The sequence below is a fragment of the Adiantum capillus-veneris genome, chromosome 1 (assembly GCF_014529385.1).
Source record: "Adiantum capillus-veneris isolate H3 chromosome 1, ASM1452938v2, whole genome shotgun sequence".
In the NCBI taxonomy this organism is placed as follows: domain Eukaryota; kingdom Viridiplantae; phylum Streptophyta; class Polypodiopsida; order Polypodiales; family Pteridaceae; genus Adiantum; species Adiantum capillus-veneris.
Genome location: NC_140931.1, coordinates 98,212,061 through 98,284,149, shown reverse-complemented (window position 1 = coordinate 98,284,149; position 72,089 = coordinate 98,212,061). Strand labels below are relative to the sequence as shown.

General features: G+C 42.7%; 2 protein-coding genes and 1 pseudogene across 7 annotated transcripts; 1 reads left to right on the top strand and 2 right to left on the bottom strand.

The window, feature by feature from the left end:
• Positions 1 to 13,588: 13,588 nt before the first annotated feature.
• On the bottom strand, positions 13,589 to 14,231 carry LOC147465241 (uncharacterized; annotated as a pseudogene).
• A 10,127-nt stretch (positions 14,232 to 24,358) lies between these two features.
• Positions 24,359 to 28,988, top strand: LOC147465240 (uncharacterized). The gene is made up of 5 exons (XM_086519033.1): positions 24,359 to 24,621; positions 26,661 to 26,702; positions 27,371 to 27,417; positions 27,677 to 27,754; positions 28,654 to 28,988. Exons 1-5 carry the CDS (start codon positions 24,363 to 24,365, stop codon positions 28,837 to 28,839), a joined length of 612 nt encoding a protein of 203 aa, XP_086375159.1. The 5' UTR covers positions 24,359 to 24,362; the 3' UTR covers positions 28,840 to 28,988.
• Positions 28,989 to 29,108: 120 nt separating this feature from the next.
• On the bottom strand, positions 29,109 to 68,923 carry LOC147465239 (protein S-acyltransferase 21-like). Of its 6 annotated transcripts, none has more exons than XM_086519023.1 (9): positions 68,901 to 68,923; positions 32,311 to 32,424; positions 31,889 to 32,233; positions 31,630 to 31,698; positions 31,455 to 31,526; positions 31,143 to 31,271; positions 30,991 to 31,071; positions 30,733 to 30,903; positions 29,109 to 30,639 (listed from the first exon to the last, which is right to left on the bottom strand). In XM_086519023.1, exons 3-9 carry the CDS (start codon positions 31,991 to 31,993, stop codon positions 29,548 to 29,550), a joined length of 1,719 nt encoding a protein of 572 aa, XP_086375149.1. In that variant the 5' UTR covers positions 31,994 to 32,233; positions 32,311 to 32,424; positions 68,901 to 68,923; the 3' UTR covers positions 29,109 to 29,547. The 6 variants fall into 6 exon arrangements, with proteins under 6 accessions (XP_086375149.1, XP_086375139.1, XP_086375155.1 ...); XM_086519013.1 differs by lacking the exon at positions 68,901 to 68,923 and adding an exon at positions 68,289 to 68,532; XM_086519029.1 differs by lacking the exon at positions 68,901 to 68,923 and adding an exon at positions 68,141 to 68,159.
• Between the last annotated feature and the right edge of the window lie 3,166 nt (positions 68,924 to 72,089).

Below are 72,089 nucleotides of genomic sequence, written 5' to 3'. Positions count from 1 at the left end.
AGGGTTGCCCATAGCTTGTTGCAACCTAGTCACAAGATAATTCACAAACATGGGAGCATCATCATTAGCACCTTCATGTGCAAAATCAAAGCTATCAATGTTCATTCTACTCTCTTGATTATTGTCAGCTATGATAACAAAATTTTATGTATGTACTTAGTGTATGCTTTGGCAATTCAAAACCTTAGTTGCCACTCCTCTTAGCCTTTGAAAATCGGCTCTTAAGTATCTACACCCACGGCTCAAAGTGGTTAATTATAGAGAATAGAGGAGTAGGTCTAACATAGCAGAGTTGCCAAGGGCTAGCTCCTTTCGGACTTCTTATGGCTCAATAATGGTAAAGCCGTAGGCAAGTCTAAAAAGACTCCATTATTAAGTCCAAAGCTCCCGAGGTGTGCACCATCCCCCACATAGTGGGCTTAACAAAACCGGTATTAGATCCCAGTTCCACTTACTCTATTATAATTAACAACATCAACCATTTATAGGCTACTTAAGGACCTCTCTTCTTAAGCAAGAAAAGAGAAACCAAATGCTCTGATACCAATGTAATGGAATTTGCCTATTCAATTTGAGAATAGCAGAATTTAATGAGAGTACTTTCAAGAAATGATTTTGTGAGCATAGCGGGTAGACATAATTGAAGATAGCAGCATAATCATAGCAATTAGTTAACTTGGCATAGACAATACTTTTGCAAGAGAGAGAGTTTAGAGAACATGACAACAATTGAGGACCGGATTTATGTGGAGCCGGTCCCCCCTCCAATAGGCATTTGTATTATGATTTCTCCCATAAAGAGAGACTTGTTACAATACAGTCTTTGTGTTCCTTGTGACCTAGGTGATGCCATGAAGATGGAAGGCTTCATGCACCACAAACATAACATAAACTTGAAGAAAGCTTTAACTATCCCAAGCCTCAGTCCCAAGACCTCAAACACCTTCGAAGGTGGAGAGAGCTAGCAGGGAATGAGGGTAGGGAAGAGGAAGAAGAAACATTTCGTAAGAGAAAGAATTAGTTCCTCACTTATCATACTCTTGTTGCTAGCATACATAATAGCATAGTAATGAAGAAGAAGGAGATGGCAAGCTTAAGCATTGAAGCATGGCTCTTGGTTGGATTTGCACTCCATAGCCAAGAGTGTTGGTGTAGGCTCTCAACCTCTACTTGCTTGCAGAGGGAGCTCTTGCACTTTGCATAGCACACAATGTGAGTGATTGTGAGTGTGTGTGGGTGAGTATACCCCCTAGGCACCCCCCTAGCTTGCTTGGGTCGACCCCCCCTTGTAGCTCATGCCTGAAGCTCATTGGACCCCTCCAGGCCTAGCCAATCACAAGCAGGAGCCATTACAAGCAACATGGGTAGCCTTGGGACAAGTGTCCCCCTTTCCCCTTTGAGAGAGAGGACTTGATAAATGCTAAAACAATTAGATAATTCATGTAATTTATCATTGGACCCCTTTGAAGCTTAGCCAATAGGCTTCAAGCAACACATGAAGGTAACATGGGTAGGGGCCTGACATGTGTCCTTGCTGCCTCTTCAAGTTGGGGCTTCCCTTGTGTGTGTGAGTGGGTGTTCTCTCTCTAGCTCCTAGGAAAAGGGCTCGCCCCCCCTCTTGTAGGAATGATTTTGACTTTAGGTGATCAAGCACCTTACTCATCAAGCATGACAAAGCACTTGAACTAGGGGGTGTTCCCACAAGCATCTCAGGCAAGCTTCTCAAGGCACCTCAAGTACCTTAATCATGCAGCAAGTCAAGCACCTCAAGCATGGAGCCAGTCAAGCACCTCAAGCATCTTAATCAAGCACCTCAAGCATGAAAAACACCTCAAGTATGACAAGCACCTCAAGCAGGACAAGCACCTCGAGCTTGGGCCGGGTTCCCACCTCAAGCTCAGCCCTAGCTTACTTAAGGTCAAAAGGACTTTTACACACATTTATTGGAGGTCTTCAATGAAGCTAACCCTAAGGTCTTATGCTCCGTTGGTTAGCCTTGCTCTTTGATAGACCATCTCCCTTTTGGGCCCCTTTACATTGGCCCCGTGTTGAGATAGATCTAAAAGCACATACCTATATCTTAACACTTGTTCCCGTTTATTCTCCCACATTAAGTGATCAATTTAATATGAGAAAATCATTTGGGTTAGTTAGATATTAGATTTTATGACAACTTCCTTCCTATGTGAAAATTAGTTTTCCCTTCTTTCAGAAGCATGCACAACATGAAAGAGAGAATATCTGATCTCATATCAAGGCATCAATCTTAGACTATCACCTTATTATATCACATATGAGACTCATGTCAATAACTATGATGCAAAAGGAAATCCGTTTTATAAAAAAATGACCATATGACTCGGGGTAGATAGCCATATGTCAACACATATCCTTATGGAAATCAAACAAATCAATAGAACAAACCATAAACATATATGAATTTCACATCAAAATCATGACTCCATATGGTACCCCTCCTTGGTAGCACCTCTATACGTGTAGCTGATCCCATACCCAAAGAAATCAATAACTTGCACCCTTGATGTGATAATGGTGGTCTATATATATCTTGTCATGTGTATAATTTTTGTACAAGCTCTCACTCATGTATGTGAGAAGAAGAAGCACACACACTCTCTATTGTGTCTCTTCTCCTTTCACTATGATTGTGCTCTTTATCAACTTTGTGACTGAAACCTCTATGTAGCTCTCATCACGCTCCATTGCAACAAAACAAGGAGCCTTTTGACAATGATAAATATTGTTTAACTATGGTAACAAGCTCTAAAATCCATAGTTACCATCTCTTTCTCTCACTCTACTTTTATTTCCGTTTCGTGCATGGAAATTGAGTGGGAACTATACTCTTGATTGGTGCTTTTGTGTGTACATAGGCATGTATGGGCTTGCAAGAAGCATATGATATTGATTTATGCTTCTCTAGTCATGTTTAGCACCTTCATGTGTGTGTATACACTCATGCGTAAAAAGCATGCTCTTCTCTTACGTCATGGATGAGTTTAGGACATTGTTTTGATTGTATCTTCCAAACTACTATGAATTTGATCAAACCCTTTGGATATCTTATTAACTACATTGTTTAAATAATTTCCTCTTATGTGCTCATGTCAAAATTCTCCTTGTGTGACTCTAAAGTTATGGTCAATATACAGCTTGCTATGTTTCTATCCTTAAATAAAATTTTGGACTTTAGGCCCCCTTGGTGAAAGCATGTCATATGCCATCATCTGATGGACAATCCCACAGAAATAATTAATACTTTTATTGGATATGGTGGTGGATTTCTTTCTTCAGCTCTTATAAGTATTTATTAGATCTTTTATAGTGGATATAAGTTCTCGTATATGTGCTTTGTGTGAGCATAGATGCTTCTTATATAGTTCTCCGGTAGGCAAAGTGAGAAACAGGACACCCAAGTTTTGGCTCCAAAAGCATTTTTAGAATTCTAAAAAGAGATTTTCCTTTCTCTAGAAACATGGCTTGCTTTTTTTTAGCTTTTGGTCGTTAACTCGTATCCAATTACCGTCCAATTTCATAGTTAAACTTACCCAGTAATAACGAATTTTGGCAACTAATGCAATTGTAGGTGATTTAGACCTTATTGTACCACCCTAGAATAATCACAATGCATACCATCCGGCTTCAATGTATTAAGGGTGTCGCTTTTTATAAAAACAATTTCAGTGAAAACTAGTTTAATCCCATTCTTAGCAGAATGTCCATCGCGCACATATTCTCAATGGTAAAAAATAATGTTTCTAAGATTAGAAAATATTAAAAAGCATGTTGCTTTGAGAAATCATAAAAAATGAAAAAATACAAGAAGCGAAGAAAAAGAAAATTTCTCTAAAATTGCAACAGCTTCACCTGGTCTAACAAAACTAGGAATTTCCCTTTTCCTAAAAAAGAATTGAAATGCACGAAAAACAAAAAAAACCAAATTTTTACAAAACTAAACCATAGCTTCATGAGACCTAGTAATAATAGGATCTAGTCTTGCTTCTCTTTAGAAAGCAACAAAAAGCATGAAAAGCAAGAAAAAGCAAAAAAAAATCAAAATTGAATCAAGTGTCATCTAACCTAGTATAGCTTGGAAACGGCTTCGCTTGACACTTGAAGGCATTACAACCTTTCATAGAAAGTATTCAATTTCACAAAATTTCTTATCAAGTATTCAATATCACAACAATGGAGGTAAACGTATGTGCACTTGGAAACTATTTATCTTATTTTTAAAAGAGTGCCAAAAATCGGGGATTTTAAATCCTTCCACACTTGAAAGATTTGAAGTGTCCTCACATTGACAAAAAGGGAGGGTAATTGTATCTCAAAATATCATCACATCCCCAAGTAGCAACTTCCTGAGGATAATTAAGTTGACAATTCAACAAAATGCTCAATAATGGTCATGTTACAAGGAGGTTTACTTTTACTTCAAAAGTTGCATATGTGGAATTATTCAAAAGAGAATCATAAAATATGTGTTTTGTATTGGATATATATTTCTTCAGGAAGCTCACATGAAAGATTTCATGCACCTTGAGGTGAAGTGGTAACAGCAGTTGATAAGCTTGAACATTGACCTTCTCTATGATAACAAAAGATTCACAATACCTTGCACTAAGCTTCTTGCAATTACCTATTGAAAGAGAGCTACATTTAGGCTTTACTCTTAAAAATAAAATATCTCCTTCTTCAACTAGACAAGTAGATTGTTTAGGGTCACCAAAACTCTTTTGCACATCCTCAGTAGTCTTTACATATGGACATATAAGATCAATCTATATCTACATCGCATGCAACATTTCCTTAGAATCTTGAACTCTTATGAGTGGATATGCCTACTTTATTAGAGTAAGGCACTTTTGACCATAAAGTGATTGAAAAGGATACATCCCAATTGTACATTTAAAGGATCTAAATTATAGGCAAATGCAGCCAAATGTAAATACCTTGTCCACTTACTTCGTTCATGCATACAATAGGCTCTCAACATGGCTTCAATAATTTGATTTTTTCTCTCAATTTGGCCATCAATCTAAACCTGTGATAAGTGCTAATAAAGGCTAATTGAGTTCTTATATCTAAAAATAAGGTCTTCCAAAACTTTTAAGTAAACTTTTACATTGCTATGTGACGAGGTAATCCATGATGCATGAAAACACCTTGCATGATAACTTCGGCTATGTCTTTTTTTGTAAACGTCATCTCTACTTGGAACAAGTCATTCATTTTTGTAAGCATATCAATTGTCACAAAAGTGGAATCATATCCAAGAGGTTTAGGAATTCCTATGCTAACATCCATGCACATGCATTCTCATTTCATTTGAGGTGCATCAATTGGATGAATCTTACTAGGGTGTCCAATCCGTTCAACTTTAATGGGCTGATATGTTAAGCATTTGGTAACACAACACGATACATCTTACTTTAATCATGGCCAAAATAAACTCTTCCTCAAAGTAGCATAAGCCTTAATGGATCTTGGGTGTCTTGCAATAGGGATATCATGTGCTTCTGGGAAAATTTAAAGTTTGATACTTTTATTCTTGGGAATACAAAGATAATTGTTGAAGTATATATCACCATCTTTAACTTGAAATCCTTTGGTTTTACATTCTTGTTTCTACCTTTGATTAATCAAACTCAACAAATACTGAAATTTTTTAAAATAGGGGTCCTATGGTACACTCTTACAAATAAGGTCAATCAAAGATGTAAGAGAGGTTGCTATCACAACTACTGTACTCTTCTTACTTAAATCATCAGCTATCAAATTTTCTTTTCTTGGTTTATATTCAATTCCAAAATCATAATCACAAAGAAATTCCATCCATCTTCATTGTTGGATATTTAGGTCAAGTTGGGTGTCAATGCACTTGAGACTTTAATAATTTGTATGAAACTAAAGTCTTCTTCCAAGTAGATAATGTCATTATACTTTGAGAGCATGTACAAGCACTAATAACTCCAAATCATGAGTAGATTCACAGTCAATTTTTTAATGCATAAATTACAATACTCATAAGCTACTATCCTTTCTTCTTGAGAGAAAACACTGCCAATTGCTTGTCCACTTGCATTTGTGAGGATAGTGAATGTCTTCATGAAATCCCACAGTCACAAAATAGGATCATTTACTAAATCTTCTTCGAGTTTCTCAAAGCTCCCCTAGGTACAAGAATTCCAAGTAAACAATTTAGCTTCTTGAGAGCATGGAAATTCTTAGTAACTTGAACTTTTCGGCCCTTGCCTTGATTTCCACCTTTGTTGCTAATTCTTTGAAAGGATTATTCCATAATGTTCTTTGATAGGCTACATGGCAGGAAGGAAAAATTTTGGTCATGGGCTTGAAATTGTAGATTCGACAAAGAATCCAGTCATGAATGCCTCCTTGAATGTCTGCATGTATTGAGAGGGCAAAAACATGACTCGAGCATACATACCCATGATCACGTTGCGGCTTGGAATCTCTATCTACACGTTCTAGCACACGACTCTGGTGCCTTCCAAGAACACTTTCCACAAGTTCCACTAATTCAATATGTTTAAATGTCGTGATGTTGGTTATGAGCATTTTTGTAATCTTCACGAGCATCTAACATGTCAAATCTGGGACATCCCTCATCTGGGTGATGACCCCTTGTAAGGCGTTCACCATGTGATTTTTTGAGGATGGGAAGTTGTTTGCCGGCTTGGTGAGGACAATATAATTTGGGGAGTAATTCAACATTGTAGGTTGTTTGCTTTTCCATGTGTAGAAGCTATCCCAGGATCGTTGTCTATCAATAGGAAAAAAAGTAAGATCGATCCTGAGATGCTATGGAGAATTTTTGCAATAGGCCTCATCATGCGAGTGCTTTTTGAACCACCTCTTTTGCCAAATGAATTGGTTTTCAAGAATAGCTAGTACTTGGTCATTTGTGTTAGGTACTTCCCTATAATCTCCATTGTGGTTTGGCTCGAGTGTGAGCATAATTTTTTTTCCACACGAGACATTCTTGCTTCATTAGTGGAAGTGAAATCATTTTATGGCCATGGTTCTTAACTACCTCATTTGGCGTTATCATCAAAAGTGTCGCTGATTCTATCACTTTAAGCTCATATTGCATATAATCTCTATGTGATGGGTCCCGCACTTCTAAAATCAATCTTTATATCTCATCTTGTGCATCTCTTTTCTCTTTTGGGTCTTCAAAATCATGTAACCCACCCTCTGTAGAAGCGCTTGGCAGATCTACCAGGGGAAGGTCCATGCTTGTATTCTATTTGCCCGTTGTAGATGGTGGAACATTTACTACTATTGTCTGAGCTTGGATGACACTAATGGCCATATTCTTCTTTGCCATTCTATGGCGTGTGATATTGTCTAGGCAGCCAACTCTTCATGTGCTTTGGCCAAGTGCTACTTCAGCTGTGCTTGATTTCTTCTTCTCTTTGGCTTTTAATGGCCCGATGTCTGGCAATCAAAATCTGACACTCATACCTTTCTTGAATTAGTTCTTCTTTGAGTTTTTTTAGCTCTTGCAATGTTGATGCCGGAGCCGATGAAGTAGAAATGGGGGTTGGTGTGTCTTGCATTGCCAAAATTCTTGTCATGGTGTTTTTGACCACACCATGGTGTTTCTTTATAGTTACTCTTCCATCCATTGTTGATCCATTTGTAATTGGTTGTTCACCTTGTTGAAATTTTGAGCTTCCTTGTAATAGTAGGCAACATTTTAAGCTTCCTTGTAATAGTAGGCATTTTTTTTTCGTAGTCTAGCTCAGCATGTAGATTTGATTGTATGCCTTGAATCTCGTCAATTTGGTGTTTTAGTTCTTGACTTTCTCTTTTTGTTTTGCAGCTTTGGCTTTCGCCTGTTCCAAATCCAATTCTTGGAGGTTATTAATAGCCTTTTGACATTAAAATTGTAGTTTGACATGCTCTAAGTGTTCATCAATGTCAAAAGATTGGATGAGTTGTTCCCCACCCTCGATAATTTCCCTTGTGCAAAGAGACATTGGTCTTCTTTTTTATGTGTCCGATTTGCTTGAGGTGCGAGCTTCTAGATCTCTGACCTTTGGCACTTCCCTAGTCTTCTCCTACTCTTGCTTTTGATTTGTAGCTTTTTATTTATAGGAAGAGTATGTTCCATCTTTTCTTGTTCTTCTACCTTGTTTTCCTTTTCCTTATCTTTGACACTGGGTTGCACCTGTGGCAATTGTTCAAGCTTTGTATCTTGGATTCTTGAGCAGGAGGGGGGGTGGTTGGCTTGGTGGAGAGGGGTGGCACAGTTTTTGTCAAAATTTCTAGAGGTTTCACACTCATCTCCTCCCTTGCTTGTTCTTCTTCATGCATGACCTTGTTCTGAGACTATGAGGAGTCGTCCGATAATTCAAGATCATTATTTTATTGCTTCTTTGACTCCTCTTGTGCTCGTTGTGTAGCTTTTCACTTAAGCTCATTAGGGATGCATTGTCACATGGTGCCCGCAAGCTCCACATTAGTTGTGGCTTTCCTCCTCTTGTATTGTTTTATCATTTCAAGTCTTCCTGCCTTTTGTTTCTCCAATGGTCTATATTGATCATCATCTCCCTCATCATCTTCATATGCTCCTAGCCTTTTCTTCTCCTCAGCTACCTTATCTCATCGTTTTTCTTTTAGCCTATGAGCTTCTTCCATGGATCTCTTGGTCTGAGAGATAGGGATTTTCTCTCTTTGTTTTGCGGACATTTGTTTGACCCACACTTGATAGAGAGTAAAATCTTCCTCCTCTTTGTCATCTTCTTCATCCTCAGAGGTCTGAAATTCTAAAGGTGTGGTGTGTCTTTTTTTTTTTTTTTCATGTTGAGATTGATATTTGACTCTGTTTCTTCACTATCATGTGTTTTTCTTCCAGAGGTTTGTGGTGCCCCAAATCACATGGAATATCATGGGGAATGATATGAAAAAAATGAGAAGCTACAAGACCATGAGCTTGTTTGGAGCATGTGATGATACCTCTCTTGGAAAAAGATGGACTTGTAGCACCAGTGATGTGTTATATGTGCCTACTACCACAAATAATTTAGCATCATTTTGGACACACAATGGAGCGGGAATATGAGTCCAATTCAATTGTTATGGCTTCTTTATTGAGAAGTTTTATAATGGCACACCAGGAAAGATATTGGCATGTGTGATAAAAAAATGCCACCTATTGTCATTGGAAGTAACATATCCATGCTTACAAAGTGGCATGTATGCAAACAAGTCAATGAGACAAGAGGAATGGGCAAAATTATGGCATAAAATAATTGGTCATGTCATTTTCAAAAGGTTGAATCTCATGAAAACAATGCAGATCTTTCACAGTTTTGCCTAGATTTGGAAGATTTGATTTTGGCCTTGTTTGTGAAGCTTGTCAAGGTTGCAAATATACTCGTTTACTATTTCTAAAAAGGGAGAGAATTGGAGAAAATTGGCATAAATCCTTTGGAAATTGTTTGCTCAAACATTGATGGACCTTGTGATCATGCCACACCATACTATTGCCAATATTTTATCGGATTCTCATATCGCTTTATCAAGATGACATCAGTCAATTTCCTAAAGGCAAAGTAATAGGCATTTAACATGTTTTTGAAGTTCAAAGAAATGGTTTAGAAACAGAATAGATGTTACATTAGATGCCTACATGTAGAAGGAGGTACATGTCAAATGATTTTGATGTTTATTTTTTCACGAACAAGGATTAAGAAGGGAAATCAATTGTGCATACAGAGTCCTACCATACACCGAGGGTAAATTTTTGAGCAAACCGAAATCCGAGTGAATATTTATATGGCATGGGCCCATGTTGTCCTATGTGGTGCGGTTTGAGCCCCATCCTCAACATCAAGGATGAAGCAAAAGGGGGCATGCCACCTAGGGACCATGTCTATAGTTTTCTTCTATTCTCTCTCTCTCTCTCTCTCTCTCTCTCTCTCTCTCTCTCTCTCTCTCTCTCTCTCTCTCCGTAGCATATGTAGAACCACCTTCAAAGCCTAATAGAGCAATGATATATGTGTGCCAATTCTTGTCTTCACGTCAACGTTCAAGAGAAATGACTCATGAGGCGGCAATTATGTCTAAAAATAATAAAGCAATTCATCTCCACAGCCTACAAAACCAACTCAAATTCAAATAAATTTAACCTTGCAATTGGGGGTATTTTAGGAATTCCAAAAAAATTGTAGGACATATTGGGAATTTATGGCAAAATATTTGTTGGGGGGATGGGACGGGGTTGGGAAATTTTTGAAATTTGACTGGTGTTTTGGGAATAGAGGCAAAACAAAATCAAGATGTGTCAGCGAATGTATTTTGGCAGATGGAGACAAACAATGACAATGTAGTAGCATTGACAGATTTGTTTTTTGCAGGTGTCGCCCAAGGTCAGGCTGACATGGGCTTTGGGGGGGGGGGGGGGGGGGGGGGGGGGGGGGGGGACACGGGCACGTTTTTTTTAATTGATTGGACTACAGTCACCCAAGCGGTTTAGTCTAATGCTTTGTTTGGCTACGTCGTAGGCAAGAGGCTTGATCGCCTTTGAGTGCTTAGCATGTAATTTGTCACAAAATACCTCACAGAAGAAGGCAATTATGTCTTTAAAAAATCAAGCAATTCATCTCCACAGCCTACAATTAGCCAACTAGTTATAGCATCTCGTTTGATATACAATCATTCTTCTAATGAAAAGCTATTAAAAAAATATTTTTGGAGAGATTTACTCTCACAAGTTCACAACTAGGGGTATTTGGGGAATCTTGGAAAATTTGAAGGGAATTTTGGAAATTTACAACAAAATATTGAAGGTATTTTGGGAATTTTTAAAGGTAAACAGATGCCGACTGGTGGAAACGCCTCGTTCAAGGTCCCGTGGAAGGATAGGGTGGGGGCACAGGGGCGCACAGAAACATGGTGGGGAGACGGCAGATTCTCTCTCTCTCTCTCTCTCTCTCTCTCTCTCTCTCTCTCTCTCTCTCTCTCTCTCTCTCTCTCTCTCTCACACACACACACACACACACACATACACACACACACACACTCATGCGTCGGGTTTTCTTTGAGGAGATGCGATGTGCTACGATGATTGCACAGTATCTACGACACTATCTAGTTGCGATGTGCTATGGCACTATCTAGCCATTGTATATTGGGTCTTCTGCTCATGGTAGTCATGGGGGGTTGATCGCCCCCTCTTCACCATATCTTGCGTTTGTGGTCTACTCTCTCTCTCTCTCTCTCTCTCTCTCTCTCTCTCTCTCTCTCTCTCTCTCTCTCTCTCTCAACTAAAGGCAAAGGAATAGATTTTTCTTTTTAAAAGTTAGCAATGTGTTCTAGAAAAAAATTCCCTCAAAGCGTATGTGTCGACACAGCCCTTTCGAGGGAGTTTTTTTTACTATACAGCGAGAGAGAGCGGAAGTTGGACAGAACGACTGTGTCTATTATTAATAAAAAAATTGTGATTAACAATTTCGATTCTCAACCTATCTTTCACCAATAGCTGCCCATGACTAACAAGGCCTCATTGTGTTACATCCACAACCAGTGTTCATAGAAAACCGATCTTTAGAGTATTTTTAAAGGACAAAAATCAAAATTCTCAACTAGTTTGGAGGGTCACCTTGATGAAAACCGACTAAATTTGGAAAATTTAGTGTAAAAACTAGTAAAAACCAATAAATTTTTACAAAAAAATTGGAAGATTTCCAATGCTCTCCTTGTTTCCATTGGTTGCTAAAAATTGGTGTGAACACAATGTACGACAACAATCTCACCCTACCTTTCCAGTAAGGCCACACATTGTTAAGAGTTGGGTGGAAACACTTCCCGCCACCTACTCGTCACAGGTTTTCTAGAACCAAACTGTGTGTGTGTGTGTGTGGTGTGTGTGTGTGTGTGTGTGTGTGTGTGTGTGTGTGTGTGTGTGTGTGTGTGGTGTGTGTGTGTGAGAGAGAGAGAGAGAGAGAGTTGCCTCTCAAAAGAAAAAATTGTTATAGCCCTTGCCCCCATCAATCTTAACACTTGAGGATGGCGATGGCACGAGTGGCTGTGGATGTGGTGGTAGGCAGTCTTCCTGAGAAGGAGCAGGGTATTTTTGTGTCCAAGCTACATCACAAGAATTTCCATAGAGTCATCAAAGATGTGTTGCACATTTAGAGAGAGAGAGAGAGAGAGAGAGGGTCTTTCGGATTCAAACAAAGGGTTTGGACTCTAGAGTCTTTGTTTTTATTGCATACACAATGAGAGGGGGGGGGGGGGATTAGAAAAAGTGGGAAACAAAATCTTAATGGATTTTATTAAGATTCTCATTTTCAATAAAGACGGGGAGACAAGCATGCAGTAGTTAGCACAACACAAACTTCTTACTTGCAAAACTGACCTTCAATTTTGTCTTTTGGGATCTTGGTAGATTCCTCATAAAAGCTAAGTAAAACTCAACGAGGATACTGATACTCGTCAACAAATAGCAACAAATAGGTAATGGTCTCAATCCGCAGCACCCTAAAATATTCACGATAGTCATCTATAAGGTTTCCCAATGAGCAAAGAATTCAAAAATACTCAAATATAGTGCAAAAGTAAAGGGGGGGAGGGGGTCAAGCATTGATGCACAAGAAGGCCTGCAGACAGCATGTCAAGAATGTTAGACTAGTGTTCGAGAAAAATTATTTTCACAAACTTACAATTCCTTTGGGCAATGGTAAGGCTATGAGGTTTTTTTTAGCTGCCAGCAAAAACAGAAGAAATAACAAGCTCAAGAGCCAATTTCAGGCTTGCTAGCACCTACCTCTTGCTTAGCATATCCACTCTTATATTTAATCACCAATTTATTTAGTCTCTCAAGTGAAGAAATAAGTGACTTATATAAATGAGTGACTTATAGGAACTCTTGGCTATGTGTGTTTTGATAAAGTGCCTCTCAATAAGTCGTTCAATTTTATCATCGCCCAAAAAAGTTCGCTTGGAGTTTGGGATTCCTCGTGCATACACACCACAATAGAATGGAGTTGCTCAAAGAAACAAGAATCATTGTAGAGATAGCTAGAGCCATGATGAACGAGATGAATATATGTCATAGACAAATTGGGATGAGGAATTAGAAGTCATGATTATTTGCATGAACAAGGAATCGAAAAGAAAATTAGTTTCACACACACCACAGTAGAGTGGAGTCGTTGAAAGAAAGAATAGAGTCATTGAGATAGCTAGAGCCATGAATACAAAATTTCCATATGAGAGACTCTATGAAATTAAGCCAATTGTTGCACTAGTATGGTAGTGTAGTGAGCCCTATAGTGAAGCGAAGCAAGGAACACACACACACACACACACACACACACACACAGGCACACAGAGAGTTGGAGCTCTTTATCTCCCCCTTCATGGTCCCTTGGCCCCGCCTCATGCATGGGAATTATTTTCCTCCACTTCACACTTGACCCTCTTGGCCCTTATTAAGGTTAGGAGGTGGTTCACATGGACCATGCCCCTAGCTCTTAGTATTGTGCATGCGTGCCTCAACTATAGGGTACATCACATTCCTTCCCCCTTGAGGTTAATTTTTGTCCTCAAAAATTTCATTGGAAGCAAGAACCTTTAAGTTGGGGAATATTTTTTGAATAATTCTTAGTCACTCATATGTTAAACTCTCTTCAACACAATCTTTCCACTTAACTAGACACTCTTTATAAATTGTATTTCTAGTACTTTTTTCTCTAGTGTCTAGTATTTTCTCTAGTTCATGATGTGGAAGAGATTGAGTATTTATGAGTTCCATTATCTGATCATCTTCAATAAGGTTATCAGATTGACCCAACTTCTTTTCGTCTACTAATATGGAATACAAGATATATTCCACTTGTCTCTAGTAAATGGAGTTTGTAAGCCATATCTCCAACTCTCTTTAGTATTGTGAAAGGTCCACAATACCAAGGTGATAGGTTTGGACACGGTCCCTTCTTCATGGTTTCATACTTTTCAGGCACTTTCAAATAGACTTTGTCCCCCTCCTCCAATGTAAGAGGCCTTCTATGCAAAACAATATATGTATTTGCTCTGTCTTGAGCTCTTTTAATACTATCTTTAGCAACTTTAAGAATTTCATTCATATCTTGTAAAAAGTCTTTAGCTTCTTGAACCTTCTCCTTTTGCAATACTATTGCATTAGGAGCTCTAGGTTGAAACCCATACACTAACATAAATGGACTATATCCAATGGAAGAGTGCTTGGCACTATTATATGCAAACTCTGTTATAGGAAAGTTCTCTTTCCAATTAGTTTACCATTTACTTACATATACTTGTAGCATATCTTCTAGGATTTGATTAACCCTTTCAATATGACCATCCATTTGAGGATACTCAGTTGTACTCATGCTTAGATTAGTATCCAACCTCTTAAACACAACTCTCCAACAATGGCTATTAAACTTCCTGTCTCTATCTACTGACACAATGTTTGCTGGTTAATCGTATAATCGATAGAGGTTTTCCATAAATAATCTAGCCAATTCAGAAGTTTTAACATTAAATTTCGTTGGAATAAACCTAGCCATTTTGGTTCTTGTGTCCACTATTACTACCTAGATAGAGTTGTGCCCCCTCTGTGTTTTAGGTAAACCAATTATTAAATCCATGGATATTCTCTCCCATTTCCTCTAATGGATAGATTAGTCCTCCCACGTTAAGCCTTTTAGTCTTATTGATCTGGAATTTACCACATTTAACTACATATTCTAGGATGTCCTTATACATTCGATACCAAAAGAAAAAATGCATCTTAACAAGACTATGAGTCTTGTTTACACTTGGATGTCCCATACTTGGACTATCATGACACTCATAGAGTATCTGGCACCTAATTTGTTTGTCTTTAGGGACACATAATCTACGTTTGTAGAGTAAATAGGCATCATCTATGGAAAAATTATTCCACTTAAACCTTTATAAGGCACCCGTTGATGCTTCATTCTCACTGAAAACCTCTTGTTCTAGATCCCCTTTCTGGATGGTTTCCTATATCTTGTAATATGCAGGATCAACCTGACATTTCCCTCTTAATGATTCAAGCATATCACTATTGATTCGAGTAAAATGCAATTCATTTATCATAGGCATCTTGCTAAGGGAATTTCCTACTCCATTACATTTCCTATTTTGATACCTCAACTCATAATAAAACTCTTGTAAGAGTGGCATTACGACCTTTATATTTTGTTTGATTGGAAATCCATTTAATGTTTTCTTGATCAAACCCTATCATGACCTTAGCACCATACAAATAGTGCTTCCATTTCTTCAATGAATGGACAATAGCATACAACTCCCTCCCATATATTGACTAATTTCGTTCTGCATAGTCTAACTTTTTACTTTCAAAAGTTATTGTCGCTCCTTTTCTTTGTAGCTTACTGGACGAATGAAAAATTGAAAGTATAATTGATGTTCTCCAAAGAATCTTGGAACTTCTTTATGTAAATTTCATTCACCATAGTTTCTAAGTAAACAACCCATTCACAAGAAGTACTCCCTCCTACTTAGCAATAAGGTTCTTAGCTTGTTAATTCACTATTAGGTTTAGAAAAATCTAGTTTTCTTTGTCAAAAACTCAGCAAAAGTCTCAGATCTATTTTTAAGTCCAGCAAGATCATTCATTTCTCAACAAAATTCTAGTATGAAAATTAGTGCAGAATCCATAAGACACAAAAGGGACGAGGTTTTTCCAAGGTTTCAAGAGGTCAAAAGTCTTAACTAGATTATCTTCAAAAAAAACTCTTGAGATCCAAAAATAGGATTAATGTCAATTTCTACAAAAGAAACTAATAGTCTCCGACACTCATTTGTTCAAACTGAGATCTAATCAAGAGATTAATCTCCCATGCTAAGTCCATCACATCATCAGCAGATGACAGCAAGCCCTCAAGTCATCAAAAGCTTAACATTTCAAGGATATCAGTAAAACAATCAAGCCAATAATGCTAGCATCAAAATATTAGTGTCAACAAAAAAACCAGAGTACAATAGAATGAAAGAAGTACCAATTATTTCACAATTTACATGACTCAAAAACCAGTAAACCAAAGTGAAAACATGCCCAATAAGAATTTTTTTATTAATGTCTAGTACCCAACCAGTTCACCAAAGATCCTTAATATCATTAGGTGCTTCAGCAAAGAGCCAAACCATTAATGCCTAGTACCCAACCATTAACAAGAGATCCTCGATATCATCAGGTGCCTCAGGAAAAGGCCAAACCATATGACCAATAACCAGCTACTAAAAAAAATGAACAGATTTATTTTACTTGTATCAGGGAATAAATATCAGTCATGCTAAAGCAATGAGCTAGGAGACACCAATTCTTTTGGATGTAACTAACTAGAGGTATGGAAATCACAATGTAAGGTAGTGTAAGAAATGCAAGACTTATAGAATCCTATCTTGCCATACAGTGAGCTTCAAGACTAAATTCAAGTAACTAGAATGATCCATTTCCAAAAGACAACTAAACAAATGATAAGACCACTCAAGAGACAGGATATTGCAATTTGTCCAAAAAAGAGGGATTCCATTTTTTAAGTCCCATCCCCAAAATTTCAAACAAAAAGTTAAGAGTGTTAGGACATTCTAGAATAGCCTCAATACAACAATACTAGTAAAGAAACAGATTTTAGTATGCATAGCATCACTCAAAAAGGTCATCACATCTCAATTTAGATATGGTGTTCTAACACTAGGTTGGTAACCTAACAGGACATAAAAGTGTCCTTCATAGGGTCAAAATTACCATGATTTTTTTATTAGAAATGGCTAAGCAAGAGCTCTATTCAACGCAGCAAGCACTGTTTGAGTAATATAGATCTTTGCTAGCTGTCATGGATACAAAGAAGCCACTCATTTGCATTGTCCATTGAAAATGAAGACATTGTTTATGACAAGTTATTTCCTAACCTCACAGCACTATAATACTAACCAAGATATATCATGTATGATCTAAACTATAGAGTGTTGGTGTAGGCTCTCCACTTCTCAACAAAGATGGAGAAGGAAATGGAGCTCTTGCATTTTGCACTCCACACAATGAGAGAATGTGTTTGTGTGTGTGGGGGGGGGAGAGTATACCCCCCCCTCTCATGATTGGTCCACACCTCTCTCTCTCTCTCTCTTGTATGATTTTATTATTTCCTTTGGACATGTGTCCTCTTTTTCGTCTTTTGAGAGAAAGAACTTAATTTTTTTTTTATGTATCTAAATTATCATTGGACCCCTTTAAAACCTAACCAATAGCATTCAAGAACATCATGAGGGCCACATGTGGAGGATCATTTGAACATGTGTCTTATATGCTTATTAAGTCATTTGGTTGAATGAAATACTTCAAGGACTTATTCAATCAAGCAAGCATGTGTCTTTTATGCTTATTAAGTCATTTGGTTGAATGGAATACTTCAAGGACTTATTCAATCAAGCATGGACGTTCATGTCTCTTGAGAACCTATCTTTGAATTTAACATTTCAAAAACCTTAGTCATTTAAGCATAAAAATCACCTCAAGCTTTGGACAAGGTTCCCACAACCACTTTAAGCATCTTAACACCTCATGCTTGGCTACGATTCCCACCTCAAAGTTAGCCCTAGCTTGCGTAAGGTCAAAATACTTTTTAACACTAACTTTTGGAGGTCTTTAATGAAGCTAACCCTAAGGTCTTTTAAGCTCCACTAGGTAGCATTGCTCTTTGACAGACCATATCTCATTTAGACCCCTTTATCATTGGCCCCGTGTTGAGATAGATCCATAAGCACATGTCTATATTCTAACCCTTGTTCCCGTTTATTATCCCACATTAAATGATCAGTTTAATATGAGAAAATCGTTTGCGTTGGTTATATATTAGAATTTATGACATTACCTCTCTCTTGAAATCATAGTCGTCCTCGACTATGAGGTAAAAGAGATAAATCCATAGTCATTAGTCAATTTGTCTTAGCACATAGAGGATCCCTTTTTACCCTACGACATCATTCCAAGATGGATGACTAATCCATTTGGTGCTTGGGCGACATAGCTTCCGCAAGCATGTCTGCTCTTTAGTCCATTTCAACCTCCCAAGTAGAGTGACAAATTCTACATGGTGTTTGAGAGACGTCGTCATCTCATAAACATGATTCTTAGTATGCATACTACTTAAATTTGTGCACAATAAAGAGAGAATTAGTCTTATAAAACAAAAACATTGATCATTTAAAAGAAACATGTACATTTGCTTACTCTAATGTAGCATTGTAAGCGTTGACAAGGTTCATACTATCCTTAAGCTGGATTCCTTGCATCCATCTAGCATCTTCAAAAGGATAATTTTTGAACTTAATAAGATACCGTCAGATAATCTTACCATCTCGTAGTACCTTGTCTTCATGCCGAAGGATAGCTTCGGGTTGTAGCACCTCTTCTTAGTCTTTGATTTCGGGAGGGTCTTCAATAATTGGTTCATTTGGAGGCTCTCCTAGGTTCACATGAAAATCATTGTGTATGAGCCAATGGTTAGGCAACTTGACTTGATAAGCCACCTCATTGATTGGCTTGAAAATTTGAAAAGGACCATAGTATCTTTTTGCTATTTTAGCATAATACTTTTGATGGCCCGTAGGATTTTTGCCCGTCGTTTGCCTCAATCGAGCCTTAGGAAACTTAAGTAAGACCCAATCATTTTCTTTGAATGTTAAGGCCCTTCTGTTCTTATCAGCAGCAGTTTTTTGCCTTAGTTGAGAGATGGATATAGCCTCCTTAATGTGCGCATTTGTCGCACGTGTCAATGCAAGGAACTTGCCGATACACTGTGTGCGAGCCACAAATGGCTCCAAGCACGCAACTAGACTAATCTAGCAAGCTCAAGAGAGCAAGGGTGTGTCACTCACCGCTCTACGCTCACCTTCGTGGAAGATTCCTCGCTGCGAAGAAGAAGGAGCCGCCGCCGTACCGTGCTCAACCGCTTCGCTGCCGCCGTGCCATCGTCACAATGCTCAATCTCTCTCTCTCTCTCTCTCTCTCTCTCTCTCTCTCTCTCTCTCTCTCTCTCTCACACACACACACACACACACACACACACACACACGCACACAAAAGGAGGTGAAGAAGAAGAAGATGGAGATGGAGATGGAACAAGAGCACTCTTCTATTGCACAAATGAAAGAATAAATGAATTTTAGGTTTAGTTGACTTTTATATGAGCTCGCCCCATTCACACTTGGGCGCCCATGATTAGCCAACTAACCCTTGAATGTTCCAGTTAGATTGCGCCTCTCATCGGCGATCACTCTACCCTTTTCCTATTGGATCGACAAGCCCAGTACCTGACTCTACGAAATAAATAATACGACGTCCGTCGTAGGTGATAGGGTGTCCGTGAGCCGCGAGGGTTAACATGCCCCCCTTCTTGATGTAGATTCCGTCCTCGAAAGCTATTGAGTTGAAGCTCGTTCTTCAAGGTGGAAGAGCATTTGAGATGAATGTCCTTAGCCTTCTTCAGTCATTGCAAAATCAAACAACATTGTACAGTAATTGCATTCTCATATACAGTTAAAAAGCATATGCATTTGTAGACAAACAAATTGATTGGTGACAAAATTTTAAACCATTTGTCAGCAATAAACATTAAATTATAATATAATCAAATGCATAAACAATTGTAAAGGTAAAAAACTAAACAAGTCTAGGGTTGCCAATCCAACGGTCCAAAGACACTAGAGGTCAACTATTAATACCATGGGCAAGCTTCTCAATTTTCTTTGGTCAATTAGGTTGTTTAATCGCGAGAGCTAAGTATTTCATGTCCGAGGGCTGACTAGAGGCTATACCTAGAAGACCTTGTAGTTAATCTACGATAAAATAAATTTCTCATGAAATCATCGCCTGACTTATTTCCTTTTCTTTGACCCCCCAAAGTTTTTTCACAGTGATTCAATTTCGATGTGTGTGCTTATTTTGTATGCCTTGGGTTTTTTGCTTTTCAAGGAAAAGCGCCCACACTGAGAACCTCTAGGGCTCTAGTACCATAGGCGATACATGTGAGTGGTGTACCAAATCAAGCTAAGGTTTCCCTTCCAGCTTAAGATTTTACATTATGGCACTTTGATTTTTTGTTTGTTCGTTTTCAGCATTTTAATTTTGTAACTTTGGGGGGTCATATAATACTGTTATCCTCCACAGGCTCATCACACTAGTAAACTCCCTTTATCATACTTAAGCTAAAGGTCAATAGGGACTAAGCCCACTAGAAATCCCTAGTACATTTCACACAATGCTTCTTAAATCAGATTAAGAACCTAATTAGCCATTGATTATTAGGAAGGCATTCCCGATGGTATTAAGAGAAGATCTCTAACGCCTAGCTTGATCAAACTAGCTTAGTCAGACTGCTGATTTTTACACCTAGACAAGTGATTATGACAAAAAATTACATTGAATTTAATGTTTGATACTAAGCAAATGCGGTGAATATTATGCTACCAAGCACAATTAAAGCAGACCAACATGGATGCAAAAAAGATAAGGGGCAATGCTAATGGACAAGAAACACCTGTTTGTGTTGGTGATCGCGCTTGATTTGAAAAGTGGATGAGAGAAAGATTCCATGAAGGTCCAAATCCTAATCACAGCAACACGTTCCTATATACACGAGGAGACACAAAGAATACCTCTAGGAGGCACATAAGTGGGAAAAAAGAACTTTGCTAATCACTAAACTCTAAAACAGAAACACTCCTATTGTATTAATCCTACCTACCCTCCTCATCACTTGAGTAATGAGGATCAAAGGTGTTTGATGACATAGGTTTCCGTTTCAGTGTATCGGATGTGAATGTGTAGGTCTGGGTCAATGTTTTGACTTTTATTGTGCATACACGTTTGCTAATTGCTCTTGCTCTTTATTATTTTTAATTTTTGTGAGTATAAGGCTTTATATATACATTCCCTAAGATTGGGAGATTGGGAGGTCAAGGAGGAAGGTTGAGAGGGAAGCAAGTGAATGATGGATGTCAGCAAACACTCCCCCCTTCCTTGGGTAGATCATACCGTTTGAAATGAGCTCGTCACCCTTTGAAACCAATTGTTCCGATTGGTAATAGGTGAGGATTTTTTCCATTATTTTTCTATTACCTTAAGTGCCTCATCAAGTTGCAAGGGTGGTAAGGCACTCTCCCAGGATCGAACTTGAAGTGGTTCATCAGGTGATTCTTGAACACTGGGAGGTGTGGATTGCTTTGTAGCTTCATAGAGGTCCACTATTGTAGGTGGAGACTGTGGATAAGCGCTTACCTCTATGGATGCATTATATGAGGAGCTAGAAGCTTCATGGGACTCCCCCCTTCCTGAGCTAGGTGGAACAAATCGTTCTTTCTTTGGTACCCAAAAATGTTTCTTGTCAGACCTCTTCTTGCAAGTTATTTTTCCCAGGTGTATGGCGGCAAGGTGTTTTCACTCACAATTTGTTTTGCCCATGTTTAGGGCCAGTGTATAGCCTCAAGGTTTTTTTGCTCATTGTGTCTCTTTTCACAAGTTGTTTTTGCTAGATCTATGGTGAGTGTATGGCTAAGAGGTCTTTATAGCAAGTCTCGTTGATTCTTTTTGCAAGTATATGAATTCTCTCATCACGATTTCTTGGTGCTTTTGTGAGTTTTGTAGAAAGTTGCTCTTTTGATATTTGGTAAGAAGTTTTTGCCAGGTGATTTTTCCCATTTTCTTTGGAAATTTCTCCTCATTAAGTTTCTAAGTAGGAAGTTTCTTATTATTTTTGTGTTAATCTATGCTAAGGGTTTATGGTTATGGGATTTTAATTTCTTGCAAGACATTTATGGTTGCGTTTTTTGTCCTTTTAGGTATGAACTTTTTGGCACAAGCTTATGGTTGCATCTTGTTTGGCATTTATGGCCACATTTTTTGTCACTTTTAGGTAATGCATATGCTTATGGTTTATGGTTGTAGGGTGATGCTTTCATGTTTTATGCTATACTATAGTCATAGTGTCATTGTGTGTGATTTTTCTTACGGTTGGTTTATGGTCTTTTTTATGGATGCTTATGGTTTTGTGATCTATGTCAAGTTATGACTCTTGGTCCTACAACAAATATGATCAATGCGATAGCAATAACGTATGCTATGGATTACATTCTCACATATTATGGACAATCATAGTTTTCACTATGGTGTATATGGCTTAAAAATTAATTAGCCCGCTAATGGATATGGACTTCGTGAGGTTATGATCATTGTCGGGTACAAAATTATGGTTTTTGCAAACGCTTGAAGTGTTTTTTCTTATAATTATAATCTTTGCAAGGTGTGGTTATGGTCAGTGTGAGTGCAAAGTTATGGTTCTACCTTATCCAATTTCTTTTGCTCATGGCTATAGTCTTTGCCATCCTTTTTTTCTTATGGTTATGTTCTTCACCAACCTTAGTCGTTTCTAGGTGTTTTATTGACTTGTGGTTATGGTCTTCATGGCCATGTGTTTTTTTTAATGGTTATGGTAGGTGATTCTCTATTGTTATTGGCAGGTGGTTGTAACAAGTATGGTGGGAGGTAATGGTAAATTTGTAATGGTTATTTGTCTCGAACTTATGGTGCTTAGAAGTGTGTATTTTTTCCAATGAAGATATGGTGCTTTTGCACATGGTTTCATGGTCTTGTTTGTTTGGCTATCCATCACAAGTATGGTTATAGTCATTATAATTTATTCCCAAGCCCAAGGAAGAATACTCTATGCATGTACTTAGGAGCATGACATGTTATCCTTGTATCGTCATACATGTTTTTAAAATTTATATTGGATGCAAATCCAACCAAGAGCCATGTTTCAATGCTTAAGCTTGTCATCTTCTTCATCTTCATTACTACGTTATTATGCTATGCTAAGCAAGAAGAGTGATGATAAGTAACGAACTATTTCTTTCTCCTATGGAATGTTTCGTCTTCCTCTTCCTTACCCTCATTCCCCACTAGCTCTCTCCACCTTCGAAGGTGTTTGAGGCCTTGGGACTGAGGCTTGGGATAGTTAATGCTTTTTGCAAAGTTTATGTTAAGCTCGTGATGCATGAAGCTTTCCATCTTCATAGCATCACCAAGGTCACAAGGAACACAAAGATTGTATTGTAACAAAGTCTCTCTTGATGGGAGAATCTACAATACAAACACATTTTGGAGGGGGGACCGGCTCCAAGTAAATCCGGTCCTCAACTAATGTCATATTCTCTAATACTCTCTCTCTTGCAAAAGTATTGTTCGTGCCAAGTTCATTAAGTATTATGTTTATGTTGCTACCATCAATTAAGTTCACCCTCCAAGTTCTCAAAGTAATCTCACAAAAATGCTCACTATAATTCTCTTAATTCCGCTATTCTCAAAGTTCATAGGCCATTTGCATTACACCACCATTGAACCCATGAGTTCTGGGCTTAGAGTTGAGTGTGCTGCCAGTCAGAGTCTGTGGAGGTTGATTTGAGTTAGTCGAGTCACATGTTGTTCAAGTTCTACTGTTGAGTCGCTTTTGTTTTGTCTTTAATTGTCTACAATGTTTTCATTCTGCTGGAGTGAGATTTTACACACACTCTGAGGAGCACCCATGATAGAGAGCACGACACAATATTTCCATTACAGTGATTATGTATGTATAATATATAATACAATTTTACATTATAATACAACAAAAATGCCATTTGATTGTGGGCATGTATTTAAATTTACTTTCCATAACTCTCATCCCCCTCTTACGTTAGTAGGCCTTCTCACCTTGTTACTTTGTGAGCCCAAGGTCCCTTTTTCAAATAAGGCCACCATATTGAGCCACTTGGACTAATCTTGAGCACACACTGCGGATCTTAATCCAATGGATGTCCGATGTCCAAGGAAGCAGAAGAAAAGCACTGCGACCTGCAGGGCTTTCCATGGGTTGTCATGAGTGCTGGCGCAGGTGCTTCAACAGCAGCGAAAGTTGAAGGCGCTAGTTGATCTTCCGAGGAAGACTGGATGTGGAACACGCAGCGTGCGACGTAAAGGTGTGTATTTTATCTCCCCTCCATGCAGATGATGAGCAAGGAAAGGCCGGTCCTGCTCATCCAACAACTCCTTTTCTCGTGCATGTGTGCGCCCTCTGCCCTCCTCTCCTCTATCCCCTACTTCTAGGATCTTCTGATCAGCGAGCCATGGCAAAGGATAGCACACGCTCACCATCACCGCCACCTCGATGCGAGATCTCCTTGCCCTGCTCGGATTCCACTCGTCCCTCCAATTTTGTTAAGTCCTGCTCTTCCTCATTCATCAAAAGAAAAATTCAATGTTATCCTTCGGTTGCTACGAGCCGCTAACCACCTCCTATTTCACGATTTCACAGATTACTGTATATCTTTTCTTGCATGCACAAATTTTTATAGCAAAGAGGAATCACGGACTCTGTATTCGGTTGCTCTTCAGAGTCTTTACCATCATGGATTGCCTTGACAAAGAAGATAGAGATGTTGAGAAGCTTTTGCAAGAATTTGTTGCAGTTAGCGAGGAGCCCTTCACTGCAATAACATTAATTCTGAATGGACAAGGTATAAGTAAAACTGGTGATCTTTTAGATGTTTTGAGTCAGATGTAATTGTGTGCAGTCTATAGAGCACATCCAAGCAACAATTATCTGACGCTCTTGTCCAATTTCAATTGAGCCAAACTTGTAGTTGCATGGGTGCCAATGCTTTTCTGAGCCCTTTGAATCTGCATGCATGCAACTATTCGGAACCTTACCATGTGGCCATTGTCAAAGAGGAGGCCGGTGGTGCTGAGTTTGACTCTTGCTACAGGAAGTGGTGCTCAAAGATCCTCGAACATTTGAAGCACTATGACCTTAACGTCCTACTCCAAAGGCTTTAGAATATGCAAAGAGGATGAAGCCTACAAGCACCAATTAAAGTATAGGGAAGAGAGAGAGAGAGAGAGAGAGAGAGAGAGAGAGAGAGAAATGAAAATGAAATGTTATATTAACGTCTTCAAAAGGCCATAATGACCTATGAGACCCGAAAGTTACAAAGTGGTGGATCTGATACAAAGTCAGAGTAACAAAATAACCTACCAATAGTACAAAACAAAGATAGAGAGAGAGAGAGAGAGAGAGAGAGTGAGTGAAGGGAGGAGAGAGAGAGAGAGAGAGAGAGAGAGAGAGAGAGTGAAGGGAGGCAAGGTGGAAGAGTTGCGAGGGAGACACGTGTTCTCAACGACCGCTAGATCGATCCTTCCGTCCCTTGCAAAGATTGTGCATAGACGCAAGTGCGTACGCAGACACGACGTATGAGAGGAGAGCAATTAAATGGAGAAGAATGATATTAACGCAAGGTAGTGGAAATATATATATCACCTTCCTATATGTTGTTGATGGCCTGCCAAGAAGGGCGTGGGAACGGCTTGCGATGGAGGCGCGGAAGGTCCATGATGGATGTCCAAAGGTTGTAGCTGGTAGCGGGTCATTTACGAGCTCTGGCACATGAGATGCATAGTGAAAGAGCTGTATGAGCGGTACATAATACATTGTCTAGCTTGGCGGGACATCTGCCATTTTGAAATTTGGAGAGTGCTAGCTGCTAGATAGATAGTACATATTAGAACACTAGTTTACAAATTACAATAGAACTTTGAGAAGTCTCTCCTTATAATATGAAAGAGAAGGGACTCCCGTGAGAGCTTGAAAGTGGTTATTGGAGGCCCAAAAATGATGGATCTTTAGAGATGCTTATTGCTTATTATTGCTCAAAGCACAGGACTTTTGAGAGTTCAAAAACATAGTTCAATGCAGAAAACAAATCTAATGCTATTGAAAGCGAGATCGTCACAAATGCCTTGAAGGTAAAGGGCATCAATAGATCTTTTACACTTGTTTTGGTGACGAGCTTGAGTATGCGGTCTCTATGGCCACAAACACACACTCATTACATCTTTACCTTTGGGCAGTGCTGAAGAGAGTTGTTACTTGATTGAGACCTTGATTGAAATCCCCTGGAAATAACATACGTTAAATGGATTGATAAATTTGGTGTCGTATTGCCTTGAAACATAGGTTGACTTGTTGAAAATTATAACGTGGGGCATTTACAAGTTCTAGTTTGTGGTAGCTTGCCACAATGCCCATTAGGCAGTTGAATGCAAGGTAGTATGGGCTTTATAATAATCGCTAAATATGACACCATCTTCACCAGTTTTTGGCTTTGTTTCAAAGATGAATGACATCGAGCAAAATGCTATCCTTACTAATCGCCATGAGCGTCACGTAGTAGTAGTTCGTCTGATCCGTGTTTGGGTAATTGAGGAGCAGAGAGAGTATGGTGCCTTCTGCTATGGGGACACCGAACTCAAAACGCGCGTTAGTCAGTAAGGAGGCAAGAAAAAAATATTGTTGACCGAAGCAGCTTACAACACACACACACACATACACGCGTGCACACACACACTCACACACACACACACACACACATAGAGAGAGAGAGAGAGGCTAATACTGATCAGAGGATATATAACATAAAGTTAGATCTGCTTCTCTTTAGGCTTAATCAATATCCTACATCTTTTGTATTTGCCTTAATGCGTGTTTTGTGTATGGCAGAGAGGACATATAATCACAACACTGAACATTTTGATTGGACAAGTTCGATTCCAACTCGACAATATTGCAAGGTCCGTTATCAACATCCAACTTTCCATGCCTATGTGTTTGCTTGGCGCAACACATAAACGCTACAGGGTTGGGCACGGCTTCCGTTTCTTATCATTTTTGGAGAGACCACAATGCCAGCTCTCCACCATACTTTTGTATGGCACCTCTGCATGACGTGCACAATATACTTTGTAGTTTCGATATGTGACGTTTCATTGCAAGATGATATGTTTAACTATTCACATTGCTTTTTTCTAGCATGACTCAAATATCAGCTTATAAATTGGACAATCGAAAAGCACCAGTACAACATTGTAGGTCAGTAAAGCACTTCATTTCTTATTCCAGTTCGTTGATCCTTTATCCATTTGCTTGTTTTAAAATTTTGGACATTACTTCCTTTGGTTCAGTTTATTTGGATGTTGTTTCCAGAACTATACAGTTATGTCGATTAACATCTGCAAATTTTAATTACACACACAACTCTTTGCATACGGGTGCAAGCCAATGCATGTGGAGTATTACAATAGTGAATGCACAAGTAGTGAATTACAATAGTGAATACACCTTGTGTATCTTTATTTTAGCTCTAACCATTTTCTTGTTTCTTTGGAGCCACGCTGGTAGTAAAAATAGCGCTTGAACTAATTTGTCGATAGTGCCAACACAAATAGACACAAGGATAGACAAGAGCAAGGACTACAAGGTATGCTGTTACTCGTCTCTCTCTTTGTCTCTCAATCGAATCAATGCAAAAAAATGACTCTCTCTCTCTCTCTCTCTCTCTCTCTCTCTCAATCGAATCAATGCAAAAAAATGACTCTCTTCTCTCTCTCTGAGCATCGTGTGTAAGCCTCTCTCTCTCTCTCTCTCTCTCTCTCTCTCTCTCTGCCGTCGTTGGCAAGTTAGTGACGGCCTTCTTTACTTTGCTGCTTAATTTTTGTATGTCCTGCTATGTTCTGTAGATATGCCCACCAAGCAAGACTAGTTCCAATAGCCATTGCTTCGTGTTCTATTGGAACAAGGTGAGAAGGCCTACTAACGTAAGAGGGGGATGAGTCTAGCGGAAGAAGCCATTGCTTCGTGTTCTCATGGAGCCCAGGTACGAGGGGAAGAGCAGTGGTTGCCCATGAGAGAATTCACGAGGAGATAGATTGCGTGACGGCGCTATGGTCGATATGTGTGTTGAACGCTGCTTTGGAAAGGCACACCGATTAGGGTGGCACTCTCATCTGATTGGCAATCTATCAGCGTGTGTACGTTCTCACTTCGGAGTGCTAGGAATCCAACCCCAACAGTACATACAGGATGATTTTCAAAACCCATTTTCTGCAGGCAATCGCTCATGGCTTATTCTCTCCATTGCTGACTACATGGATAAGGTGCTGATGTCACCTGTTGTGAGCCATTCCAGTATCATGCACTTTGAGAGCAGGGTGCTCCAAGTCTTAGAGAGGAGAAAGGCTACTTGACTGCAAAGGACTACCCTATGGTCACTTGAGTTGGTGATGTATCTGATGAAATTCAAGGGGACGACACCTTTCTTGCAAAAACCGCACTGAGGTGCTGATATCTGTGATCTGATTGATGAATCTCATTGCTGTATAGACATTTGCAGACTACTTAGTTAGCATAGGCTATGTATGACTTTGGTGTATATATTTTGCAACCATTGTGTGAGCTTAGTGCTCATTTTGTTTGTGGAAACATCACCTGTGCACGAAGTTTATAATGATACGATTACCTTTGAGTAGTGGGGGAGGTCACTATATAGAAACCTAGTACATCACATGCGAACTTTCACTATATAGTCATTATCCCTTATCTGTGAATTTTACTCTATTTCTTTACAATCTGTAAACTTTCAAGCCTCATAAGCAAGCGAATGCAGCAAACTTGGCGCTTGAAATGGCACATTGGAACAAAATAAGTGAAATTCCAGGATGCACCTCCCTATCAGAGTACATTACCTGAGACTAAGATTATTGAAAGCTTCAATAAGGAGCTAGATCCTAAAGGGCTGATAGATCTGATGTGCAAGCTCTTCTTAGATGAGGTAGGTAAGTCGCCTCAAATTTCACCTGTTGAGGAGCAACGTCTCCTTGCACTTCACTTGCAGAATTGGTGAGCTTTAGTAGAAGGCCCTTGTGACCCCAATACAATGCCCATCTCAAATTGTAGCCGTGTAAGGATGGAGAAGACACGGTCCTACGATTCATAAAAATACAAGGGCATGAGAGGAGGACACAGTTGTTGGACCCTAAGAATAAGGTTAAGCTAGCCTCCATCCACTTCTCGGCTGCGTTTTGCATGGGTTTTAACTGATCTACTCCTCTTTTTGTGCTTTTACCTTGAAAAGACACCCAAAAACACCCTACGTTACTAAATGCCTTCAAAGAAACAATTGAGCTGATGCTCTCTCTATAAAATAGATTAACATAAACTGCCTGGATTGCATGCCAGACTTGAAAAACAAGTATTCACAAACTTGTGAGCATCCATCAACAACAATCTTGCTTTGCACTTGGTTTCAACGTCCGTCGATTGTTCAGCAGATATACAAACACATAAGACAGCAGGATGGTGCTAGCCAAACTCTTTACACGATAGATATGTACAGTTCACTCTAGTCTGAATGCGAGCATCACGTTCGAAAGCATATTGCAAGTTCTGCCTTGCTACCGCTTTCGAGAGTCACCATTTTTCTTTACATAAGAAGCCAGGAAGCCATGGACACCATCGAGAAAGACCACCTGCCTGCATCGATAGATGCAACAATTGTGCATATTTTTGGCTTTATCCTCTTACAACTTTGGCCTCTCCAAAGATGGTAGCTTCATGAGGGAGTAAACCGTGAAAGCAGTAGCTTGGTTTTGCATGCAGGTGAGAAAGACGGTGTTGCTGACCCATTGATGCTTTGGCTAGGTAATACAATGTGGCTCTGCATTGAAAGTGACGGATTAGTACTGGCTGCTTTCAAAAGATTTTCTTTGCCACAATTCTTGAGTGTAGAGGAGCTTAATGGTCCTTGAAGAGAAGCTGACTTTGCATTCAGAAGGCATCTTCCTGGTGACAAGATAGAATTAGGTCCTGGCAAGTTCCATGGATCGCCTGAAGCTGTTTTAGGAAGCAAACCAGACACTTTGATACCCTGGTTGCCATTCGGTAATGACCTAAACCGACCTGCAGCACGATCCCAGTATACAGCCATCCGACCACTACTGCATTTCTTGCCGTTTGCATGTTTCTCCACAGAGATAATGTGGCTCCTCCCAAGATGAACAGTTTCACTACCTCTTGAAGGTTCAAGCCCTTCATTAATGGGGGTCGTGCAAATCCAAGAAGGGTGCTCAATTGATGAGTGGGGGAGTATCGTCGCATCGCAAACTTGAAGTCCATGTCTACCAGAACTTAAATCCTTCCCCTGTATGCGCTGAATTGGAGTCCTAAGGACATTGGGATTGCCAAATCTTCTTTCCATGGGCAGAGGACTCAAAGGCACAGATACTGGACTGCGTGAGCGACTGCTCACAATGTCCACATCACTCTCCTCCTTTGTCATTGCTTGTCTTGGGGAGAGAGTAGTTTGTAGTAAGTTCTCTGCTTCTTTCCTTGAACCTTTTCTGCTGCTTGCAGACCCATACTCAAGACTAATACTGCTCCTGGGGGTGATGTTGCAGCTGGAAGCACAGTCAGCATTCGATGCACGAAGGCTTTGAAACCCCACTGGACGCAATATTGAAGAATTTTCCCTTGCTTTTGTTGCTGCCTTTGCAGCCTCCTTAGGGTTTAACATTGCCAACTTTAAAGCACTGATCTTGACTACGTTCCTGCTTGGCTTGTATCCTGTTCTCTCGACCACAGTTGTCGATTCTGTGTCAACAGTACATGGAAGCTTTTTTGTCTCCGTCCGTGATAAGCCATGACCCTTCAAAAGCAGGACGTCATAAAGTTGATCATATTCTAATGCCCACTTGTGGATGGATGGGTCATAACTCACCAGATTGTACTAGAACCTTACCTGTTGTCTTCTCGGACTGCACCATTCTCCAAAATACGATATACCAATTGAGTTGGGGTTTCTCAAATTTCTGACATGCTGAACAGGTATACTTTGTTTCTCCACCTGCGCAGATGCTTGTGTTTCATTTTCTACTCTCATGGCCACAACATACTCATAAGTAGAGATTCCCTGCAAAGTCACTGCAGTTCAATAAATAGTCCATGACTCCATTAGATGTAGAAGAATCTGTAGACTAGGACAGAGGGAAATATGGACCTTTCTTATCAACAACATGTGGAAAAAAAAGAGCTCCCCCAGCGGAATAGAAGCTAAAAGAGGAGTCAATGTGCATAATGCCTGCATGTGTAGAGAACAAAATCTTAAGTAGCCTGCAGTTCTTTAACCTAATCCTAGCACCCAAAACTTACCACAAGAGCAGAAAAAGGCGCAATTGAAAAACCGTTGCCAAGTTTGCTTGTTAGATATATCCTTATCTCCTGTTTGTCAGTAAAACAGCGTACTAGCACCATCAACCCCGCTATGGTTTCAACAAAAAGCTGCACAAGGATAATTCCACATGTTAAAATAATCAATCATATTGTCTCTAGAAGTTAACTCTTTATATCCTTCTGAGTTGTATATATATTCAAGCATACAAGCACAACTATGCAGACCATCGTACAAAAGTATGCTTGAACACTAGTGAAAAACCAAGCTCATTTGCAGAGACGCTTACTGACCATTATCAGGCAGGCAGCCATAAGCGCGACAAAGGAGACATAATTCTTTCTTCCAATACAATTGTTGAGCCACTGTTAAAGACCAAATACACCAACACATTGCTGTTTTAAAAGTAAGTGCAACAGAAATGGTGCATAAGCACAGCCAGGAAGAGAGGTAATAAATGTTTTGTACCCTGCAATGATGATCAAAGCCTTCAACACATTTATCGCAACTTCTGCAATGCTTGCTAAATTTGTGAACCTGCACTGCTAGGTCAAATTATTCTTAAGCATAAACTCTCCTGAAAATGGGCCCATTTTTTATGCACAGTCCAAACAAAAATCCACACTCTGAACGAACTAAAAGAATCGATCGGTTTAAAAGCACGTGCAAAGTTAAATTCTGAAAAATTGATGTATTAACAGTCTTCTGAATAGAGAAAAAGCTTTACCTCTGCATGACACAACGTACAATAAAGTTGATCTTCCTGTGAGACTTGTTCACAACTGCCACCATCCTTTCCGCATTTGTCTCCGTCAATAAAGCATTGTACCATACCAAACAAGCCCAATGATGGAGAACATGGTTTTACAACTCCAGTTTCTCTGCCTCGCTCTACATCACCTATTTTGTTTGATTTTAGAAGCTCCTTGTTTGATGTAATTTGAGAGAGATTATGGGAGGATGACTGTTCTGCTGGTTTCACAGCGGCTCTTGGACCATCAGTTGCCAAAACTCCAGGATCAGAAGGATCAATGGCTGTGCAACGGATATAGAGAAAGGAGACTGCTAACGCCTGCAAAATAGAGGACGTAACTGCTATGCTATAGCCTGCCAAGAGCTTTGAATTATTATTATGTAGAACAGACATACCACAGGTGAAAACACGCCAACAGCAACATACTCCTTGATTGTGTGTCCCAAGAATGGACAAAGGAACGTGTAAAAGATAGCTGCCAATGAGAAGAAAAGTGTGATAGCAACCACCTGCAAAATTAGCTGTTGAGATTAGAAAAATCATAGGGACAACATGCATTCTTTGAGCACACGCAACACATAACACAATCATGTGCATAGCAAGAGATTAAGTACACCGAATAAGCATGGTATTGCGGAGTGTAAGCATTATGATTATCTCAATGCATAACAGTATTTCATAAAAACGTTTGGCAGTTGCTACATTGAACCTATAATACATTATTAATTGGTCTCATATGATTGTTCTATACTTCTGATGCTTGAGGCAGAAAACTGAGATCGCTATGGATGCTGATGGAATTATTGCAAGTGCGGCAAGGCTACGGGGCTAAATTGTTGTCGTTGGCGACGACGACGGCTGAAAACTGAAAAACTCTAATTGATCTGCTGGCTAAAAACTGAACTGCTGTCTTGGCCGCGATGGGAATAGCGACCGCGACGAGGGAAAGGCTGATCTGCTGTGATACTGTGGCGGGATGCCGAGGGAAGCAAAAACGCTGCTGCTGCTGAAAATGCTGATGCAGAAAATGTTGATGCTGCGTGAGAAAAACGCCAGGCTGCTTTGGTGCTGCGGGCACTGCTTGGTGCTGATAGGTGCTGCTGCCCTCCTATTTATGCGCCCAAGGGCTGCATAAATAGGTACTAAACTCTGGGTCGAGCATGCCCCCCACAACCAGGATGATAAAAAGTCACTTTATTAATAAATGGCCTGCAAGAGGTGGGTTCACACGCAGTTGGGCAAAATTGGTTCACTGAGGTGAAAGTGCTTTGCTTGATGCAGGGTTACTATTGATGCTAGTGCTAATGGGTTGTGCAATCAAAGGGTATGCAGTAAGTGCTTGAACATGCACGTCCTGCGTACAGGCTCACAAAGGTGCCAGAACACTTCCTAGGCTGACCTAAACCCTAGAAGTAAGTACAGCTTGTCCACATGCACATAGGGTTAGATATGCACATGACATCCCCCCCTTTTCAAGGTGAGGTACCGGTATCAAGCTGTATGGCTTCCATACGGTCCGCCAACAACTCTTGGGAGTTTGCGAAGAACTCTTCGCTAGCCCACTCTGTCGTGTGGGTCCCATGATACTTGAACTTCAGGAAAGTCTGCAATGCTTGCTTCTTTGGGCTGCGCTGAAAGAGAGAGAAAATAATCTGCTTCGGCTCCAATGCTTCAACTTCGTCTACGATCTCGGGTTCATCTTCTTTAAGAATCTCCTATGAGGAATATCCTTGAAACCACTTCAAACACAATATCATAGACACATCTATTACTTGTCGAGTGACTGGAAAAAGACTATGCTTCGTAAACGACTGTGCATGAAATGCGGATGAACAATGTGACGGAGTGCCAAACCGGTCACCAAATACATGCCAAAAGTGTGATCTAAACTTGTCTTAACTTGTCTTGCTGACCTAACACTATCAATTGTGGCAAACCACAAAAAGAATACCCATGCTTGATGGACAATGCTCTTGCTGTGACTATGTCTTGCCAAGGAATGAGCATGCAAAACTGACTGACATGATGTACAATCATTAAACATTGCGTATTCCTTGAATGCAAACTTTCTATCTTTCCTAGAGTGTTGTTCATGCTGTAGCCTACCGTGCTCATCCGTGAGTGAATCATGTGCATCGTGCAATACGGCATTCCTATAAAAAGGTAACACATAAAGACGGTGACGAAAATACAAGAGACCGTCACGAATGAGAGACTCGGACAATGCATACGGACTAATCATGCGAACAAAAGATACTTCCTGAATGGGTACTGTGGACCTCGACTCGAGAGCCAAGATCGGTCCTACAAGACTTCTCGTATCTGCAACTGGGTTAGCTTTACTAGAAGCACAATCGATCAAACCACCAAATTGCTCACAAGACTGAAACCATCTAGCTTGACAGTCACCCCAAGGTGTACTCGGTACAGACTGGAGCGACTTGAAGGCTTGTTGATCCTTACAGACAATCAAATCTCTATCATGCAAAAAATGTGTGTCGTGCTTAGGAGAATGAACGACAGAGAGAGGTTTATGTTCATGCAATGACTGATTCTTTTCTAGACTCTGGGACTATATACTGAGAGAGACTGAGACTGCGTGTTTTATCCTCTTTCAAAACATGAGAGTGAGAGATTAATGACACAGATAAAATGTTCTTGTCACACCGAAGAACCACGGAAGGTGCTCCTTCAACTGAGAGAGAGAGAGAGAGAGAGAGAGAGAGAGAGTTTTCTTTCCAACTAACTTGTGGATCATAATCTTTAAACCACTTGATACCAAAAATCATGTCACATCCTTTGAGAGGAGAAACCACAAACTTACGACGAAAACCGACATTTTGAACCAAAACTTTCACATTAGGACATTCATGCGTGAAAGAAGAGTGCATGTCAGGACCAAATCCAGAGATCACAATGGGATCTATTGGAAGAGCTTCTAAACATGCGCTCTTCACGAGAGACACTTATCAAATCATGCATACTACCCGAATCAAACAAGATCACAATGCGCTGACTATTCACATGACCATAACACTGCATGAGAGACTCATTATATGATCATTAGAAACTTGGGACACATTAGTGTTCTCACCGATTGCATTAACAGATGATGTGGATTTTGTGGATTCTTTAGGTGCTTTCTTAGGACAAACTCCTTTTATGTGCCCTTTAGTGTGACATTCAAAACATCTTCCTTCCTTTGCATGCTCGGTTCGTTCTTCGAGAGTTAACCAACCTCCTAAGATTCCTTGAGCAGATTTTTCATTAGGCATCAACTTAGGGGATCCCCGAGTTTTAGCCTTTCCTTTATTATCATTGTGAGAGTTTTGTGCTCTAGGTATAGAGGAAAATTGAGAAGAAGAAGAATTACCATATGCTTGCCATTGGTCTTACCATTTTGTTGTTCTTGAGGGTACTTGACTTGTTTTCCTTCGTCTTACCTTTGTTGTGCTTCATTTCTTGTGCTAGAGTGATTCTCACGGCTTCATGGTAGTCCATAGGGTTGAAGACTTGCACATCAAACTTGATGTACTCATCCAACCCAAAGAGGAAAGTCTCCTTGCAATCCCCAACTTATGCAATTGAACGCCCAATCTGCAAAATACGGTTAGAAAAAGACATAACAGGAGTGTCAATTTTCTTAAGACCTCGCCGCCAATCTTCTCTTAACAGATCAAGATACTACGGTGGCATAAAGCGAGCCTTGAGCTTGTCTTGGAAGTCGCCCCAACTGAGAGAGAGGGGTACGCCATCCTCGGCATGCTCAAGATGCTCAGCCAATTGTGACTCCTGTCAAGCTTGATACCAATTAATGGCATCACCCGCTAGATACATAGCAGTCAAAACTTTATTGTTGCTAGTTTTCTTGTTAGTCGCAAAGTAAACATTAAATTGATGCAACCAAGAATGAATCACAGAAGCATCCACCTTACTATCATACTTACTGAACATCAACTTCTCAGCGACTCAATTGTTGGAGTCGTCACCTCTACCTGTGCTACATGATGACTCCATGGCCTCCTTGAGAGGCTCTGCCTTCGAGAAGAGTACCTATAGGAGCAACTCCTGTAGTCGTTGGTCCCGCTTTTCTTCGGCCGCTATGCGTTGAGCCTCGCGTGCTTGCTCACGCTCGAGCTCCATAGCTGCCCTTCTTTCTTCAGCCGCTATGCGTTGCTTCAGTGCTTGCTCATGCTCGAGCTCCATAGCTGCCCTTCGTTCTTCATGGTCGCGATCCATGGTGGCGCGTTGCGCCTCTTGTTGCAGCATCATCTCCATCATCATCGACTTGACCAAAGTCTCCACAGGGCCTAGTGCAATCCGTGGCGTAGATGGAGATGAGGGAGGATTGGGGAACAATCCTCCTGGTGTAGAGACTTCGTCCTCTCCAACTCCACTCTCATCACCTTCACGCGAAGTATCCATTCCGCTTCTACTGATGACCATGCACTAAGTACTTGGATACTTGAGGTACTAAGGTTCTTGGGGTGCTTGGGTACTTGGGTACTTGGGTTCTTGGGGTACTTGGGTACTTGGGTCCTTGGCTTGCAATCTACGTTTAAGAAGGCTTTTCTCTTCCCAAGCTCAACTCCTTCCTTCAAGTGCACCCCTTGGCAGCCTTGCGCTCACACAAAGGTTGCTTTTCCCCACCTCACGTCAATTGGCTTGCCGCTAAGTGCAAGGTCCGCTCTCAATGAGTGGAAAAGAGGAACGAGGGGAGGCTGGACAAGCTCTTCTTTTCTGGGTTACTTGCACCGCGATGGGAATGGAGACTGCGATGAGGGAAAGGCTGATTTGCTATGGAACTGCGGCGGGATGCCAAGGGAAGCAAAAAATCCTACCGCAAAAACGCCGCTGTTGCAGAAAATGCTGGTGCTATTGAGAAAAATGCCAAACTGATTTGGTACTGCGGGCATTGCTTGGTGCTGATAGGTGTTGCTGCCCTCCTGACTTCTTCAGCCAATTACTAGCGCCCAAGCCTCAAGGACTGCATAAATAGGTGCTAAACTCTGGGTCAAGCAGCCCTCCTCATGCCCTCCACGACCAGGAAGATAAAAGTCACTTTATTAATAAATGACCTGCAAGAGGTGGTTTTCACGCAATTGGGCAAAACTGATTCAATGCGGTGAAAGTGCTTGTGCTTGATGCAGGGTACTGATGCTAGTGCTAATGGGTTGTGCAATCAGAGGGTATGCAACTACTCTAAGTGCCTTGACATGCACGTCCTGCATACAAGCTCACAAAGGTGCCAGAACGCTTCCTAGGCTGACCTAAACCCTAGAAGTAAGTACAGCTTGTCCACATGCACATAGGGCTAGATGTGCACATGACAGTAGCCATGTATCTCAGTCGCATAATGAAGCCATCCTCCATAGTACGAAGAAAGTGCCCTTGATAGAAGGCAATCTTTGTCCCCAAGTCCTTCAAAGGTGCAAGCCATGTCATCTTGGTATCCAATTGAGTGAGATCCTGTCTCATGATCTTGGTAATCTTTGAGTGGCTTAAAGTAAGAGATGGTGCGTCTAGAGAGTGCTAAAGCCATGAAGTTGAAACATTAGCGCATACTAGCATACTAGCATGAGGTGTCACCCGTATGTGCGCGCACACACCAGAGAGAGAGAGAGAGAGAGAGAGAGAGAGAGAGAGAGAAATGAAATGATATATTAACATCTTCAAAAGGCCCAAGTGACCTATGAGACCAAAAGGTTACAAAGTGCTGAATCGGATAAAATGTCAGAGTACCAAAAAATAAAAGGTATTGAAAAAAAGGTTATTGTAGATTCCTAAACTGCTATACGTGAGCTAAGCAGCTAACTGGGGCTGTGTAGGATATGAGTTGAGGGTGAATGTGATGAGTGAGGGCTAATACAATGTGGGTGTGGGTGGATACAATGAGTGAGGGCTGATACAATGTGGGTAGGGTGTGCGATCATCAAAATCACAAGAGGTCCATCATTGGTCGCCGGCGGATCTCATCAATATCCTCCATGCTCAGTACTCTAATTGGGCGCCGCGCATATCGGGCTAGAATGATATGAATCCTTTGATATAGCCTCCGGCAATGCTGCAAAGTCCTTCGCAATCGTGGGCGTCTACATCTCCCTAGCTCGGTCGCTTGGTCAATCAACGTGCCGCTAGTGTGGCAAGAGAATGCGAGCTCTGTTGTGATAAGACTCCTCTGGCTGCCAGTGTCGGGTCGAAAGAAATCCATGATCCATCTCTGAGACTGGCTATCCTTTCTCCACAACAGGCTCTCTCTGTGTCTGCGAAGCTCGAGTAGAAACAATCTAAGACATCTCTGGTCCTCACGACTCTAGAGGGTGGTCCAAAGCCCTCTATAAACAAGCAGTGAAAGCAACCTCATATCTCATAGTACACCCGGCATTGGCATATGTAATGCAACTCTGTCTTAGTCTCCATGTAAGGTGCAATGGAAGTGATTGTTGACTTTGCTCAAGATGAATGCTCCGAATTGTGCTCAAGGGTTCCTTTTACTTACGGAAGGGAGAGCCTTCCGTTCCTTTAGTGAGAGAGTGCAAATGATCATAAACAAAGAGAAACAAAAGAAGCGTGTTCACTTTGAAGGAGTACTCAGTTCTTCTTCTTCTTCTTCTTCTTCTAACTTCTTCTAGCTCTTCAGATTCGAGCGAAGAAGTCAGAAAAGGTAAAAACCGAAGCAAGAAACAACGCTTCAGAAAGGGCAAGAAAAAGGCAAAGTAGGTTAAATCTCGCCAGAGACTGATAGTTCTAATGAGGACTCGTCTACAGACAGCTCAGATTCCGATGACGGAAACTTTTATGCGAACAAGAAGAATTTTTTAAAGCCAACCAGTATGACTTTCTCGACGATAAAAGCAAGAAAGTCCGAGAGTTTAAGGAAGGTGGCCACTCGATCAAATTTGATACTTTTTCAGGATACTCAGATGCTTCGAAGGCTTTGTCTTTTATACAGCAGTTTGACATCGCTTTCGCGGGAGGACGCTACTCAGAGTACTCCAAGATTCGGAGAGCTGCCTCTTACTTTAAGGGGAATGCTCGCACTTGGTGGTCCACGCTTCTTTTAAACAAGACTGCGCCAGTTAAATGGCTGAAATTTAAGAAGCTTTTTATTTCTTCTTGGTTGACGCAAAAATATGAACGAGATATACGAGCTGCTTGAAACTCTCTTCGGATGACCAAGAAAGATACAATCAATGCTTACTGTGAAAGATTCTGGAGCTCTTTTCTACCCGCCTCTTCATTCAAGAAGATCTCATTCAGAGAACAGATTGAGCGGTTCACCTTGGGTCTACCTACAGAGATCCGAGATCACTGCTTGGAACAGAAGTCAGCTTCTATTCAGGAGTTGATGAGTCATGCGAAGCGGGGCTTTGCCATTCACTCTGGCAGTGAATGGCAGTCTGACCTACCCCACAGATGAGGCCATGACCCAACGAGCCGAACAGACTTCTGGGAATGAAAGTAGAAAGAAAAAGCGCAACCCAGAGAAAAAGGATGCACGACCCAAGCTTACTCCTCAGAAGCGAGCTCGATTCATCAAGGAGGGGAAGTGCTTTGGATGCGGGGAACATGGACATATCTCCGCAAAGTGCCCTAAAATGGCACAGAAAGAACGAAACGATAAGGACGACGACAGGCCTGAGAGTTCGAGAGCGGCTGAGGAACGTGGACAAAAAGGCAAGATGAAAATAGGCCTGAGAGTTCGAGAGCAGCTAAGGAACGTGGACAAAAAGGCAAGATGAAAACAGGACTGGTTCCAGATTGTGTGGGTACCGATCCCGACACCATGGACGAGAGTACAGAACTTGGCCGAGCTTGGGGCAAAGTGAAAGATCAAGAGGCCCTGATCTTCTTTGATGGAGGAGCCAGGGCCAACTTCATTTCACCGGAATTGGCGGCGCGGCTCGAGATCACTCCCGATCGGATGGGACCACTTGCGGAGGCAGTTCTAGCGGCACCCGGCAGGGACGTAGCCATTACACCTGTCATTGGCAAACTTCGGTTGCATTGTCAGGGGTATTTGGGGAACGAGGACTTCTTCATAATGCCTTTGGAGGGTTGTGATGTTCTCTTAGGGATTCCCTGGTACCACAAGAACAACGCCGTGGTCGATTATCGGGCGAGGAAAACGACTTTGACTACAGAGAAGGGCAGAACTATTGTACTTGATATTAAACTAAAGGGCGAGTCTATCCCTATTGTATCGACTTCGGCCATTTCAAAATTAATGAAATCCAGTCTGTTTGTTTACTCAATCTTTATGAAAGAATTAAGCGATAATGGTAGGACAAATATGTCTAAACTTGATAAAGAATGCCAAGATTTTCTCCACTCTCAAGGCCTACCAGGTGAGTTACCACCTGCTCGTCCTGAAGATCATACCATTGATCTGATACATGGAAGCACACCACTGAACCAGCCACCTTACCGTGTGAGCCGAGCACAGAATGAAGAGATTATGAACCAAGTGAAATACCTCTTGGAAAAGGGTCTTATCCAGCCTAGTACTTCACCGTATTGCTCTCTAGTGTTGTTGGTTTTGAAGAAAGACGAATCTTGGAGAATGTGCATCGATTATAGAGCTCTCAACAAAATCACCATCAAGAACAGATTTCCGATTCCTAGGATCGATGATATACTCGAAAGGTTACAGGGATCCTCGTGCTTTAGCAGGATTGACCTGAAGAGTGGATATCATCAGATCCGAATCGCGCTGGGAGACGTTTACAAGACAGCCTTTCGGACTACTTTTGGGTTATTTGAGTTTTTGGTGATGCCTTTTGGCTTAACAAATGCTCCTGCGACATTTAACCAGATGATGGACAAGATTTTTCGAGAGTACAGACTATTTGTTGGCACTTTCTTTGACGACATCATTGTTTTCTCCAAGAATGAGGCAGAACACAGAGATCATCTGCTTCAGATCTTTCAGGCATTACGAGATCATAAGTTAGTGATTAATGCAAAGAAAAGTGAATTTTTCCTACCAGAGATACACTTTTTGGGACACATTGTCTCAGCAGCAGGAGTGCAAATGGATCCGGCCAAGATAGAGACTATGATTGGCCCGATTTGAAGAATGTCCATGAAGTTAGAAGCTTATTGGGACTGTGTTCGTACTACAGGCGGTTCATACGAAAGTTTGCAGAGGTTGCTTCCCCTTTGCATATCTTGACACAGAAAGGAGTCCCTTTCTCGTGGGGATCCACAGAGGTGACTGCCTTTCAGACATTGAAAGAGAAATTGACTACCGGACCAGTTTTGACTTTGCCGGACTTGCAGAAGTCATTTGAAGTATATTGTGATGCTTGTGGTCGTAGTCTGGGTGCGGTCTTAATGCAAGAAGGCCATGTCATTGCTTACAAGAGCAGATTGTTCTCTAGGCCGGAGATGACACCACAGATTTATGAGAAAGAGCTTTTGGCGGTTATCCATGCTCTTACTCAGTGGCGGCATTACCTACTCGGAGCGGATTTTACTGTCTTTACAGACCATCAGAGTTTGCGCTACTTGTCACAGGAGCAGCTTTCAAAAAAGCAGATACAATGGGCGAATGTCACAAACAGGAGCGCATAGCAATATAAAATATACTCGGATAAATAAAATTTATCACTTAATATTGAAGCCAGAGGATATAGAGAGAAATAGATAGAGAGAGAGAGAGAGAGAGAGATAAAGTGAGAAGATCGACACAGTACTGGGGACCAAAAGATGGGCTGGTCCCCCCCCCGTAATAGTATCTTTATTACTGAGAAGAAGTCTATACAAGCACTTGAACCGAACGTATTACCACGTTCATTCTAGAATAAGACTTGATGGTTCCCGGAAGCCTCAGCTTCCGATTCCTAGGGCAAAACCCTATTCCAAGGAACTTCCGTTCCTTATTCCAATTCCTCGAGAATCAAGGTTCTCGCCTCTGAATCTCACCTTCCAGACTCAGGGCATGGCATCCCTGCAACTCTTTTCCAACTCTCTTTCCAGAGTCCTCTTCCCGCAGAACAACTCTGCTTTCCCGGACACGAAGTCCTTACTTGGGAATCCCAACTTCCGGATCGCAACTTGAGAGACTACCTCTTTCCGATCCGTGGATCTACTTCCCAAACTCGGATACGATACCCTTGGGCTGATCTGGCTATAGTTCCTCAGAGCGCTTTTCTCCTGCAGAGGCTCATGCCTTCCTCTGCTCCTACTCCCTCACGAAGAGGAAGTACACCTGCAATCAAATACTCAAAGATCAGAACATGAAAATCGTTACCTTCAAAGTCTCGACGCTCAAAACGCAACTCGATTCTCGAAAAGCAATTCCTCGGAAGAGATATCTCCATAGAAAATCCTCTCTTCCAATCCTACACACAAAAGAGGTGTGTTCTCGGGTTCCTTCTCGTAAATCAGCCCCGTCTACAACGTTTATGGGCTAAAAACAGAGAAAAACAGCAACTTGTCGCGATGGAAACACGCTTCGTAGGCACTTCTTCGCGAGGGAACTCGCGCACTAGGTCTTGGCGACATCTGGCACACTTGGGGCAGCCATGGGCATCACCGGCAACGTCTTCTTTACGGCTGAAATCTGCAGCAGCATCTCCTCCTTGCAAAGATTGGTCCTCCCCTCTAAGTGAGGGCATGTGATGCTTTTATAGCTCCTAGCCACGGGCACGAATAGCTGCTCGCGTAGAGATCGCGGTCTTTTTTTTTTTTTTTTTTAAATAAATTTTTTTTTCATTTTTTTTTTTTATGTTCTGCCAAAAAAAGAGAGAGAGAAAACGTTGGCTGATCTGTTGCCTTATTTATCAGATGGCTGTCCACTTATTAAGTGGGCGGCCGGCGTATTTTAAAAATAATCTGAACCTGCCCAAAAACTCAATAAAACCTTATAAGTTAAAAACAATGCTTTCACAGCACTTCCCAGGCGTCCCTGGATGCAATCACATACACAGTTCCAATGCAGACATAGACATCCTCGCGAGAAAGCATCTGCTTTCCCAAAAGGCAATCCCGCTTTCTCAAAAAGCATCTGTTTTTCCTCAAAGTTTCCTCTGAACCCATCTTCATTCAAGTGCTTGCCTTTTCCTTGTGCACAATTCTAACACAGTTCGGAATTTCCTCCCGACTATGGATATTCCCTTTCCGATGCACCCGTTGTGGGGGGGGGTGAAAACACACACAGCGTCTCTATAACGACCCGACACACACTCTTGAGAAGATACACACACACACTATGGGGCACCACTCGGCTTACACAACACACCTGGCCGAGACAGGGAACACACCTATGGAGTGAGAGGAGAGAGACTATCCACTTGCCCACTCCACACAGTGACACACACACACACACACACACACACTCAGCTCAAAAGAGGGGAACTTCCGATAATTAGATACAAATGAGCTTGGGCCAACACCAAGGGGCAAATAGCTCACACAAAATGGGTAAAATATACCAGATACAATCACAAATTGGAGAAGAAGCTTCGCTCATAGGAGAAACTTACACAACCAAAACAGCAGAAAAAGAGTGAGGAATTTGGCAAAATGAACAGCGCCATCGCGTCCGGAACGGCCCAAAACCCCAGTCTACAATGTCAAAGTGCTCAAATCCGACCTCGGATGAGCAATTTACGGCCAAAACAGGCTCCAAAAACCCCAAAAACACACTTGTGGCTGTTCCTCCTCTCTTCTCCACGTTTTTGCTGGTCTTCTCTCTGTTTTTTTAGTTCCCACACTTAGCTTTATTAGTGGGGCACCCTTGGCCTTTTAGATGACCTCAAACGGACCCCAAACAGGCCAAAAACTGACCTCGCAGTGCATAGCTGTCACCTTTTTGCATCATCCGCACACCTGGCACTCAACTTTTTCCAATAATGCATCCCGCCACCACGTGAAGTAGCCCCAAAAATATGGTCCTCATGATGACCTTTCTGCATAATTATCATAAGAAAACACCCACGTTGTGTCCGTCCTCATCTGCGTGCAAATATTGACCCCATTCGGCCTCCTGACGCCACTAGATGCCATCTGACGTACCTGCTTACCTCATGTCGTCGGCCCGCGGATAGCTTCCTCGAGACGTTTTACGCGCTACCAACTCCTCATTATTGTAGAAAAAACGCACCAGTACTGGTGATAGTGAAAATCGATGCACTGTGTACATCCTGTCCTACCTGTACACATGTGGGCCCCACGTAACTACCTGGCTCTGGAAAATGGGCAATCCTTTATTCGATGCACCATGCATGGGTATGTACATATGCGCAATCCCTTGCTCCAAAAAACTCCTGACATAATTTGCCCACCCCCTAGCCTGCTAGAGCATTCATGCTCAGCAGCAGCACTAGTAGATGCTCATTCCACCTGGATCAAAAGGCCAAAGGCATATCGCCTGATTCACAAGAAGCATCATAACACCACACCTACATTTGTCAACAATCAACCAAAATGCACCATAGGTATATTCAACTAACACATCCGCCCTGTCTAGAGTTCCAAAAGCATAAATATTGCATGCCACATTCAACCCAACCGATAGAAACAACTCAAGTGACTCATCACCTGGTATCTTGGCTTCACCAGCCATAACAACAACCTGCAAATCATGCACCCAAGTAGCTAAAAGCATTGTGTGAAGGTAAAGTTGTTGATATCCAAAGCACAAAAGTATCCCCGCAGCACACATATCCGTAGCATAGGCATCCACATAGCTGAGATTGGACTCATATATGTCAAACCCCTTCTCATCATCATAAGCATACTCATCATCACACATAACTTCATCCACATCATAATCATGGCTATCACCACTATCCATAGCTTCTAGCATGGGTTCATCAGTCTCCAAGAATACAGATCCCTGCTCTAAACCGCAATCATGCTCACAAATCGGTTCGATCACTGCACATACATCAAAATATGGCTTCAAAACAAGCTCCACATCCAACAAATCCACAAAATGGTTCTCAACCTTGCCCTCTTCCCTAATTTCCAAGGAACTAGTATCCATAGATACGTGCTCATCATCAATAACCTCAACCTCACACTCACAGCCAAAATCACAAGGTACAAAAGTAGCCAATGCATCCTCTTCAAGACTTTTCAATCCTGTATCCAAAGCATTACTCGCCTCTTTAGGCTCTTCCATAAACCTGTCAACCTGCAAGACCTCTTTACGCTTCACAATAGACCTTGGGAAGAAACGAGAAACATCATAGGATAGGCTACTTTTCACCTGCTTAGGCTTAACTTCATCTTCCATGTCAAATCCATCTTGCACATGCATACTTATATTGATACCATGTTCCTCAAGACGCTTAAACTTCCATTCCTTGTGCTTTGCAATGCATACTGCATCTTCAAAAGACTCGGGCCTCTTCGACTCAACCTCGAACCGCAACCAAGGTGACAAACCATCAACAAAAAAACTTTTCTTCAATGAACAAGGGGGGGTCTCATCCTTAAGAGCAACACACCAACGAGTCCATAAATCTGTAAAACCTTGTACATAGGCATCAACACCTTGACAAGAACCTTGCTTAAGAGCATTGAGCTCATTCCATACTGCATTTGCATCTTCAAAAACCTGGAAACGCTGTAAAAAAGCTTTTATAAACTTGTTAAGACTCAAACCATAAGAAGAAGCCATTGCTTCTTTAGCTTCCAAATCCATGAACCAAACACGGGCCTCATCTTTCAAAAGCAATCCAAATAGCCTCAAAATCTTCTCCTCATCACACATATTGTTGCTTATGCATGCCACCTCGACTTGCTCCAGAAAGTCTTCCGCATCTTCACCACTTCTTACATGAAATTCCGGATAAGAGAAAGCCATGGCTACCCAAGTTTCAATGCTTTGAGAACCTCTTCGAACAAACGTGCAAGAATCCAAAACTTTTCACTACTCAATCCCCAGAAACTTCAATGGAGCTTAGTTTTAGATAAGGACAAACACATGCACATCAAATGAGTTTTCATAGTTGATCATTGGAATTACAAGAGGCAAAGGATATTTCAGGATCTCTCTTAATCTTCTTGGCCCGAACATAAAGACTATGCGCTGCTGGAAAAAAATCTTCTTGGACACATGAACATTTATCTGGATTCTCTGAGTTAAATGAAAAGGAGTGAATTGAGGGCCATTTTGATCATCCATTAAAGTCAACCATGCAGCTCCCAAGAAGGCACACCTGACTTATCCTCTGATTTTGCCAAAATTTCAGTAGCATAACAACATAAATGGCTCAAAAGACCAAAAGACCAGCCATCATAACTTGGAAAAATTTTGACAGAGTTTCCCCAGAAGTAGAGCAGTAGGAATCCAAAATATAGGCTGTATATGTATGCATAAACTGTCAACCATAGAACCCGAGCATCAAATAGGACTCACTAGTACATAGCCTATGGCGAGGTCACAAAAAGGGTGCTCCAACTACCTGTATCACCGAAAGGATCTCCACATTTGAGAATTCCCCAGCTCACTAAAAACCTCACGCTATCGACCCTCACACGAAGGCTAATGCAAATTGCGTATAGTCAAGTCTCAGAAATGACTATCTTCCAGACCAAGTCTCAGAATGGGACTGCCAAATACAACCAAGCCTGGCTCCACAAATACGAACAATGGCAGTTTCCACAAGTAACGTACAATCCAACAGACAATGCGCTCAAACAGGCGCCAAGTGATGCATACCCACAACAATTGCAAGTGACTCCACTGTCAGTATATCACTGTACTCCAGCTACCTGTACATGTGTGAATCACCTTTACCTGTACCTGTAACCTGTAATCTGTAACTTGTAACTTGTAACCTACAACCTGCAATCCTGAATCTCGAAGCTTGAAGCTCGAAGCAGAAGGTACTCGAAGAAGATCCTCCGTGGGGGCGCCAAAAGAATGTGGGGGGGATGAAAACACACACAGCACCTCTATAACGACCCGACACACACTCTTGGGAAGATACACACACACACACTATGGGGCACCACTCGGCTTACACAACACACCTGGCCGAGACAGGGAACACACCTATGGAGTGAGAGGAGAGAGACTATCCACTTGCCCACTCCACACAGTGACACACACACACACACACACACACACACACACACACACTCAGCTCAAAAGAGGGAAACTTCTGATAATTAGATACAAATGAGCTTGGGCCAACACCAAGGGGCAAATAGCTCACACAAAATGGGTAAAATATACCAGATACAATCACAAATTGGAGAAGAAGCTTCGCTCATAGGAGAAACTTACACAGCCAAAACAGCAGAAAAAGAGTGAGGAATTTGGCAAAATGGACAGCGCCATCGCGTCCAGAACGGCCCAAAACCCCAGTCTACAATGTCAAAGTGCTCAAATCCGACCTCGGATGAGCAGTTTACGGCCAAAACAGGCTCCAAAAACCCCAAAAACACACCTGCGGCTATTCCTCCTCTCTTCTCCACGTTTTTTCTGGTCTTCTCTCTGTTTTTTCAGTTCCCACACTTAGCTTTATTAGTTGGGCACCCTTGGCCTTTTAGATAACCTCAAACGGATCCCAAACAGGCCAAAAACTGACCTCGCAGTGCATAGCCGTCACCTTTTTGCATCATCCGCACACCTGGCACTCAACTTTTTCCAATAATGCATTCCGCCACCACGTGAAGTAGCCCCAAAAATATAGTCCTCATGATGACCTTTCTGCATAATTATCATAAGAAAACACCCACGTTGTGTCCGTCCTCATCTGCGTGCAAATATTGACCCCATTCGGCCTCCTGACGCCACTAGATGCCATCTGACGCACCTGCTTACCTCATGTCGTCGGCCCGCGGATAGCTTCCTCGAGACGTTTTACGCGCTACCAACTATAACCGGCCTGTTCAATCCAAAAAGGGCGGTAGACTTTACTTTAAACCTTGATTTAGCTTTCACCCATTATTAGTCGTCTATTTTACCTGTACTTTCAAGACACAACAAAGGGGAGAGGGATACAGGCTGCTAGATTGCACCTGTATGAGTAGACCGACACCAGATTGGCCCCTAACTTAGGCGCCCCTTTCGGTATTTCTTTATTCTTCAAAAGAGGGAATAAACGTTGTGAATCCCTACAAGCTGCCCCGCACAAACTCGGCTGAATTTCCACTGTTCCAGCCCGATTTCGGCAGCATAACTATACTAGGACACTTCACAGTCAGTATTCCCACGCATTGATTGACTTTCCCGACGCATACGGGCACTTCGCAAGACCTGGCGAGAATCTGCAGCACGCTGAATTCTCTGTTTTCAGCCCTGAAAATGCGCCAGATCACCTGTATAGCGGTCCCCTTGCATCCCCGAACCTCTTGGGGGTATTAGGGTCCGTTTAGGGCCAAAACCCTAAACCTGCAAAAATACACAGCAGGTTGTAATTTACTGTTTCGGGCTCCGTTTCGCGTGCCGGTCGCATCCGTAGCAAGTCCTCGAGCTCCCGCACCTGTAGGGCTACTTGCCCTTTGAATCGGACGAGATTTCTGGCGTGAAACTCTCCGAATTCACCTGTACCTGCGGGGGGATTAGCCGCTAGCTAATCCAGTACCTGTGCAAGAGGCTCTTGCCTCGGCAATCGCACATGAACCCACACAACTGTACATTGGTCAAATGAAGAGCCCACTAGAGGGGCATAACATACTGCCAAAGGGGAGAGAGAGGGCAGTGCGTAGCGTGCAGGGCATCACTCCTGGCACCGCACTGTGCATAAGAGGGAAAGCAAGCACTCCATAGCTCTTAACCTGTGACAAAAAACTGAAAATGAGGCTCTCCCCCTCCTAAATTCAGCGCCACTTCTTGTTGCATGAGGCAAGTGCACCAGAAGGTGCCACTTGGCACATTTATAAGCATTTTCCCGTTTCGGGGTTGCCGTCTAAAAATATCCCAACCGGTTGCCCAGTTGACTTCACGACAGAGTAAGAAAATGTTCCCCTTGTCATTCCGGAGGTAATGACGTCAACACATTTTCAGGTCCCAAAATAGCAGTTCCCTAAATTTTAGGAGATGCTGCCATTGTATCTTTCTAGGTCATCCGATCCTCTTTGTACACTGCGGCCACACCTAGAATTGAAATGTAGCCTCTGTAGCAAAGGATTCCACTTTGGCTAGTCAATGACCCCACTTGGCTAACCATAGTCCTTGTCCAACCTTAGTGCTCTCTTGCCCTCAGGCCTGGACTGCCTCTGGACAGTTCCACACTAGCTATGCAATGCAGGGCAGTTAGATTTCCCGAGGGGTGTTTCCAAAAAGTGAAAGTAAATAGATAATAAGAAAGAAATCAACAAAAAGGATAGATAGTAGTCACACGTTGGTGACACCAACTCCTCATTATTGTAGAAAAAACACACTGGTACTGGTGATAGTGAAAATCGATGCACTGTGTACATCCTGTCCTACCTGTACACATGTGTGCCCCACGTAACCACCTGGCTCTGGAAAATGGGCAATCCTTTATTCGATGCACCATGCATGGGTATGTACATATGCGCAATCCCTTGCTCCAAAAAACTCCTGACACCGTCACCCACCTTGTGACGCATCAGGAATACCCATCACCTAGTCCTTTCCTACCGAACTTACGGTACAGTCTCCTTCACGATGCTCTATGTCACCCATCCTATGACGCATCAGAGATGTCCGATCCCGGATGGTCGGATACTTCTTACCGATGCTCCCTGTCACCCATCCGATGTGGCGCATCAGAAGTACCCGTTCCTGGTGGCCTTACAGATATTCCCTTTCACAGTGCTCCCGTCATTACTCTGAATGACGCACTAGGAATATTCTGTACTCGGATGTCTCCAGTGAGAAAAACCCTCTCACTTAAAATTCCAATAATTCATTTAGAATTAGTTTCTTGGTGTTCCAAGCGAGAAAACCCTCTCACTTATAAATCCGATAATTCATTTAGAATTATATTTCTGTCAGATAAAGCCAATTTAGCAACAACGAACATCTTGTCACAGTTCCACTTCCAAATTGTCCATGTGCAGGGACAGAAGAATGTGGTGGCAGATGCTTTGTCTCGGAAGCCGTTGGTTCTGGCTATTTCCGCGATACATCATAGGAGCTTCGAGGATATGGTCAATCAGTATGCCACAGATATAGATTTTGCAGATATTTTCACACGGATACGGGATGGGGAGACAGTAGCAGGATACTCCATTCAGGAAGGCTACTTGATGAGAAAAACCATGTTGTGCGTTACATAGCCGTTGAGGGAAAAGGTTATAACTGAATGCCACTGTCCACCTCTTACGAGTCACCGCGGCATTGCTACCACCATGAAGGGGGTAGAGAGATACTTCTTTTGGCCGAGACTCAAAAAGGATGTGGAAGAGTTTGTGCGCAGTTGCTTAGTATCAGAAGGTCAAGTTTGACAGGCATAAGGCACAGGGATTGTTACAACCTTTACCATACCCACCCGCCCCCGGGAAAGTATTGCAATGGATTTCATTTTTGATCTCCCAAGAACACAGAGTGGTCATGATGGTATCTGGACTGTTATTGACAGATTTAGCAAACAGGCTCATTTCATTCCAGTATAGAAAACAATCAAGCCGGATCATTTAGCGAGACTGTTTGTGGCCCAGATCTTCAGATTACATGGCATGCCTGAGACAATTGTCTCCGACAGAAACCCCAGATTTACGAGTTTGTTTTGGAAGGCAATTTGGGAGAACATTGCCACGCGGTTGCAGATCTCGTCATCATTCCACCCGCAGATTGATGGGCAATCTGAGATTGCAAATTCAGTGATTCTAGATTTATTGAAGTCTTATATCTCAAATCAGAAGACTCAATGGGAAAAGTACTTACCTTTGGTGGAATTTGCCTACAATAACACGATACACTCTTCGACGGGGAAGGCGCCATTTGAGATTGTTGAAGGTGCTGCAAAGGTTCCACCCTTCCTAAGCACGAAAGATAAGATTTTTGAAGCGGATGAATATACGTGAGATTTGGATACGGCTTTTGCCAAGGTTCGCGAGACTTTGCAGAAGTCTCAAGAACGACAGAAAAAGGCAGCAGATCACCATCGTCGCGACTTGAAATCGAAGGAGGATGATTGGGTGCTCTTACGTTTTGAGAGGGCACGCCTAAGAAAGAAAAAGGGAAAGGAGAGGCTTTTTCCAAAGCTTAGTATGCGATACTACAGACCTTTCCAAATCACTGAAAAGGTAAATGATGTCTCCTTCCGATTGAAACTGCCAGATACTTGGAGGATTCACAATGCATTCCATGTGAGTCTCTTGAAACCTTTTAAGGGTGATGTGTCTGATGATGGGGAGCCTGATGAGCAACCCGAAGTGGAAGAAAACGAGGAGATCCTTGTTCCTGAACAGATTTTGGCACACAAGGATACGAAGAATAAAGCTAAAGTCCGAAGGCGGTTCTTGGTTAAGTTCAAGAACTATCCTGCATTGGATGCGAAGTGGATGGAGGAGGAGGACCTAGCAGATACTCCTCAGATTGTGAAACTTTACCTCGATGCTTTTGGTTTAGTATAGTCTACTCCAAACGGAACCCAGAATTCAGCTTGGCCAGAGATCTGGTGCAATGGGATGCACAAGAGGGGAGTTACTCCGCTCCTTTGTCAACAAATGCCTTGATTTAGATACTAGAGTCACTGAAGTCTCTTTGAGCTTCAGGGATACTGAAAGCTGACAGTATTCTGCTGTATGACTTTAATGAAATGGAATTCCTCATTATGATACTGATTTGTTATTGACTTCTTTTAAGTGCAGGAACTGATAGACGAAATGACTGCAGCATTTTGGTCTGATTGATCTCGAATAGACATGGTTGCAATAGGAGTTAGTCAATCGGACATCGATAAGGTCCGGATTGGACCTAGATGCGATTGCTAGCTACATTGCCGATAAATCATGGTCTAAGATCCGAATGAATGTTGAATGTCATGTGATGTCTAGTGATGTCCTGTGATGTCATGTGATGTGACTGTCGATTTGGTACATGTGCTAGATGTGTGCTAGATTACAATGCTTTCAAGAGGGGGGTATGTCACAAAGTGATGACGTGGCTACCGACAACAAAAACCCTAATTTTTGCCAGACACCCTAAAATTCTTGCAAACCCTAATTTCTGCCAAAAACCCTAATTTTGCAAAAACCCTAATTTTTGGAAACCCTAACCCTAACTGCTGGCTAAAACCCTAAAGTGGTTGGAAACCCTAAAAGCAGGCGGCAATGCCACGTGGCAACAGTGTACGGATTTCCGAAAATCATGGAGGCTGCTTTTCATCCTCCTAGCGACGCAATCTAGCATGCTTTTTTTGGCTACGCTTTGGATACAGAGAGAGAAAGGGAATATTTTGCTTTATTTACTCTCTTGCAAGAGAGAGGGAGAATGGTTGCTTTTGAACTGGAAGCTTTTGGGACTCTGCTTTTGGGCATCCCTTGTAATCTTTAAATACGCGGTGAGAGGCTCACTTCTCAGAGCATCTGGACGCAGAGTCTAGGAGTGAAACCCTAACCGCTCTTTGTACTTTGACATTGATTTAATACATAAAGAAATACCGAAAGGGGCGCCACTCTTTGGGGCCAATATCTCTAGGCACGGAACTCCGTTGGGCCAGTGCAAATCTATTGTGATATGTGAATTGTTTTGAAGTGGTTATTTGGTGCTGTGGTGATTGATTCTTGACTTGGAGTGTCCAAGTTTGTTACATCAGCCATAGCGTTTTTGGATCAGCATACCATCCTAGCGTTTTGCAAATCCTTTGCGACGGAACAGTTAGAAGCATCAGCGTTTTCAGTTTTCAGCACTTAGGCACAGTAGAACGACCCCCGAACCTCGCAGATCTCACCTTCTCGCAGCAGATCCTCGCCGCACGATCAAATCCCGCAAAGTTTGCAGTTTCAGCCCGGAAAACGCAGATTTCAGCATCTGCGTTTTCAGCCCGTCGTCGTCGCATCGTCGTCATCAACATCGTCACCGACATGAGTCAGAATTCAGCAGATAAAGATTTTCAGATTTCAACCATTAGCATTTTCAGATTTCTCGTCGTCCTCATCGTCGGCAAGTCAAAGCATTGTAGAGATTTGTGCAATCAATAGTAGACCGCTCTCGCCATAGAGAGTGGGGCCTTCGAAGGAGGGTTTGACAACATTCTGGTGTCGTATTCTTCTCTCTCTATCTCTCAGTCTCAACACCTTCATTCACAGTGTTCATCACTTTGTTTGTGTCCATTGCACTCTCTCACTAAAGGAACGAAAGGCTCTCCCTTCCGTAAGTGAAAGGAACCTTGAGCACACTTCGGAGCACTCATCTTGAGCAAAGTTCAACATTCATTTCCGCTACACCTTACACCAGTTTCCCAACAAAGTCACTTATTAATAATATGTGAAAAATGGCTAAAATAGGGAAAATGGGTTCTGTGCACTGTAAAATGCTCATGATGGCTACTGACCGTCATACTGATGATCATGTTGTGTGCAACCACAGGATATGCAACTACAGTACCTGGATATGCACGGCTTGCACACAAGCTCACAAAGGTGCCAGAACACTTCCTAAGCTGACCTGAACCCTGGACTTGAAGTAGCTTGTCCACATGCACATAGGGTTAGATGTGCACGTGACACTCCATATGGCATAAGGGACATATCCTGGCCTCTATTGGTACTCCTCTATGTTTGCCAGCCTCGACCCAAAGCTGGTGTGAAGCTGTGCGTATCTAGCCGATAGCACATCGTATCCCATGAGATAAGTGAGTGTCTGAAACCGGCCCATGGTAGGCGGTAGGCTTTGGCTTTCAACCGAAATTCTTTACTTTAGACTTTACGACACAAAGGAACTTCAAAAATAAGCATGTGACTGGAATTCAACACTTCAAGACAAACCACGGCCTGGTAGCTAGAGCGCTACCAAGCAGATAACGACACCATGTTGGCCCCGTAGACTTGCGCCCCTTTCGGTATTTCTTTATTCTTATTATACTTGAGAAAAACCTGTAAACTTCCGCAAGCTGTCCCACTTTTATCGGGCTGAAAATTCCTCAACTCCAACCCGATTTCGGCAACATAACCACAGTCGAAGTCTCCACGGACAAAATCCCAAGCAAACATAGACTTTCCACGCACTTTAGAGCTCTTTGCAAAACCTGGCGAGAAATTGCAGCTCGCTGAATTCTCTGTTTTGCGCTCCGATCTGCGTGCCGATCACTTTTCTGGGTGGCCCTCGAGCTCTCGCACCTGTAGGGTCACTTGCCCCTTGAATTAGACGAGATTCCTCGCGGGAAATCTCTCCAAAATGGCCTATACAAGCACCCAATGCTTTCCCGAGGCTCCCCTGACAAATAAACGATCCGAACCCTTGCACCTAGCCCTCACCAAGCTGTCCAAACCTGTCCATGGCTGTAATTGCAGGTTTTTGACCCAATTTCGCCAACATAACGACACAAATATCCCTATAGGTCAAAAGTACACGTCCAGGACACTTTCCCTTGCGGAATGGAAGCTTTCCAGTGAGCTGCAGGTCAATTTCAGCATACTGTAATTTTCTGTTTTGACACTGTTTGGTACCTACTGCCCTGTACATGCATCCCAAGGCCTTTCCGAAGCTCCCCTGGCAATTCCCTGCAGTGTAGGTGCAAAACCCTAAACCTGCAGTAAAACACAGCAGGCTGTAATTCTCTGTTTTGGACCGTTTCAAGCGGAGCGAGCACGCCTACGCGTGTCTCAGGTGCTCCCACACGCAATGGGACAGTTCCCCTGTAAATCGGACGAGTTTTTACGCGAGAAAACTCTCTGTTTTCGCATTCCTTCGCGATGGAACTGTGCGTACCTGAAGGGGATTAGCAATTAGCTAATCGATTCTTGTACAGAAGGCTCTTGCCTTGGCAAACGCGCATAAAACCCCAGAACTGTACATGGTCATCTGAGTAGCCCCAACTAGAGGGGCATTACCATATGTTCAAAGGGGAGAGAGAGATGCGCGAGAGCAAATCGTCGCGCTACATAGAGCAAGGGAGAAGGCAAGCTTTCCATTAAAGCTGTGAGCACCTGCACCCACTACTCACACACACTGTAGCACACACACTGAAGCAAAAATCAGCCCCCTCTCTTTAAATGGACGCCTCCTCTTCTTGCAGACCTGGCAAGTACATGTGGAGCTGCCATGTGTCCAATTTGCCTCTTTTGAGTTAATTCCCTAGTACCCACCAACTTATAAGTGTCGCGAGGGGCCTAAATGACTTTGAACTGAGCCTAGACACCCTTTTACTGCTCGGATTCGAGTGCCGATTAGCCCAACCAACTCGTGGTGACTTGCCCTTCCCGACTGCGGGTGAAACTCTCGGCCATCGGCCGTTTCACACTGGCCACGCAATGTCAGGTCATTTGCAACTTCAAAAAGAGGGTCCCAAAAATTAAACAAAAATCATCGGAAAGAAACCAACAACTCAAGTTAGCAATTGCCACGTCCTCATGACATACCACCCTCTTAAAATCGCAAACATCCTCGATTGCGTGCCATAAATACATGACGCTGATGATCTTGTGTTCTTAGCACTCTTTTATCATCGCATGTATCCGCAAGAAAGACTGTCAAAACATGTGTACAAATGACTTAATGAGACCTTCATACTTTTGTCAAACTGTACACTGCTATTGCACTGAATCCATGAGTACATTTGATGTGCTAGCTCTATCATTACCCCTCCTTTGCAGACGTTGGGTTGGGGCATACGTAGGCTGTAACCCAAAGGCCTCAAGGTAAAGTTGCAATATATTTGGTGACTGACATTTCATGCTTTTCCATCCACTTTGCATTCATAGGTGGATAGTTCTTGAACTTCACCAAGTAGCATCTTTGCAACCTGTCCCTAAATTTTTACGTGTGCAAAAGACTCTTGCCTCTGCAAACGAGCATAATTCCACAACCAGTGACGTACCACCCACGACCAAGTAAGCTCAAATTTCAAGATGATTTACCGATGCGTCAAAGAATCCAAGCAATCGCCTCAGAGAATCGGCAAGCAACGTGTCACCTGGCAGACCCACATCACTCCCGCAGGAGATCTAGTGGCCAATCTACCACCGTGAAGCCTCTCCCTATCTCATCTTGGTTCATACTTGCAAACCCTAAAAACGCAGCAAAAAATCAGCCCTAATTTGACCACTTTTTGGCAGGGCGGACATGCGGAATTTCCTGTTTGTCCTGTGAAGAGGAACCCTTTTCCCTGGTGTCATCTCTCCTGTCAGCCATAGTGTAATTCCAAGTTCCTATACTCTGTGTCTTTACCCAAAACAACCGAGGCTCACTCTTTGAGAAAAAAGTGATTGATGTCCCGGCCACGGAACCTTGAAACCAGCCCATGGTGGGGCGGTAGGCTTTGGCTATCACCCGAAATTCTTTACTTTAGACTTTACGACACAAAGGAACTTCACGAATAAGCCTGTGACTGAAATTCAACACTTCAAGATGAACCACAACATGGCAGCTAGAGCGCTACCAAGCAGACAACGACACCCCGTTGGCCCCATAGACTGGCGCCCCTCTCTGTATTTCTTTATTCTTATTATACTTGAGAAAAACCTGTAAACTTCCACAAGATGTCCCACTTTTATCGGGCTGAAAATTCCTGAACTCCAACCCGATTTTGGCAACATAACCACAGTCCAAGTCTCCACGGACAAAATCCCAAGGAAACATAGACTTTCCACACACTTTGAAGCTCTTTGCAAAACCTGGCGAGAAATTGCAGCTCGCTGAATTCTCTGTTTTGCGCTCCGATCCGCGTGCCGATCACTTTTCTGAGTGGCCCTCGAGCGCTCACACCTGTAGGGTCACTTGCCCCCTGAATTAAACGAGATTCCTCACGGGAAATCTCTCCAAAATGGCCTGTACAAGCACCCAATGCTTTCCCGAGGCTCCCCTAAAAAATAAACGATCCGAACCCTTGTACCTAGCCCTCACCAAGCTGTCCCCACCTGTCCATGGCTGTAATTGCAGGTTTTTGACCCAATTTCGCCAGTATAACGATGCAAATATCCCTGTAGCTCAAAAGTACACGTCCAGGACTCGCGGAATGGAAGCTTTCCAGTGAGCTGCAGGTCAATTTCAGCATGCTGTAATTTTCTGTTTTGCCACTGTTTGGTGCCTACTGCCCTGTACACCAGTGTTACCAGGGAACGGACATTTCGGGCCTTGGAACGCCGGAACGGCGTTCCGGCCGGCTGGGATTTTCTGGAACGCGTCGGAACGGAACGGCGTTCCGGCTAGAAACTGTCACCGGAACGGGACAACCGGAACGGGCTGGAACGGGACGGAACGGCCGGAACGGCCATAAACGGCAGTTTTTGAAATTGAAAAAAATGACTGTTAGGCAGCCAACGGCCATTTTCAGCAGTCAAAAAAGTATATAATGCCCCCCTCCTCCCCCATTCTTCACACACTCATCAAGCCTCAAGGCCCATTCTCCCTTGCTTGAGCCTTGCTCTCAACTCTCAAGCCAAGCTCATTCTCCCTAGCTTGCTCTCAACTCTCAAGCCATAGTGTGGCGCCGCGGCATGCCTCAAGGCTCAAGCTCTCAACCTCTCTCTCTCTTGGGCTAACTTCTAAGTTCTAACCCTCAACTTTCAAGGCTCAAGGCTCAAGCTCTCACGGAATCAAGCGGCAAGCCTCTCTCTCTCAATCCCTCTCTCTCTCTCTCAAAGTTCAAGATCAAGCTCTCTCTTTCACGGATAATCCATCATCCATGGCCTCTTCTTCTCGTTCAACCCCCTCCGTTCATGCGGGCAACACTCAAAAGGCGAAGGAATGGTCGTGGTGGGATGAAGTGACCTCGGAGGGCACCTTGTCGGCGGCGGGAGGTTCTCGTGCATGGGGATGCAAGCTATGCTCTTACACGTGGAAAGGGGGGCATGACAAAGTGAGGGCACACTTTCTTCGAGTGCCGGGACATGAGGTGAAATTTTGTGCCAACGTAACCATCGAGAAGAGGAAGGAGCTCGAGGAAAAGGATCGGCAATTCAACCATAAAGCCAAGCCGGCACGCAAAGGTATTGATCCAAAGATCCTCATTTTCCCTTCTTCCTCTCTACCCGGTGTAGGTGTTGGTGCATCTTCAAAAGGTCCAATTCGTCGCCAAAAGACCCTTACCACCTCTTGGGACCCAAAGAAGAAAGAAGAGGTGGATGCGGCCGTGGCCCGATTCTTCTATTACGACCATATCCCATTTGTCGCAGCGAGGTATGTACATTGTTTTATGATTCATCAATCTTCTCTCTCATTTCTTCCGTTATCGTCGTTTCCACTTTTTTGATACTAACCTCTTCTATGTTTGATCGAAATAGGTCGGAGTATTGGAAAGTCATGGTGCAACAGATAGGAGAGTATGGCACCGGCTATGTGCCGCCATCTTCAGAGGCTCTCCGAACCACCTTGCTCGATCGAGAGAAGGCTATCGTGGAGCAAGCAACCCTCAACATTCAGCGTCTTTGGGCAAAACATGGCGTTTCCCTCATTGCTGACGGGTGGAGCGATACAAGGAAGAGATCTATCCATGGTCTCGTCGCATACTCCAGTGGAGAGATGTACTTTGTGCACTCTCATGATGCCACTGAGAGTGGCAAGTCCGCCGATGTCCTCTCTGCAGAGTGGACAGCGGCCATAGATGGAGATGCACATCCACCAACACCAGGTACTTCATCTGTGGCTGAGATCGAGCCGGACCTAGACCTCGATGATGAGGAATGGGAGGATGTGCATGATTTACAGCCGGCTACTACGGATTGGGAGGCCTCTCAGGCTAGTGGCTCTTGAGTCTTGAGTCTTTGCCATTTATCCACCTTTTTGTATGGCTGCTTGAGCCTTGCCCTCTTTGCCATTTGTAGCTACTAGCATCTTTATGGTATTTGTCACCTTCAGTCTTTTGGTATTGTGGTCACTGAAGTCTGGTTTGAACTTTGCCCCCCTTTGGTTTTTTTGTAGCACCTTGGCCGCTGGCGGCCCTTGAGGCTTGTTACTATGTTAGCCATAATTAATTCCAAAGTGTTATCTCTGACTACTACTCTTGCAATTATTTGAGAGCATTGTGTATGTACTATGGGCATTGTGTTTGCTCATTGTTGTTCATCTGGCTATGTACTCTGGGCGCCTCACATCCCAATCAAGTCATAATAAGGTTAAATGGTCTTCGAACCGTGTTTTTTGTGGGTATTAGAGTCAAAGGACTCTAATACTACTTGTATTCAAACACATAACGCTAAAAAAAATAATATTTGGGTGTTTTTTTAGCCTGCCGTTCCGCGCCGTTCCCGTTCCGGGCCCATTCCCGTTCCCCCGTTCCGCAGGGAGGCCCGTCGCCGTTCCCGTTCCGCGTTCCGGGTAACTCTGCTGTACACGCATCCCAAGGCCTTTTCGAAGCTCCCCTGGCAATTCCCTGCAGTTTAGGTGCAAAACCCTAAACCTGCAAAAAAACACAGCAGACTGTAATTCTCTGTTTTTGGACCGTTTCGAGCGGAGCAAGCACGCCTACGCGTGTCTCAGGTGCTCCCGCATGCAATGGGACAGTTCCCCTGTAAATCGGACGAGTTTTCACGCGAGAAAACTCTCCGTTTTCGCATTCCTTCGCGATGGAACTGTGCGTACCTGAAAGGGATTAGCAATTAGCTAATCCGGTTCCTATACAGAAGGCTCTTGCCTTGACAAACGCGCATAAAACCCCCAGAACTGTACATGGTCATCTGAGTAGCCCAACTAGAGGGGCATTACCATATGTGCCAAGGTGGGAGAGAGATGCGCGAGAGCAAATCGTCACGCTGCATAGAGCAAGGGAGAAGGCAAGCTTTCCATTAAAGCTGTGAGCACATGCACCCACTACTCACACACACTGAAGCAAAAATCCCCCTCTCTTGAAATGGGCGCCTCCTCTTCTTGCAGACCTGGCAAGCACATGTGGAGCCGCCATGTGTCCAGTTTGCCTCTTTTGAGTTAATTCCCTAGTACCCACCAACTTATAAGTGTCGCGAGGGGCCTAAATGACTTTGAACTGAGCCTAGACACCCTTTCACTGCTCGGATTCTAGTGTCGACTAGCCCAACCAACTTGTGGTGACTTGCCCTTCCCGACTGCGGGTGAAACTCTCAACCATCGGCCGTTTCACACTGGCCACGCAATGTCAAATCATTTGCAACTTCAAAAAGAGGGTCCCAAAAATTAAACAAAAATCATCGGAAAGAAACCAACAACTCAAGTTAGCAATTGCCACGTCCTCATGACAATGTCCATGTATCTAGGCCTGGTCACAAAACCATTCTCTGTGAGCTGGAGAAGATGCTCTCTATAGAATGCCATCTTCGTGCCCAGCTCTTGTGTCGGTTGTATCCATGTCCTCTAGGTATCTAGCTGAATCGGGTCCTGGCGAACGAGTCTGGTGATCTCAGTCTATGTAGGGTCAAAGAGGGTGCATCCAGAGAGTACTCGAAGGGGGGCAATCTGTCCATGTTGAATACATGTAGCTAAAACCATGATGTCATTTGCCCATACCAACATATTATATCCCCCTGCAGAGCTAGCTGTCGGGAGGACTCGAGCCAACCGGGAATATCTATCTTTGGGGAGGTCCCATAGACGTTGTATAAAGGAGACATGTAAGAACTTGCCCCACTTGTCAGCTAGTCAAAGCACAGAGAATCCAGCAAAGCTTTCGATGTCAATGCCTACGCCTTCCCGTCCGTGGGATGTGGTCGATATGGATTTCATAGTGGACCTACCAGCGAGCCACAAATTCACCACGGTATTTGTGGTGGTGGATTATTTTTCAACACAGTCTCACTTCATCCCTGCTAAGCCGCTGCTCGCTCCTTACCAAACCACAAGCGCGGCTTTTCTTCAAAAATGTTTTCAAAATCGTGGTCTGCCCTTCGCAATAGTGTAAGATCGGGATGGCTGATTCTTGAGTGATATGTGGAGAGAGTTATCGAAACTGCTTGGCACACAACTCAGGTTTTCCTCTACCTATTACCCCCACACCGATGGGCAAACGGAGCGAATCAATCAAGGCCTTTAACTTTTGAAGATTATATCAGATGTTATGTGCAAGCAGACCAGAAAGACTAGGCTGACTTCCTTGAGGTCTTAGAATTCCAATGTAATGCAGTGTACACACGAGGATCGATTACACCCCGTTCGAGCTTGCTACACGTAAGGAAGTCATCACATCGTTGGCCATTGCTTCAAGCGGGGTGCAAGCAGATGATCAAGATGCCGAACAGTTCTTGTTAAATTGGCATAAACAATTGGATGTGGCCAAGCAACACTTGAACAAATACAAAGAAAAGTATGTGACCATGCAGAATGAAAACAAGCACCCGGAGTTTTTTTAAAAAGGGGACTTAATGTTGGTCAGTACGCAGAATATCAACCTTCTTGAAAACCTGACTCCCAAATTTAACCACAGGACCAGGCAGGTACTATAGGCCTTATAGAATATTGCAGGACTACAACAATGTCTGGTACAAGCTAGAGCTTCCATCCAATGTCAAAATCCATAATGTCTTCCTTGTCAGTTTATTGAAGCAGTTTCATGAACATAGTCACATGAACGGCGTTTCGGGGAGGGGAAACGGGAACAGAGTTTCCCCACCGTTTCGGACCGGCCAAAACGGCGTTTCGAGATGTCATTTTTTTAAGGTTCTTGAGCATGATTTTTTTTTTAAGATTCTTGAGCATGATCATTCACATTATGGACTACTATTTTGATTATGGACCCTATCTTATGTTTGTAGTGATTTCAGTGATACATTAGGACTCTCACCTTTGATCTTGTTTTATGACATTGATGTTTTGGATCTCGGATACTATGTGTCATGGCTCTTGACATTTTGACATGTCACATGTTACAAACTTGCATGTATCATGTGTGATTGTATCTTGGTTTGACTCGTCACACCATGAAGTACTAGGTTCTGGTTTGAAAACAGTCTATGAGGTGGTAAGTTGTAAACTTGTAACTAGTAGGTTTGTCGTTTCTGTGTTTGACCATTAAGTTTGAAACCTTTGAATTAGATCTTCTCATTTTTCAATTCTGAATACACCTATGGCCGCTCCTAGGCTACTTGTTTTATAAAATACATTGTTTACAAATTGAAAAATAAAATGCGTTTCTCAACAATTTCTGCCTCGGGGGAAACTCCAAAACACTGGTTTTTCCGTTTCTGTTTCTGTTTCTCCCATTTCCTTTTTGGGTGGTGACTATGTTCACGAATATAAAAGATTCGGCAAACATGCGCCCTAATTAGACAAAGGCATTAACCCCTTTGTGCACAAGGTGCCAGAGTTCTACATCAAGTGGCGTGGCCGCCCCACTTAATTGCATGTAGACAAAGTCATTGCAATAGATAAGCAGCTATTGCTCAAATATTACAATATGCCTAAGCTCAAGCACCTGCCCAAAATCTGATTTTGATCATGCGATGTATATACCATAGTCACAAGGAATGGCCATTTAGGTCTCCGTTCTGTCACAGATTGCTGACATGTCAAGCCACTGAAGAATAGAGCCAACATGCAGATCCCAGCCGAGGAACCTAAAACCTAGAAGCAACAGAAGAAGTTTTACCAACTTGCAAAGTCTTGTTGAGTGGCCTATCTTTAAAGAAGAGTTCCGACCAGCTTATGGGACCCCATCCGATGGGGCCAAAGTGACCTAAATAAAGCAAGACCCACACCAGAATCCCTTGCGTAAAGGCTTGATGACGTGGCAGACATGTACGGAATTCCGCATATTGCGCTGACAGTGCCACGTGGCAACATGTACGGACTTTTGCGTTTTGCATTGAAGCTGATGATGTGGCAGGTGTACGGATTTTCGTGTTTTCAGTTGCACCCCCTTTTTGGGCTTGATGCTTTTGAGTTTGTAGCTTTTCATGTAACTGCTTTTCATGGCCAAGGGCCTTTATATGAGCCAAGGGCTCATTCTCTGGCATGCTTCCTAGAGAAGGTGCAGAGTCTAGAGTACCAACGTTGTACTGCATTCAAGCAATAAAAAAAAATACCGAGAGGGGCGCCAACTGTCACAAGGCGGGCACCACGTGCCAATAGAAAAGAACAGACTGAACAGACATTTAGCACTCCAATAACAACTGAGCTGAAAGAGAGAGACGACACGCGACACGAAGTGGCGGAATTCCACCCCAGAGAGTATTGGCCCCAAACCTTGGCACCCCTTTCAATATTTCTTTATATTGCATCATCAAAGTACAAGCCGGTACTCCAGACTCTGCACCTTCTCCATGAAGCATGCCAAAGAATGAGCCCTAGCCTCATACTTAAAGGCCCTTGGCCTAAAAAGCAGTTTACATGAAAAGCTTTCAAAATCAAAAGCTTCTGGTCCAAAAAGCAATTTACATGAAAAGCTTTCAAACTCAAAAGCTTCTGGCTAAAAAGCAATGCCAAAAGCTGCCAGCGTAAATCACGGAAATCCGTACAACCTGCCACGTCATCATGCCAGTGTAATTTTCGGAAATCAGCCACGTTGTTGCAGTTTTAGGGTTAGGATTTCCAAAATTAGGGTTTGCAGGTTTTAGGGTTAGGGTTTTCAGAATTAGGGTTTCAACAGTTAGGGTTTTTGGAATTAGGGTTTCAATAGTTAGGGTTTCTGGCAAAAATTAGGGTTAGGGTTTTCTGCTCTAAGGCAACCACGTCATCACTTTGTGACACTTCTTCTGTTACTTGTTCTTCTTAGGGTTTAGGCCCCTCGGCCGGCATCTGTAAGTTGGCTCCATTCTTTAGGCTTTGACACGTCAACAGTTTGTTACATCTCCCCTTCTTGAAAGAGAGTAATCGTCTGCGATTACAGCATATCTGCAAAACAACTCAAGTTAGCTCAAAAATTTCCGAGGGACTATCAGTTTGCTCTTTTTATTAAGGAGTTAGCTTCTCCTTTCTGCTCTTTTGATCAAGGAGTTAGCTTCTCCTTTCTGCTCTTTTGATCAAGGAGTTAGCTTCTCCTTTCGTCCAGATCGAAACTCGTGATATTCCAACGTAGTAAAATTAGCCATCACACCCAGACCGTACTGATCTTCCACGGGTGTCTTGATGCACTAAAATTACATACCCAGGCAATCTCATCCAATTAGGAATATTCAATAATTGACACATCACAATGCAACACATATGCACGTTACAAGACACAACAAACAGCACCGTTGAGCACTCCCCCCGAGACAAACGGTCTGCGGTATAAAGCTACTCAACGACTACCTCGTCACTCCCCCCGCAAATAACCTAAAAAGGTCCGGGCCGTGAGCTCAAAGGATTGTACAACCAAACGATCCCCAGCCCGCAGTCTGCATCGCTTGGAGGTTCAAGCATACAACCAAACGCTCCCCAAGCATCGGCCTGCATCGTTCGGAGGTTTTCTAGCATACAACGAAACGCTCCCCAGGCATCGGCCTGCGTCGTTCCGAGGTTCAAACAATACCAAAACAGTATTTCTCACTTCTCCACCCGGGAGTAAAAATCACCAATCAATGAAACCAGTATTGAAACCAAAGTCAAACATTTCAAATCGGCACCAAAACAGGTTCAAAACAGATACCATCCATTTCAAACAGATTCCAAACAAGATCAAACAAAACTCAAACTTAAAAAGCAATCTCGACATCAGTCGAGCTCGAAAAGTCGACTGACTTTCCATGTTGAAACCTGCACCAAAAATTAGGGTTAGGTTCCTTCCATGAGGTCGTAGCCGAGCACAACATGGTCCATCAGCTCTTAGACAAACAGTGTTTCTTTAGCGGCGATGGTAGTCCCAAGAGATAGCAATCACACCGAACCTCCAAGGTCATCTGATCATGAAGAGACATCTACTGGGAGATGTCGAGAAACTTCAAGTTATAATCTGCTAGGGTTTCCATGGCAAGCATTTCAGGATACCCCACTCCGCCAGAAGTTGCACTCCAAAGGAATATGTTAGAAACCATACAACTTCGGGCAAAAATTTTCTTGAAAGCTTGCCAAGTACTTGGAGTATGCTGCTTGGTAGCTGTTGACATCAACATCTGCATGGCACTGCTTCTGAGAAAAAAAAAACAGTGACTTGAAACAAATCTGGATCCTTCTCTTGCAAGTGATCTTAATTGGATTATGCCCCATAAGACACTGCGGTGAAGACGGGAACGCGCCCGATGCGCGATGAAGTAAGGGTGGAAGTGGCTAATAAGTCCGGGTTGAAGGGCGAAGTTACCTCGAATCAAATTCCAATAGCTCTGTCTGCTCTTTTGGTAGGACCGGTATGCTTTCAGAAAAGCACACGCCTGATGCTCTGATACCACTGTCACAAGGCGGGCACCACGTGCCAATAGAAAAGAACAGACTGAACAAACTTTTAGCACTTCAATAACAACTAAACTGAAAGAGAGAGACGACACGCGACACGGAGTGGCGGAATTCCACCCCAAAGAGTATTGGCCCCAAACCTTGGCGCCCCTTTCAATATTTCTTTATATTGCATCATCAAAGTACAAGCCGGTACTCCAGACTCTGCACCTTCTCCATGAAGCATGCCAGAGAATGAGCCCTAGCCTCATACTTAAAGGCCCTTGGCCTAAAAAGCAGTTTACATAAAAAGCTTTCAAAATGAAAAGCTTCTGGTCCAAAAAGCAGTTTACATGAAAAGCTTTCAAACTCAAAAGCTTCTGGCCAAAAAGCAATGCCAAAAGCTGCCAACGTAAATCACGGAAATTCGTACAACCTGCCACGTCATCATGCCAGCGCAATTTTCGGAAATCAGCCACGCTGTTGCAGTTTTAGGGTTAGGGTTTCCAAAATTAGGGTTTGCAGGTTTTAGGGTTAGGGTTTTTAGAATTAGGGTTTGCAGGTTTTAGGGTTAGGGTTTTCAGAATTAGGGTTTCAAAAGTTAGGGTTTTTGGAATTAGGGTTTCAACAGTTAGGGTTTCTGGCAAAAGTTAGGGTTAGGGTTTTCTGCTCTCGGGCAACAACGTCAACACTTTGTAACACTTCTTCTGTTACTTGTTCTTCTTAGGGTTTAGGCCCCTCGGCCGGCATCTGTAAGTTGGCTCCATTCTTTAGGCTTTGACACGTCAGCAGTTTGTTACACCAACCTTTGGGGCTAGTGCTCTCTTAGGGTGGAACTCAACCACTCCCTATCTCGTGTCGTCTATCTCTTTCAGTTCAATTGTTATTTGAAGTGCTTAAAGTTGCTCAGTCTGTTCTTTTCCGTTGGCACATGGTGCCTGTCCTAACACATTCCCCGTTTCCATTCCAGCTACCCGTTCCAAATCCCCGTTCCGTGTTTCAAATGTGAGTATCCGTAATAGGGAATAGCATTTCATGCTCGTTGCCAATCCCTGTTCCCTGTTCCGGGTAACTATGGTATATACTTCTCGTTAAGCGTCAATGCAGTCACTATGCTGTAGTTATGCAAACAGATCCATTACTTATGCGATGCATGCGAATTGTAAATATGCATTAGGTTTGATGAGGACGTCAAAGCCCCTTAAGGGGGGGAGAATATTGGGGTTCTCTTGCGTGGGAGGTCCCGGTGTCCCCCAACGGTCCGTTGGCGATTCTTCTCAACGATGCCCCGTGAATGTCCCTCACGCGTACCTGCCTTCCCGCAGGCCATTTTTTCACCGTTTTTGGACCCGTCGGCCCCGTGAGCCTAACAACTCCGCAAGCCCCCGAAGAGACATTTTCATGTTTGGAGCCCCGCTTGGGCCGAGGAGCACCCGAGAGCGCCGTTTTGACAATTTTGGCAAATTTATGGTTTTTCGGCCCGCCCCGAATTATTTGCAACTATAAGGGAGAAGTACTCCTCTTTGGGTGATCCGGACATATTGAACCAGGGTAATTCAAAGAGTGCCGGCCAAGTTGGCAACCCTCACGTCAATAAATCCATCTAGGTTGAAGTCTAGGTAACCCACTGTCAATAGAGGTGCTCGTAGAGGCCTTTGACCCTTTTTGTAATCATCTTTTTGGAATCATACAAAGTCCCCATTCGAGGTTTTTCTCAAAATCGTGTCTCTCGTGCCTTCCGTGGATTGCCCCTCAAGTTCTCGTTCGGTCTGCTAACTTGTTTTATTGAAGGATTGTCAAACGTCCGCGGCTCCAAGTCAAGTTTGAAGGTCCCGCAGCCACGCCCCATAACACTCACAAAGATGATGAGTCCTCCCCTCATCCGTCATAGCATCGGCAAAAATCTGAGTACGTCCTCTAGGCTCTATATATACGGAAGCTGGATCAACTACGTGGGCTTGTTGCAATGAGGAGACAACAAGGCCTATCCCCAACAAAGAGGCCTATCCCTCTCTAAGTCTCTAAGAGAAAACCCGAAATCCCCCTCTAATCTCTGTGTCATGAACTCATAACCATTTGTTTCAAGAACTACGTTGTTAAATAATTTGGTTCGGGTAATGCATCCCTAACATGTCCTTTGAAAGCTCGTGTAGAACAAAGAAGCTGTTGTCTTGCCTTTCTACCTTATCCAGAAGAGTAAAAAAACCCTCTATTAATGAAGAACCTGCTTCTATAAGCAAACATATGTCTATGCAAGAGGTGCAAGCCCCCTTTTGCATTGAAGCACTCCCACTCCACTTGAGATGACAACAACGCTTCCCAGCCAGTATCAATATCAACGACCTGATGTACCACCTAAGCATAGGTAACAAGATGATCATGCCTGCTAATAAACAAGTGTTCTAAAAGAACCAGATCTTGTTCTCATTGTGGGATGAGAACGGATGTATACAAGAGAAGAGTCACCAGCCCAAAGGCTGCCCTACTGAACCTGACCCCTGATTAAACAATATGTGGGGACACGCCCCTGAACCAAATAGGAGAGCCTAGCATCGAAGACTGGGCACAGCCACAAAGAAACCCTTGTTCCATAAAACCTGGACATATTCCTGGGAGATGACCCTCAAAAACTCTAACAAGAGCTAGGATCCCAACCAGCAAAGAGGAAGGAACACAATTGGAGTGAAGTGGTTCTCTAAGATAATAAATAAAGCATCAAGCAATACTTGTAAACAAAATAAATGCACCATGGTCTGCTCACATTCTGAAGCCCCCGGAGCGCCCACCCCCCCCCCCCCCCCCCCCCAAATGGATGACCAACAACGTCATTCTACAGGTCAATTATGACACACACTGACTTATCACTCCCTTGTTGTGATTTACTCCTACCCTTGACAATGACGGCTCAAAATGACTACGTGCAAACCGAGCCACACCTGTAAAAAGGGTCTCCTCCTTGAACCATTAAATCTCTGTCTTCAGGAGGTTCAAAATGCAACACGTATAACTTGGTGGTGCCACGACTAGCAACCTCTCGCTTCTCATAAATTCTTATGATGAAAGAAGACGCGCACGCACACACACCTGGTACATGTGAGCAGGATATTGCCAACCATGGCGTCGCACCATCGCAGTAAGCACAATCAAGCACTGTCCTCGTCCGCGCAGTGAGAAACGATGAGGACTGAACTGGCTTCATCTGCAGAGAGGCCTCTCGCTGTGCTGGCGCATACGACGTACGTGATGGGGAAGGCCGCGAACACGACATTTAGATTTTCTCGTTAAATTGTTTGGGCCACCCAGGGCACTAGGATGTCAATGACGTTTGGGGTGGGGATTCACCTTTCAAGGCAGCTTATACACACACTTATGTGTAGCTCCCATCAAAAGGTTGGGCACATGAAATGAAATTTTGCCGCTGCGTCAGGAAATTGCTGAGTTGGCCGCTGGATCCCTCCTACAGCGTCAAAACCGTGAAAGTAGGACTACACACACAATTTTCTGTTGGCGGCCCTTTTTGCCCGCAAACTTCAGCATGCCGCTGAGTGATTCTTCTGCAAGTGCACTGCCTATGTGCGCAATACGAGCTTGCCGGCATAAGCCTTGAAAAGTGGAGGCACGATTCAAACTGAGAAGGACTTGTCATGTGCGTACCCTTTCAATATTATACCGTGATTACATCCATATAGTGCATACCGTGATCACAACTATGCACAATCGAGATCTGACAGCATAAATGACCACTTGCGCCTTTCAACATCGACCATTGATTCCCTTTGAGGGTGTCCATCTCAATTAGTCATGAGGCCCATTCAGCCACGACCATGCCTTTAAATGGAATTAGGTGGTTTAGGAGGACACCCCCATAGGGATAAGATTGGTGGGCCCTTCAATAGGTGGAGGAACCTTGCGGTTTGCAACGGAGGCCCGTACTCTACAAGATGTGGGAACCTTGATCTATTGCATGATGTAAACCACCTAATTATGTCAAAAATATCATAGAGGTCAATAGAAGGAACATGCTCTAGCCGCCCGATAGAAGGTGATTGTATGAGTTGAGCTCTCCATCAACGAAAATACAAGGAAGCCTTCCAATTTTTTTGAAAGAAACATCTTCAAACTTCGAGAGGTAGTATGGGGCATCAACTTCTCCTTATGAGGCCCCTTCATAATTAGGCTATAAATTACCTAATTATGTCAAAAATATCATAGAGTTTAATAAAAGGAACATTATGAGGATACGCTTTATTCCATCATTCATGCTTTGAAGCAATGGAACCTTAAGGGGTATCTACACCACAAGGGGAGATTTTTTGTACCAATGGTCAATAACATCACAAGAAGAATCCTTTTTTAGTGTCACAATAGTCCTAATGCTAGTCATCTCGGGATAAAAAAGACCTATGGACTGGTATGCTACCAATCCTTATGGACACACTTGCATAAAGATGTACAAGACTATGAGATTAACTACCAAAAGTGCCATATGAATAAGGTAGAATGACTAAAAGCAAGAGGCTTCTTCATCTTAGGGATCCTCCATGGCAAGTGGGAAAGTATCTCTATACATTTCGTATTGGAACTTGCAACTATTGTATGTGGGCATGACTCCATTTGGATAGTGGTTGACTACCTTACCAAAATGCGTAGGTTTATTTCTACAAAAACTATGGTTAAAAGTCCAAAATTATCAACGCTAGTCGTGGCGAACCTCTGTAAAGACCAAGTATGTATCTCAAATCATTTTGTCATTTCTTTTTGTAGGAATCTATGCAGATGCTCATGGGAGGCGACTAGTAGGTGTTGTGCGTATCTTGTTTGTTAGAGTGTGTGTGTGTGTGTGTAGGTGCAAGGAGCTCGTAGCATGTCGTGTTGCAGACCATTAGCTTTTTTGCATTCTGATGTAGAGCAACACACACACACACACACACACAAATGGCGTGTGCTTAGCCAAACATGGAGTGAGAGCGAATGAGGACGTTGCATCAATGACAATTGGCAGAGGCAATGCATGAACGCAAACCATAAAGAGGTGGGCAACGAGGGACGAAGATGGATGCAGATGAACGCATACCAGAGGGAGCTGAGCAACGTGGGTGGGTGTGAGCAAGGCAAGGTGGGAAGCGAGCGACGGAGATGGAGGCGAGAAGGAACGGGAGCCAATGAGGGTGCAAACCCTACGTGGGAACAAGGACCGAGGGACTTTCACCTTTGGAATTGCTGAGAGAGAAATCTTCTCATATAATTGATTAATGAATCGAAGGTGGACCCAGTAGTAAATGATCAAGATCGTAAGTTTAATAGCCATTTTTGCTGAGCAATAATTCAAAAGTTGGGCACTAAGTTAAACTTAAGTTGACTAATCATCCTAAAACTCATGATCAAACTTAATGTGTAAATCAATTCGTAGAGGATATACTACGTCCTTCTCTAGTCAAGAAACAATTGAATTGAGAAGATTATCTACCAATCTTGGAATTTTCTTACAATAGTGCCAAGAATGTTTTTGCAGGGTTTAGTCCTTAGCTAATAAATTTAAGGTATAGCATCTCAAGTGAATAGCCCAATGTGATCCTAATATTTATTTGGTCTTTAGGTATTTATTTTGCGTATTAGAGAAGATTCTAGGTAGGGAAATTCTTGAGGGGGCTACTTAAGGCCCCCAAGCTAGTATATAAAAAGCACCTGGCCCCCATTGCATTATCATCTAATTCAGTGCCTATTTGGTTGGTTCAAAACTCTCTCTCTCTCTCTCTCTCTCTCTCTCTCTCTCTCTCTCTCTCTCTCTCTCTCTCTCTCTCTCTCTCTCTCTTGTGGATCTATGCTTTTGGATTGTCAACTTTGACATGGTACATTCTCTCTTGGCTCTATGCTTCTACGTTGTCAACTTTGACATGGAATGAGAGCATTGGTGAGAGAATTGGCATGCTTAGAAGAAGGAGGTGACACCTTGATGGATTTGTGGAGAGGCTTGCTAGCATTTCCCACTGTGTTCCAAAATGCAAGTGAAGGGTAACTTTGATAATAGCATTCCAAGATGCTCAAGGCAAGGAAGCATCGGCAAACATTGTAGAGTCGTAGCACCACAACGTTTTGGAGCCCCATTCCTTGCAACGGTTTTACCTCCACCTAGCATGTGTTGAAACACTAAAGTAGAGGGTTGAGCATGCATTTTGAAACGTTAGTCCAGCAGTAGAGGTGTGAAGCCTTGATTTCAATGTCATTTTGAAAAACTTTTTTTGGAATACCTTGTGCTACGCTTTTGGAGCCCCACCCCCATTGCATTTTGAAACACCTAGAACTTGTTGACCTCTCAAGGAGGAGCTTGTGAGGGCATTATGAGATGCCTTGGCTAGGAGCCTTGAAGAGCACACTTGAGGCAGTTTAGCTTTCCTTGTTTTTTGCAACACAAAGGTCCCTAAGGGAGCTTGAGAAATAGAAGGATTGGAGACTTGTAAAGCTGATCTTTTGGAGTGCGAGGAGGAAGTCCTAGGCACCCATATTGCTAAGGCTTCAACTCGAAAGATGGCTCCACCGTGCTCGAGTGCCAACGACAAACTAAATTGTGATAACTATGCTCATTAGAACTTGATCATGTAGCTCTAGTTTTCGCAAAAAGGATTGTAGGACATTGTCACTGGCTCAGAGGTGCAACCTACAAGGGACAACAACAATTGGTACACTTGACTTCAAGATGAGAAGCATCTCAAATCATGTATTGATTGGGATGTGAGCAATGTGAAAGCGATGTTGGCCATTGCGAAGTCTTTCATGAAGGAAATTTATCTAGCTATACAGACTCTAAAGGCTATCAATGGCTCATTGGAATGTTTGACCGAGATTCTATGATGCAAGCAGTCACCCTCCTTGGACAGCTATTCCATC

Bases quoted from the DNA above. Each gene is read 5' to 3' on its own strand.
- LOC147465240 (XM_086519033.1), top strand. From the start codon at position 24,363: ATGTTATCCTTCGGTTGCTACGAGCCGCTAACCACCTCCTATTTCACG. The intron at 26,703-27,370 runs GTTCGATTCCAA...ATTTGTCGATAG, and splicing joins TGAACATTTTGATTGGACAA to TGCCAACACAAATAGACACA. The intron at 27,418-27,676 runs GTATGCTGTTAC...TATGTTCTGTAG, and splicing joins ACAAGAGCAAGGACTACAAG to ATATGCCCACCAAGCAAGAC.
- LOC147465239 (XM_086519009.1), bottom strand. From the start codon at position 35,416: ATGGACTACCATGAAGCCGTGAGAATCACTCTAGCACAAGAAATGAAG. The intron at 32,425-35,311 runs GTAAGACCAATG...CTAATTTTGCAG, and splicing joins CCCTCAAGAACAACAAAATG to GTGGTTGCTATCACACTTTT. The intron at 30,640-30,732 runs GTAAGGTTCTAG...CTGCTTTTGAAG, and splicing joins GCAGTCCGAGAAGACAACAG to GGTCATGGCTTATCACGGAC.